Below are 52,127 nucleotides of genomic sequence, written 5' to 3'. Positions count from 1 at the left end.
TCACATGAACCCCTCAATTTGAGAAAAATTACATGTGGCATAAATTTTGATATTTTTTGCCTCCTCTATCCATATGATTGTGCTCCCTTATAAATATAGATCATTTTGAATGTACATTTTAACTAGTTCAACAATACTTTATAATCAATTTGAGGTTATATTGTTGATATGCATAATAATATTTAATTTAAAAGACTATATTTACCTACTAGTTTATTTAATTTTTTTAAGTTAACAATGATGTTGCATATCGTTATTGCAATGGTAAAAGAAAAAAAAAAACCTTTACTTTGTTCAAAGACTATGAAAGATGGGCGACACTAATCACCATCAAAATAAATAATTTAGTAGGATTATGCAATGAAATACTTTTAATAAAATTGGCAATAAAATTATTATATAGTAATTACAAAAAATCAAGTAGAGGATAATTATAAAATATGTATTTAAATTTAAAATTATTATTTTGAGCTTTTAATTTTAAAAGATACATCACATCCGTTGACCTATGATTATGGCTCGGCCATTGGTTGATAGATGCTGGCTTGCACCAAATAGTGGTTGTGTCAAAATAAATTGCTGGTGGGTCTTTTGTTTCATCATCTGGGGATGTTGCCCTCTGACGATATTATTCCAGAAATGGCATGTGTGATCAAGATGCTCAAATGCTGAGGGAGTTAAAGTCTCTTCTAAGTTCTAAGGTTTATAGTATCTCGAAGGAATGAAAAAATTCTTCGATAAATGTAGAGTCATAATTTAAGTCAAATCTGACGGTCCACCTAAATAAATTTAAAAAATTTTAGGGTCGAATTTGAGAGTTTATAAGATTATTTTACTTTGAACTTATTAAGCTACTTAAATAAACCTGAAGGAATCCAGACTAAGCTCTACCTGAATGGCATGACTCGATTACCCGAATTCCTTTTTTATTAATAATAAAATAATATAAAAATAAGATAAAATTAAAAATATATTTTTAAATAAAAATTTAAATTACATAAAAATAAAAATAAAATAATATTTAACAATTCAATTTTAGGCTAGCCCGAAGCTTAAAGGGTTAGGGCTAAGCTTGACTATATAGTTCTTTTATAGTTAGGGTATTACGGCTGACCTGCATAAAGCCTAGCTGGAATAAGCTCATTCTCACTGAATGACCAACTCTAGATGGACCTAATGCATCACATTATTCATGGTCCATCCAATAAAATTTCACCAATACAATTAAATAAATCTTATATGTCATTATTTTTAATTAATGATTTTATTTTTATAATAGAATGGCTATTTAATTTCTTTTTTTTTCTCTCTTTACTATTATTAACGTAAAAATTTAATTTATATTTAATGTTAACTGAATGTCATATTTTTATATCTTCAAATTTATCAAAGGAATAATCATGTAAAATCATTGGTTTGCGATGAACTAAGGGTAAAGTGAGAGGAGAGAGAGAGAGAAAGATAAGAATATTTGAAATGATACGATTGTATTGAGATATGAGCTAAGTACATCAAGACTGTATTTATTAGCTAAGTAATTGAACAAGATATAACTAAACTAACAGAACACGGTTACCACAGAAAACTCTAATCAACCGAACAAGAATTGGGCTTGTATAATACTCTAACATCCACCCCATTACAAATCAACAAAAACAACATAATGTGGTTCACTGCACAGAACATATTCAAGTCCAAGGACACTTAATCTCTGTTGAAGATAAGTAAATGGTGCAAAAGATAGTGGCTTTGTGAAAATATCTCCAACTTGTTCAAAAGCAGGAACATAGCACACATTAACCAGTCCACTAGTAATTTGATTTTGAATGTAGAACTGGATTAGCAGCTAAAGAGACTATTCTAGAATTATCTACCTAAATTACTAGCGTACCTGTAATAGGAACCCTCATTTCAGTTAGCAAGGACTTTAGCCATAACACATCAACAATGGCATCTGCAAAGCTTCTATATTATTCTTCTGTGGTCCTCAAGACACTACAACTTGTTTCCTTAAATACCAAGTGATAGGATTAGGTCCCAGAAAAGTAAAAAAATCCACTAGTAGACCTGCCATCACCTCTGTCACCCCAGTCTGCATCATCAAATGCTTGAATAGAAAGCTGAGTTATAGGTTTTAAAAACAAGCCATGATTCACAGTTCCACAAAGACAACGTAGTAACCTTTTGACACATTCCCAGTGCTTGATCAGAGGTTGATGTAAGAACTAATTAAGCTTATTTGTTGCATAAGACACATCCGGTCTGGTATAAGAGACATATTGCAGAGATCCTACAACACTTCAATAAAGCTTAGGATTGTCAAACGATTTATTTTTCTCTTTCTCTTTCTCTTTCTCCTTAGCAGCAGCTTCAGCAGAGAAGAAAGGATTTTTAGAGAGTTGTACTGCAAAAACCATAGGAGTTGGAGTACCATTTGCATATAACATGGAAGTATGCTAAAGTAGATCCAAAATATATTTTTTTCTAAGACAGAAGGAGACCATGAGATAGACATTTGAACTCAATCCCAAGAAAAATTACAGATCACCTAGGTCTTTTAAGGAAAACAGATCACTCATTTGAGTGATTAGCTCTCGAATTTCTGACTCGTTACTTCCAGTGACAATGAGGTCATCCACATAAACAACAACATAGGCAACACTGTCAAGAGATTTTTTTATGAACAAGCATGAGTCTGCACGCGTATCAACAAATCCCAGTCCTTGAGCTTATAAAACCAAACTCTAGGAGCTTTTTAGAGTCTATAGAGAGACTTAATGAGCTTGCAAACTAGTCTTGGGCTATCATCTGATGATTGAACTTCGAAATCGGGTGGCTACTCCTATATATATATATATATATCCTCACTCAAATTTCCATTCAAGAATGCATTGTTCAAGTTCTCTTGATGCAACTTCCAGTGATTTGAAATAGCAAAAGTGGGAAGAGCTCTTACTGAAGCAGGACGAACAACAAGACTAAAAGTATCTGTGTAATCTAGACCAGCTTCTTGAGAGAACCCTTGAGTGACCAGTCGAGCTTTATGTTGAGCAATAGTGCCATTAGCTTGACTTTTAATTTTGAACAACCACTTACAACCCAAGGCTTACAATCAGCTGGTAATGGGACAAGTTGCCATGTATGAAAATTGATGAGAGCATCATATTCTTTTTGTGCAGCAGCACGCCAAGTAGGATCATTAAAAGCTTCAGTGATGTTGCGAGGGTAAAATGGTCAAGTCCAGTAGCTAAAAAAACATATGGCTTAAAAACACCAGCCTTTGATCTGGTCACCATAAGATGAGTATTCTATGGCTCAGGAGGGAACGCTAATTGCAGATTCATCAAAGGATCCTGCAAGAACAGACACAGAATCAAAAGAACCTGTAGAAATAGGCACAGAACGTATGCTGTCATTTGCAACAACTGGATGATCAGCTGCGGATGATGATAATGGAGACCATATGGTTGGTGATGATTGCTGTGGAGAAAGTAAGAATGACTCAAGAGAAGAAGGTGCAGTGGTATGATCATCAGACAAACTTTGAGAGGCAGATCTGAACAGAACTCTCCCAGGAAAAATGGCTTCATTAAATCTCACATGCTTAGAGATATAGATTCGCCTAGCGGTAACATCTAGACATTTGAAACCTTTATGCTATTGACAATAGCCTAAAAAAATGCAAGTAGAATAAAAATCCAGCTTGTGCGCATTCAGAGACCGCAGGCAAGGAAAACACTCACACCCAAAAACCTTCAACATAGAATAATCAAGTAGTTTATTAAGAAGTCAATGATATGGCGTGTCACCCTTTAACGCAATAGTAGGCAACCGATTGATAAGAAATGCAGCAGAAGTAAAAGCTTCAGTCCAGTAATAAAGAGGAAGAGATGAATGAGCAAACATGGATAAACAACTTCAACTATCTATCTGTGACATCTCTTTATAAGGCCATTTTGTTCTTACGTATATGGGCACATCAATCCATGTGATATTCTAGATAACCTCAGAAAAGATTTAAAAGCTATAAAACTCTCCTCCGGAATCTGTTTGCAGAGCCTTAATTTGTGTATTAAGCAAGTTCTCAACTTCAACTTTGAAACTTTTAAAAATAGATAGGGCATCAAACTTTTTACTCAATGGATAAATCCAAATAAAACGACTGTAAGCATCTATAAAAGAAACATAATATGAAAATCCATTTGACAATTGAAGGGATGGACCCCATACATCAGCCACAACAAGCTCAAGAGGTTTCATATAAACTGTATCAGAAGCAGAAAAGGGAAGCTTATCACTTTTCCCATATTGATAGGCAGAGTAAACAGTAGAAGAAGATTTGATTGGAACAGAAATTTTATTCTTATGTAAGACTTATTTGACTACATCATATGAAGGGTGACTTAGTCTAAAATGCCACAACATTATAACATCATCATGAAGTGAAACATTAAAACTTTGTTCAAAATAAGGTTCAACTATAGAATTTGTTTGTATATTTCTGTCTGCTTGCCAGCAACTTCATGTCCATGAGTCATCAACTTTCTAGCTTGCATATCCTTAACAAGACAAATGTGATGCCAGAATTCCACAAAAACACCATTACCTTTTGAGACTCTTGAGACAAATAACAAATATTTCATCATAGCCGATACATGAAGGATTCCAGGCAAATTTAAGACAAAATGAGGGTTAGAAATGTGTAATTTTCCAATAGCTGAAACTCCTAATAAATTGCCATTACCTACAGCAACTGGCGCAGAAGTCTAACAATTATCAACCTCTTAAATATTAGCAGCATCTTTTGCAATATGTTGAGTAGCTCCTAAGTCTAAATACCCAGCATTATCTGTTACAGTATTAGGAGATGCTAAATAGGCCTGAGTAGTAGGAGTGAGAGCTACTTGCGGATTGGAAGTAGTAGAAGAAGACTGAGTGGTAATAGGAATTAGGAATAGTAGATTGAACATAAGGATTACCATCAGGATAATAGGCAGTGTAATAGACCTCGGATGGATACGAATCATCATAGACATAGTCACAACCATACATATCAGAGACAACATGAGCTTGAGTGTTAGCCACAGAAGGATTCGTTGGAGCATAGTTATAATCAAACCTGTAGTAATATCATCTTGCCGTGTGACCAACCTTGAAGCAATTTGACATATTGGTCGAGAGACTAAGAAACATCCTCTACCACGTCCTGCAGTATCTCCTCAAACAAATTTAGTTGAGGTGGTTGACTTTTGCCAACAAAAATAGGAGAGAAGGAAACAGCATTATGAACTTGCACAGGTTGAGAGATAGATGATGGGCAAATTGGTGTAGGTTTTGTTGAAGTATAACGTATAGACATAACAATATTGAATATAAGGGACACCTATTGAAGATAGGACTTGTGGCTTGCATCAGCATCAAGAAGCATAGTGTTCACTGTGCTTATGTCATGTTGTCCTTTGGCAGCATTTATGATGGCGACTATAGGCTCATACTCAGAAGTCAAACCATTCAACACGTGAGATATTTGAGATGGAACAAAAACATGAAGCCCTGAGATAGCCAAATTGTCACAAATAGACTTAATATTGATTAAGTGTTCTTTCATTGCGAGATCACCTTTACACTTATGTGTGAGCAGATTTTGGTAGTGAAGAACCTTTGACCCAGATTTAGCAGAATACATGTCAAAGAGATCGCGCGAAATTTGAGACACTGTGTCAAATCTAACAAGATCGGGTAGAATATACTTACTCACTGTAGACAGTAACCAAGATGCAAGTGCCGTATCATTCTGTTCATACACCTCAAATGCAGGGTTTGGTACCAGACGACCTTCATCATCAAGTATAGAGGTTGGTGGAACCAATTCAGTCCCTTCAAGAATTGAGTGCAACCAATGCTGCTTGACCATAAGAGTCACTTGCTGCTTCTAAAGAAGAAAGTTTTGATCATCAAGCACGACATTGATTTTCTTGTAAGAAAAAGATCTGGGAGTAGAAATAGTAACAAGAGCAGGAATATGCGCCATTTGAACACTATTAAAAAAAATACAAATTAGCAAGGGAATTTAACAAGAGATCATCTATTCCTCTTTTAAATATCAAATTAATAAGGAAATTAGTGAGAGATGTTGATTTCGTACCTTAACTTAAAATTAACAATGAAATTAGAGAGGGACTGCAAATCCTTATCTAAAATAAGAGAATTAGCGAGGATTCTATCTTTAGTTAATTACTACAAAAAATTTTAACTTTTGATCATGAATTTTATTTATATATTTAATTATTTTTATTTAAAAATAAAATAAAATTTAAAAATTAACTAAAATTTTGATAATAAAATTATTTAATATTTAAAATTTTCTTTATTTTAAGTTAATTTTCATTAATGAAATAATATTGTTATTAAAAATATAATATAAAGAATAATTTAAATAAAATATAAAGATTTTTAACATATTAATAATTGAAAATAAAATTTAATATGTATATATATGTGTGCATTTTTATAATATATTATTTGATATATTTATATAGTTAAATAATATATATTTAATTTTTCATATAATGACTACAAGTGCCTTTCAATTTAACTAGCGAAAAAGAAGAGTATAAAGCTTAAAAGGTATAAGATCAAGGGTTTAAGTCTTGGCTTTGGCATAAACATAGTGAATATATGACATGGTAAGAAGCAAGTGACAATGCGCAAAGTGGACAAATTTAGCAAGCCTCTTTTTAGTTAAAAATTTAGCAAGGGATAAAATGCAATTTAGTAAGGAAAAATGAGGAATTAATCCTTATTAAATTTTATTTTTCTAATAGTGGAGATATAAAAAAGAGAATGACAGATGAAGACAAATACAACTAGAGCCGGAAAAAAGGGCTAGCCTGACCCCGTAGGGCCAGCCTTTCAAGGGCTCAGGCCTAAAAGAGCCAGCCCTTTTAAGCCCAAGTTCTCTTTAAAACCCTGATATGCGAAGCCCGGCCCTTAACATAGCAGGTTTAGGATCGGCCCTGAGAGCTTTAAGTCCTTTTAATTATTTTTATTTTTAAATTTTTTTTAATCAAACAAAAAATTACTTCATTCTAATATAATATCTAATTAAAAAAGGTACAAAAAAACTAACTAAATAACATCTAAATGAACTAAAAATACAAATAAAATAATAGCAATGCAATAAGCAATGGATCGGCTAAGTCGACAAACACTCAATCGAAATTAGACGAGATTGAGCTTTGAAGGACTGAGATATGGGACTAGGAGATCGAGGAAAACAAAGAGCACGAGCACAATATGTGTATCAGATAGAACTTAGCTCATGAGTTATGAATGCACGAGCATGATAAATGATAGGAAGACTTGGAAAATCGATGATAATAAGCATCAACTAGTCAAGCATTGTTGAGATTTGGTTCTTAGAAGGGAGCATTATTGAAGTGAGCAATAGGGACGACTAAAGAGTGAGCAAAAACAGGAGCAAGGATGACTTGTGAGTTATGATGATAGGGATGAGGACAGCGATGTGATGATTTGCTAAAGAGCAAGGACAACTTGTAGCCGCAAAAAGGAGAAAAGCATATTGAAGAAAGAAGAGTAAATGTTGAACTAAATGAATCATTATCGTGGATCTAGATGAATTAGGAGATTTAAGATTGTATTTTTTTTAGAAAATAGAAGCCAAGGATTTTTGTATGAAATTTATGTCAATTAAAAATCAGTTGTTGTCAAAACCTGAATGAAAAACAAGTTACAATAAACTATTGTTAATTTAAAATGAGTTGTTATTAAAACCTCAATGAATACTTATTGATAAAGGCTAACTCGAATCTATAAATATTCACTCAAATTTTGACAACAAGTGATTCTTAACTGGTATAATTTTTTAATCAGTGATTTTTCATTGCTATTTTTCCTTTTTCTTGTTTGCCTTCTATCCTCAGTAAATATAGGCTAATATGTGATGTGAAGTAAGATTTAATTTAATTTTTTTAAGTCTAAAAAGAGTGAAAATCATGAGAATTAATTAAAAAAAATATGCATATGCGGGCTTAAATGGGCTGGCCCTCGGCCCTGCAAGGCTGGCCCGTTTAAGTCCTAGATTAAATGGGCTTCTGTGTGAAATAATTTAGTCTCTCATTTTATTATTATTTAGCATGTTTCATGTTTTATCCTATATGGCTTGTTTAGGAAATTCGTCACTGAAGAGAATAATAACTTTTTTAAAATATATGTATTTTTAGCTTTCAGGAAATAATTCATTTTTATTTTATCCTTTAATAGATGTGAGTGTTTTTTTCTTTTCAATTTTTCTGTAAAAACAACAGATTTAGATCTTTTTCGGTGAATAAAAAATTAAGATGAGTCTCTCAAGTAAAAAAAGATATATCGTTTAAGCCTGATTTATTATTTTAGAGTTATATTTGCAAACTTGACCCTACTATTATACAAGCTTAAATGGGCTAATCCGACGAGTTCGGCCGTTTTTTTCCGACTCTAATTACAACAATTAGAAATCACATACTATAGCACAATATGAAGCTTTTGTTGGAGTCACCACGTCGGTGATTCTAATACCATGCGATGAACAAAGGGTACAGTGAGAGGGGAGAGGGAGGGAGAGAGAAATAAGAATATCTAAAATGATATGATTGGATTGAGATATGAGCTCAGTACATCAAGACTACATGTATAAGCTAAGTAGTTGAACAAGATATAACTAAACTAACAAAATACGGTTGCAACAAAAAACTCTAATCAGCTGAACTAGAATTGGGCTTGTGTATTGGGCTTATCTAATACCCTAACATGGTTGAGATCTTGATGGCTTGTATATCCATTGTTATTGCTTTTAATTACTTTCTCTTTTTCCTTTTTCAGACTATCTGGTTTTTCTTTGCTAGTTTTTTCATTGTTTTGCTGACAATATATTGTGTTATGACTTTTTTAGTTTTGGTTATGAATTTATCACGAATTTGAAGGTAACTAAAAAAAGAAGAAGAAAAAAAGATTACTTCACCGCTATCCACATCTTCAAAATATAAGTACTTCCTCCAGTCTAATCTATTTTTTAGTTGGCATATGATTGAATTGTTGAAATTGTTTGATTTATTTTAATTTTTTAAATTAATATATGAAACTTGACACTAAATGATGTATTAACATAATTAGAAATCTAAATAAAAATTGTATATTTTATTTCAGGATCTTTATTATTCTGATTATATTTTGGAGCGTATTAATACTGTCTTTTAACATTTAATTCAGGTCCTTTGGAGTTTATATTTATTAACATGATTAAAATTTTAAATTGGATAACAAAAGCTTATATGCAGCCTTTCAACTTTGGATAACAAAAGCTTATATGCAGCCTTTCAACTTTGCCCCGAGCCCTCAATAAGCTTGGACTTAAAAAAAATTACTCCCTTCATCCCAAATTATAAAATACTTTTAGACAAAATCTCACATATCAATAAATATTATTAACTACACTTGATAATCTTATTTTTTCAAAATAAAAATGTAAAATTTCAAAAATACCCATCATTTAATATATTAAAAAAAAGGTAATATTAAAATTGGTGTATTTAATAAAACCTTAATCTACCTAAAGTGTCTTATATTTTAGGATGAAGAAACTTCTCAAAAAAATATCCTAGAATTTAGGACGGAGGGAGTAGTAAATTTAGGATGAGCAAGATTATAAGCTTAAACAACTTCAAAGATTGGGCTAGCCTTATTGACAGCTTTACAATTAATACATACTCCCTCCATTCAAAAATCTAAGATATTTTTAATCGAATCTTACTTTCCAATAAAGTACTTACCTACTTTCCAACTAACCCTATCTTTTTATATTTACCCTATTAAATACTCTATAATAAATATAAAATCATTATCAATAAGGACACTTTAAAAAAAAGACAATGGTTACTAAAATGCCTTATATTTTTAAACGGAAGGAGTATGTCTTTTCTCTTATCATTAGATATCTTCATCAACAAGCCTAAAATAGACATCCTCTCAATTTAAATAGAAATAATTGTTTTAGAAATAATGTTGAACAAATATATATAAGTTGTTTTTTTGGTCAAAGTAACAAACATTTATAACTTACATTACATGTTTCTATATTTATCTGTAATGAAATTAATTTCCTACTACCATTACAAAAACATTATACATTTTTCATGGATAGAAAATGATGATTATTGCCACGATTCTCTAATCTTGTTAATGAAACATTGTCACATGAAATGAAAGCTAACTAACAAATCTATATTGAGCAAAAGTTTAGTAGGGTCAATAATGTTTTGAAACCAATGATTGTCCCTTGTGATACTAGCAATAGCCTGCGCACGAAACATTGTCTTTGTTTTCTCAAATGGTGACAACTTCAAGCATAAGAATTCAAAATTCCGACCATTTTGTGTAAACCATGACAAAAACTATGATTTTACAACTGTAGCATAAGTCGCGATTGTTTAAAAAAAAAGGGTCACAAATAAGATATGTATCCCTACATGATAGTCTCGAATAAAAAAACACGCGGCTAACAAAAATAAAGTCATTATTGCCACCATAGGTTTTTAAAAATCATGACACTTGGCACGGTTGTATCAGAATAAGAGATGTTTGGAATTGATAATCTTCCCATTGATTCAAGCTTTCTCTTTCGTCATTAGCCTGGCCACTAGGTGATAAAGCCATTATCTTCTCCAATGAATGAAAAAGGAAGTTATTAATGTTCATATAACTATAAATATAAATGCATGCATGTTTTGATTCATGCATACGTAGCAGACTCAGTTACGAATTACGCTTCTTTCTGCATCTTCTTCGGTAATTAGAATAAACAAATCATTTTTTTTTACCCAAAAAAATAAATAAATCATTTATTCACTCTGAAGTGAATTTAATTAAGACTTATTCATTGAATGTTTTCTCAAAAATTAATATTTGCTACATTTACTTATACCAGAAACATTCTGATTAATTATATTCTAAACGAGCATTCCTCTTTCTCTCAGTCCTCAGTATTGCTTTCCGGTTGATGCGGTGACACTGTAAGTCTCTGAGGAAAAAAGACAAAACGGATATTAAATAACAAAAGAGAAAACTTGGAAAGAAAAGACATATTATTGAGATTATCACAGAAGGGTGGAAATAGAAAGAGAAAGATATACCAACGCAAATTCGTTGATATATATATTCCCATAAAGTGAAAGCAATTTATAGCAAACAGATATAAATATATATATATATATATATATGACAATAGTCCACAACAAATTAAGGGGAAGGGAGTGAAGGAGGTCTTGTGTCAGTGTATAAAGAGGTTCTGGGTTTCTGATAATTAAATCCGTGAAGCAAGAGAGAGAAAGTAGGGTTAGACGAAGAGATGAAGAAGAAAATGATGAATATAACAATGGTTTTAGGGTTTGTTTGGTTTGTGTTTCTTTGTCGAGATCATGAGGCGACGAGGATGCCGATGAAAGCTGCACTGCCGCCGTTGGAGGAATTCTCAGGTCACATTCCATTCATTTTTCTTGTTTTGCTTGCTTTCGTTGGATCTGAATATTTTTTATCATTGCTGATTTCTTGCTAGGTAACAAGAGGATAAAAAGAGACAAAATTAAAAAATTGCTGTAATGATATTTCGTCATATTAAGTTTAGAAAAAACTCTAATATTTTTTTTATAAAAATTCGGCTATATTATATATACTTGTTGAAACTTCCCGTGTAGATAACTCTCTTAACATTACTTGAAACTTAATAACAACCCTCTGAACATTTAAATTTATGTACATAACTCACTTGCCGTTATTTTGTCATACTTCTCTAATTGAATATAAAATTGTAATTTAAAGGTTTTATATGCATATGGTTTAAAATCTTTAGGCGTGCATTATTAAAGATTTAAGAAAATTATCTATACAAATAAATAAAATTCGAGCAAATATAAGTATCAGTGAGGTGTCATACAGATACTCCATTTTTAAAGGATGGACTGAAAAATGGCAGAGTTACTACTCCCATAAATTTTAAAGTTTAACGAAAAAATTGTTAAGTTTTAAACATAAGCATGATTATTTGTACGACTCAAAAATTAAAATACTTTTATATTTAGAATAAATTAATTGTCCAGAAATTTTTTTTTTAACAATCATATATGTGTGTGTGTGTACGTACGTACTTTTTATCAATAAAGCAATGCCATATTATTGGTTTTTAGAAATAAGATTTTTCTTTTTTATAATTTCCTTGAAATTTTTTATTAGTAAAGCAGGAATAGTTATTCATAAGATCTTTTATTATTTCTTACACTTTTTGTATACTATTTATAAATAAAAAATATTAAGCATACGTAGCACACGGTCATGGGGGGATCATTGCGTAAATAACGTTTTTTTGTTAAACATAACTGATCTTTTGCCAAATAAATAAATAAATAAGTGCAGTGAGCATATTAAGGCATATACATAAATAGAAGCAAAGTTCGTAATCCAAGTCAAGCATAACGGGTTGGCACAAGAAAATTTGAAAAATTTTAAGACCAAACTTAAGAATTTAGTAATTTTTTATTTATTTCAAGTTTATTCAAATTCAACCTGAATACCTTAATTCTTTTTATTAGTAATAAAATAAAATTAATCATTTGTTTTGAATATTTCTTAAAAAGATTAAGGAAAAATAAACACAAGATGCTACTTTATGTGCTTTCTTTTTTACTCTTTTAATGCTTGATCTCACTTTATAAAGAATAGGAAAATAAAAGCAACAAAAGTTGGTTTAATCGGTAACAATTTGGTCCATAATTTATAAGGCCATGAGTTCAAATCCCTATGAGAACTTTGTTAATGGATAATTTATTAGTATCTCTATAAGTACTCTTTGAAGTTATAGGAGTATGCCTTAATCTTGATGAGTTTTCAATATTTAATTCACATAAAATTTTTGTTATAAACAAAGGAAGAAAAGGTGTATTGTAATGTTATGATGCTTGGAAAAATCTTAATTTTTTTAAGATAAAAATTAAAATTGACTAAAAATAAAATAAAATAATGTTTAACAATTGAAGTTTACAAGCTAGCCTGAATAAGTTTAAAGCCCAAGACATCACAGTCAGACTTAACTATATAAGATTTTTTATATATTTGAGTATTTTTAAGCCTAACTTGAATTGAGCCTGGCTAAACTAAATTCAGCTCGGCCAAACTAAATTCGAATTACCGACTTTAGATAGAAGGAATGAAGCATAAATTCTTATACATGAAATTAACCTTTTTTATAATATTCATTATGATTTATATTTATTACTTAACTATTTTTATTTAATTTATTACTTTTTAAAATGTATGTAGAATAATGTTGAATGCCTATAGAGCTGTCAATAAAGGTTAAGTCCTTCAAACTACCCATTAGGTCCTGTACTTTCTAGGGTCAATCTTGGAAAAAAAAAGTTGAGTTTTACATGAAAGAGCTTTCTTGTTATATGATTAATCTACATTAATATCTTATTGAAATTCCCCCATCTAAAGGGTCCATCTTGAAGTTTATTTCATCACATAAGAGATGTATTTGTGCCTGACAGGAGAAATCATGAGAATTCAATGTTATATAAGAAGAAAAAGTCGTCCAAAAAGAAAGAATTGACAAGAACGGCAAGAAAAATAAACAATCATTCCCATGAGGTTTCATGAGAAGCACACATATAGAAACAGAATGGCTTACTTGCACGACACATCATCATAGGGCCGTCCCTTTTGTTTCCACTCAAAGACTTGCTATCGTCACATGTATCATCGAAATGGATATGGTCCTTGCAAAATCCGTAGTTCTTGTCTGTATAAGAGCATTACTCAACTTAATTACCTTGTGGATTCAATTTTCTTTTTGATCAAAACAGAGATGGGGAATTGTCTTACTCTCCCTTGTGGAACAGGTATCTCCGACAAGGATCAAAGTCTTCCCATTGATAACACATTCAAGCTTCCTGCTCCAATACCAGCCTGGCCACCTGGTAATCATCATTATCTTGTTCAGATTCTTACTTGTCCAAAAACAAAGATGCAAAACACAACAGATGCAGGGCAGTTATATATTATTTGAAATGTCATGACATATCTGACACAATACTTGAAAAATTATCAAACATACATATATAAGCTCTATATTCCATATTTGAAGCATTTATCTGCAAAGCATTGACACTTCAGAAACAAAGTTCTGTCATACCTTAAACATGGATAACACTTACATTAGACATAAGACCACACCCCATGTGTCACAGATTGTGCTTTTGCGTTAGTTTAGAACAAAATATGTTTGAGGTTAAAGCACAATTTGAAGTATGATTTATGTCAAACACTGTCTCATTGGTGAAGGATTATCACCATTTTACATGCAGGTGATGAATTTGCTAGTGGGATAATCAGTCTGGATGAGTTTCAAGTGGCGCAGATTTCAACATTCAACAGAGTATGGACATCCTATGAAGGTGGTCCAGATAATCTTGGGGCTACAATCTTTGAACCAACAGGACTGCCAGAAGGATTTACTATGTTAGGTTGCTATAGCCAACCTAACAACAAGCCCCTTTTTGGATGGGTTCTTGTGGCAAAAGCTAACTCTTCACCTAGCAATCCAGCTCTAAAAGAACCACTTGACTACACTCTGATATGGAGCACCAAGTCTCTCCAAATTAATCAAAATAGTTCTGCCTATTTTTGGCAACCAAACCCTCCTGATGGTTATAAAGCAGTAGGCCATGTTGTGACAACAACACCGGACAAGCCTTCGCTCAATAAAATCCGGTGTGTCCGGGCAGACCTTACTGATCAGATGGAGACATATGCATGGATTTGGGGACCAGGAACATCCAATGACCCAAATGGGTTCAATCTCTATGAAACAAGACCAAGCAACAGAGGGACTAAAGCTCCAGGACTTCTTGTCGGCACATTTCTAGCTCAAAATGGTGGGAATACCAGTGCTATAGCTATATCCTGTTTGAAAAACACCAATGTTAACCTAACCTCTATGCCTAATCTACAACAAATTCAAGCAATAGTCCAAGCTTACTCGCCAGTAATGTACTTGCATCCTGATGAAGAATACCTTCCTTCCTCTGTAAACTGGTTTTTCGCCAATGGAGGATTACTCTATAAAAAAGGAGATGAATCAAATCCTACCCCAATACAACCAAATGGAACTAATCTTCCTCAGGATCCTAATAATGATGGTTCCTATTGGCTGGATCTTCCAGCAGACGAAGACAACAAGGAAAGAGTCAAAAGGGTTATTTACAAAGCTCAAAAGCTTATCTGCACATAAAACCCATGTTTGGTGGAACATTCACAGACATATCCTGCTGGGTATACTACCCATTCAATGGACCAGCAAGAGTACAACTAGAATTCATCACTATTTCATTGGGGACAATCGGTGAACACGTGGGGGACTGGGAACATGTGACACTAAGAGTTAGCAACTTCAACGGAGAACTTAAAAGTCTTTATTTCTCAGAACACAGTGGAGGCACCTGGGTCGATTCCTTCGATCTGGAATTCAAGAACCGAAACAAACCTGTTGCTTATTCTTCGCTTCACGGCCATGCGTTTTACCCCAAAGCAGGGACTAATCTTCAAGGGACCGATGGAGTTGGACTTAGGAACGATACTGCAGAGAGTAATATGGTGGTGGATATGGGGGCAGGGTATGAAGTGATTTCTGCGGAGTATCTGGGGTCGGTGATTGTGGAGCCGCCATGGCTGAACTATTTCAGAGAATGGGGTCCGAAGATAAGTTATGATGTTGCAGAAGAGCTGAAGAAGTTAGAGAAATGGTTGCCTGGGAAGTTGAAGAAGCTTTTGGAGAAGATTGTGAACAGTTTGCCGAGTGAACTGTTTGGTGAGGAGGGGCCCACTGGTCCAAAGGTGAAGTATAACTGGAATGGAGATGAAGCTGTCAGTTGATCCAAGACTTGAAATGTATTTTTTGCTTTTATATATATATATATATATATATATCAGTATTTTATTGCTACTCCTGATGTCTTTTTTAGAAGGCCTTTGTTAAATATTTTGGGAGAATTTTATGGACTACAGTAGTTAGTTATTTACTAATCAAACACATTGAAATTTGAAAAAACAATGCAAGATTTTGGAGTTTTTTTTTGTGGGGTTTTTCTCTCTTCGTCAGTAGGAGTTATTTTACATGATATTTGTGCTGTCTGACCCTCACTTACGAGATTTAAACTCAATAACTATATTTAATACAAATATTAAATATTTATATCATTTAAATCGTTAAAATTCAAATCAACAATTATTAATTTATATTTTATTTAAAATTAATTAATGAATGAGTTTATCTGAACCGTTAATTTATATTTTAACGGCTTAGATGATAAAGCACTCAGTGTCTATATTAAATACAGCCATTAAATTTAAATACTTATTTGCTTGCTTCTATCATGAGAGGGGCATTCAATGTGGGTGATAATTTATTTGATAATTAATATTGAGTTTTGTGACTTCTTCTCTTAGGTTAAGAGGTATAAGAATTTTTCAATATGAACCTTGATGGTTTGGGATAGTTAGTGGGCATCTTATTTTAGACTTTTCAATTTAATATGCGTTAGTTTGCAGCAAAGATAAAGATAAAGATACTTTTTGTTAAGGCCACAACATTATTTGTGCATCATCTAACATGCATTAAATCAATTTAGCATGACTTGTTAACATTAAGAAATTAAGTCTTCTATGAGCTTCTAATGTGTTTTCAAAGTTTTTGGGTCTAACTTAAAAATAACTAGTTGCTGTGGTTCAAAAATAAAATGCTCCCAAATAGATTTTTAAAATTAAGAAATCACTTAAGGCTTGCTAATATTAAAATTTTTTACAACTTTTGACAATTAGTTAAAGCCATTACAAAGTTACAAGACACTTTTTGGAGATTACTTATAAATTAGATTTTACTACTCTTAGTGATTAGTGATGCACTGAGACATTTAAAATTATTAAAAATTAAATATTAAAAAATATTATCTTAATTATATTATATCAACTAATTCTATTTACAAGATGTGAAATGAAATTGTATAAGCAATTACAAATTACAAGTAAATAATTATAACAACAAAATATAAATAATTATATTTCAAAATTTTTAAGTAAAAAATATACATTAATTAAATTATATTAATAATGAAAGATGATTAAGAAAGATATAAAAAGCTTAATATCTTTGTTACTAAAGAAGCACCATAAGAAGAAGTGTTAAATTATATTAATGTTGATGATAATGTTAATGATGATGTTGTTGATGCTGTTGCAAATGTTTTAAGTTTTTTATTTTTCCTGGATTTTTATCTTGTATGCAATAATTTTTTTTTCTGAATTATAAAAAAAGAGATTGATTTTATGATACTAACTTTTGTTTTGCAAATGACATATATGTGTGTGTATGAAATGTTTAGAAAATATACGTAATAAAAAACTTAAATAAAATAAATTTGATATGTTCTGACCAAAAAAAATAAAACAAATTTGAGATGCTGAATAATAAAAATAAATAATAATATAAATAATTTTAAATATATTCAAATAAAAAAAATTAAATGACGAATTGTTCAATTGTAATGCACATTTTAATTTCCATATCATGTACATTATTTACCTCTCTTGAGTCTACATTTGAAATCGATGATGAAGATGGTAATTAGTATTATTTATCATCATGATTAACCAAGTTACGTAAAACTTGATTTTAAAAAAAATAAAAATAATATTTGGTATATTGACTAAAAAATAATATTTCCTCCCTTTAAAAATGTAAAATATTTTTAAAAAATTAAATGTTTAAAAATATAATATATTTTTAATTTTTTAAAGTATAATTATTATTGTTTTTCAAAAATATCCTTATCGTATAAATTACTTTATATTTATTTTAAAGTAAAATACCTTATTAAATAAGAGTAAACATGAAAAGATAGAATTAATTTAAAAAGAAGTAATTATTTTATTAAAATAAAATTTAATTAAAAATACTTTATATTTTTGAACGAAAGAAATATGAATATTTCTATGTATGTATAATGTTAAATACTATATAACCCAACACAATCTGAATATACAAACATCACATAAAATCAAGATAATTATTAACATTTTGTTTTAAACATAATTACTAAAGGAAAAGAACATTTATAGCTTATAATTCAACATTAAAAAATTCAGATATATTATTTTAAAATTAATTATCAATTATTCATAAAACATTTTATAGTTTTTTTATTTTTAATTATAATTATAATTTAAAAAGGAGGTAAAAACTTGGAAGTTCTCTTTTTTCATCGTCACTTTTCCATCCCTCATTCTCTCCTAAAATATCTCAACAAATTATCTTCATTTTCTTTCTCTTCACCCTTGCCATTGAAGAAGACGAAGACCGCGAAGCACCCATAACCACCCATAACGAAGATGATTTTTGCAGATTGAAGATTCCTGTGATGGAGATGATTTCTCCAGAGAAGAAGATTATGAAAACGAACTTGTGGCCTTCGATTAGCCACCTCCAACAAGACCTTGCGATCAGATTCAGCAGCGAATTATGGGAAGAGGAGAGAGTTGTTTTTGACAGAAGAGAAGAGGATAGCATGGGAAGAAGGATTGTCCCGTGGGTAACGAACACTTCTCTGAAGCCGAAAACAACTTAAAGTGCCTCTATTGTTTACGGGTATTTTTTATTGGAAACAATCTTGTCCTAGTCTTCAAATTCATGTTTGAAGGGTACAACTGTTCCAAAAACTAAACCCAAACTCAACCAAATAAAAAGATAATAAACCAAACAACTCTGGGAGAAAGTGCATTTTCAGAAAGTCCTTTTTAGATCTCAAAAGTCCTTTCCAAAGTCATACATTCGAATCAGCGACAATTCAAGGTTAATAAGATTTAATAAGCACACATATACAATAGAGACAACAAGGCATCCTTGCACAACGCATCATTGGGCTGTCTTTTTTGTTTCCACTCAAAAACTTTCTATGGTCACATGCATGTACCATCAAGTGAATATGCTCCTTGCAAAATCCGCCGTTATTGTATAAGAACATTACTCACCTTACCATGTGGATTCAATTTCCTTCTGATAAAAACAGACATGAGGAATTGTCTTGCTCTGCCCTGTGGAAAGGGTATCTCCAGGAAGGATCAAAGCCGTCCCATTGATAACACATTCAAGCTTCCTGCTCCAACACCAGTCTGGCCACCAGGTAATTAATAATCATATATTCATACAGTTGTTTCTCCTCCTTTTTTGCTGTTCGACTTCAGAAACAGGGTTATATCATATCTTAAACATGTATAACACCCCATCTCTCATAGATTGTGCTCTTGTTTAGGATAAAAATTACATATGCGAGTTTTAAGTCCAATTCAAAGCATGTGTTGTGTCAAATATTGTCTCATTGAGGAAGGATTGTTACCATGTTACATGTAGGTGATGGGTTTGCCAGTGGGATTATCAATCTTGGTGAGCTGCAAGTGGCACAGATTTCAACATTCAACCAAGTTTGGACATCCTATGAAGGTGGTCCAGATAATCTTGGGGCCACAATCTTTGAACCCACAGGGCTACCAGAAGGATTCTCTATGTTGGGTTATTATAGCCATCCTAACAACAAGCCCCTTTCGGGATGGGTTCTTGTAGCACAAGCCAACTCTTCAACTTCAACCAGTAACCCAGCTCTAAAAGAACCACTTGACTACAATCTGATATGGAGCACCAAGTCTCTGCAAATTGATCAAAATAGCTCAGCCTATTTTTGGCTACCAAACCCTCCTGATGGCTATAAAGCAGTAGGCCATGTTGTGACCACAATACCGGACAAGCCATCACTCGACAAAATCCGGTGTGTCCGGTCAGACCTCACTGACCAGATTGAGACACATACATGGATTTGGGGGCCAAGAAAATCGAATGACTCCAATGAGTTCAATCTCTATGAAACAAGACCAAGCAATAGAGGAACTCAAGCTCAAGGCATTCTTGTAGGCACATTTCTAGCTCAAAATGGTGGAAATACGAGTGCTTTGGCTATATCCTGCTTCAAAAACACTAACATTAACTTAACCTCTATGCCTAATCTACAACAAATTCAAGCAATAGTCCACGCTTACTCTCCAATCATGTACTTGCATCCCAAAGAGCAATACCTCCCTTCCTCTGTAAACTGGTTTTTCACCAATGGAGGATTACTCTATAAAAAAGGAGACGAGTCACAACCTGCCCCAATACAACCAAATGGCACTAATCTTCCTCAGGATCCTAATAATGATGGTTCCTCTTGGTTAGATCTTCCAGCAGACAGAGACAATAAGGAAAGGGTTAAAAGGGGTGATTTACAAAGCTCACGAGTGTATCTCCACATAAAACCCATGTTTGGTGGAACATTCACAGACATAGCATGCTGGGTATACTACCCATTCAATGGACCAGCAAGAGCAAAAGTAGAGTTCATCCCTATTTCACTGGGGAAAATCGGCCAACACGTAGGGGACTGGGAACACGTGACGCTAAGAGTAAGCAATTTCAATGGAGAACTCAAGAAGGTATATTTCTCACAACACAGTGGTGGTACCTGGGTCGATTCCTTCGATCTTGAATTCAAGAACGGAAACAAACCCGTCGTATATTCTTCGCTTCATGGCCATGCGTTTTACCCTAAACCAGGGCTCAATCCTCAAGGAACCAATAGCGTCGGACTCAGAAACGATACTGCGGAGAGTAATATGGTGGTGGATATGGGGACGGGGTATGAAGTAGTTTCTGCGGAGTATTTGGGGTTGGAGATTGTGGAACCGCCATGGCTGAACTATTACCGAGAATGGGGTCCGAAGATAAGGTATGATATTGCAGAAAAGTTGGAGAAGATGGAGAAATATTTGCCCATGAAGTTGAAGAAGCTTTTGGAGAAATTGGTCAGAAGTTTGCCAAATGAACTGCTAGGAGAAGAAGGGCCCACTGGTCCGAAAGTGAAGAGCAACTGGAATGGAGATGAAGTTGTTCGTTGATGTGAAGATCAGTATAGCTCACTGTTGTTTCATACGAATAGCTGGATTTGACTTTTTCTTTTCTATTTATTTTTTGGGGGAGAATGACAAGTGAAATCCATAAAAATATTAATATCAAATTAAATTTTTTTTTACATTCACGTTCTTAAATTTAATACTCTTTTTTATTTTTAATATTAAAATTTTTAATTTAACATTAACATTTTTATAAGATTCTTATTCATCATTCTTTTTTTTTTTTAACAAGTTGAATTGAATGCAAATGCTATTAGTGATTGTGCCGAGCCAAAACTAATTTTGGGTTAAAAAATAGGAAATGGGGGAATTGATTTTTCTCATTATTTAACAGAAAATCAGAAACTAAAATTAAAACTCATATATATGGTGGAGTTGAGAATTACCGAAAAAACAAACAAAAAAATCATAGTATTTCTTGAAAAATACTAATATATTAATTAACCCGGTAAAATTAGATGCTACGAAAGAGTTCAAAACCTACGTCCTAGGGTCTAGAATGGGAAATTTTCACCACTACACCTAATTTAATTTAAGTTAAAGCCTTACAAATTTTGAAATTTCACTACAAATAGAAATGAGGTTAAAAAACTGATTAAAATAATTTTATTATCTTAATAAAATTTGGTATAGGAACTATTCATATAAAAAAAATTAATAATTGATATATAAAAATTAAAAAAATTAATATAGGTGAAATTCATAATTTTTATTAACAGCATAATATTACTATGAATTTACAACTCTTATTTCACTTGTATTGATTATTTATTTTTTATATATTAATTATTTATTTTTCTTACATGAGTTGTCCATGCGTTTATCTTCATTTATTTATATTTATAGTGTTATTATACTATTAATGAAAATTGTCAATTTCACTAACGTTCGTTGTTTATATTTCATACATCAATTATCAATTTTCCTACATGAATATTTTATGTGCTTAGATTTATAAGGGACAATAAAATTATTTCAATTAAATTTTTAATTTTATTTCAATCCCCATGTACAGTAAAATTTTAAAATTTTAAGAGCTTTAACTAAAATTAAATCTAGTTAAGCAACGCTCACAGAAAGTTTCCCGTCAATAATTGTTTCATTTGGATGCAAGTTGCAATGTGCTTTATAGTGTCCGTTTGAATTTCAATTGAATATAATAAATTATAAAAATAATTGATTAAGTAGTAAATTTTAATCATAATTGATTGTGTTATAATATAATTTATTTGGATACTATTTTTTAAAAATTAATTTTAACAAAATTAAAGATGTTTGGATAATTTAATCAGAATTAATTTTATCTATATAAATTACTATATAATTTAATTCTTAAATATCAAACATCAATTTTTTAAGGATACAAAATTTAAATTTTATTACGAAAAAAAGTTAAGAGAAGAGAATTTGATTTTATTTTTCTTTAATGTTGTGTTTTTTTAATAATTTTTTCTTGGATCTTTTTTATAATTTTTCCCAACACTTTTGATCAATTTTTGGCAAAATGTTGATGGTAGGAGCTTACGAAAAAACATGCCTCTTGCCTCATAATCAATTTTTGACCCTTTTAACTTATTGAGTAAATTAGCTAAAAAAATTAATTTTGAGATAAAAAATTGATTATTTCCTTTATCCAAACACACTGTTTTTGAAACACAACTATTGACTCTTCGTAGGAAGAAAGGTGGGGTCAGGTATCATGTTTTTCGAAGAATTACTTTAAAATCCCCACAACATATTTTCATATTACAAGATCCAATAATAATTAAACAAAGAAGAAGAAGAGGTGGAGCTCATCACAGTAATATAAATTATTTAAATTTTTAATTTAAATAGTTTAAATTTATAATTTTTATTTTTTTATTTAATATTTATTGAAATAAAAATTGTAAAATTTTAGTAAATCAACCTTATTAACCATTTGGATAATATAGATTCAATTTGAACAATCCAATTCTTATTTTGATGAAATAAAATGTAATGGCTATCCAATTTTTTAAAATTTGTTGTCCATATATACATGGAACGGTTTAAATTTAACATTAAATTTTTTAGAATTTTTATTTTAGTAATAATAGTATTAAAATAAAAATAATCTCCAAAGTAACACTTAAAAAAATATATTAGAAAAAAAGTTGTGAGTTAAAAATTTTAAAATTGGATTGTCCAAAATAGTTCTGAATTTTTTAATATTGAATTGAGCCATAAGATTAATTCTATATTGTTTAAATTGATAAGAAAATAAGTTTATTAGATAATTTTTTTATAATTTTTATTTTAATAATTATAAAATAAACAATAAAATAAAACTTGTTAATATCAACCGTTCAAATTATCTTGACAATTTAAATTGCTCATTATGATGAACACGGAAACCGGACGCCACTTCGGCCCAAGTTATCAGATAATTTTACATAAAACTAAACCTACGCATATCATCTTCCTTCTGGTTGCCCTACTTTTTCTTCGTACGTCACCAAATTCATATCGCCTACTGATTTCCCTCGAAGCAGAATTCTTCCTATATATATCGTACATCATCATCACAACAGTACTCTTCGGTTATATTCTCGTAATTCCATGTCATATACTCATATGCATGCAGAATATTCTGACTTGTCTGACATGACAAACTTCCGTTATTAGTTTAATTAGTTAATAGTGTCAAACACAAGGTTTAAGGGATTAGCTTTAAGCTTCGGGAAGTACTGCAAGTCTTAAAAGCATTCATGTATATTGGAGTCAATACTGGCCTAATTATGTTAGAAACCAACGGTACTAATCTTATAGAGTATTAATTAATTTACATTTCATTCAAGTATCTCTTAGTTCTCAATGTTTTCAAGAAAAGATAATTGAGATTGTCACACAGGCATAAGAAAATGAGAGAGAAGAATATACTAAACAGAATCATCAATGAGTCATATTAGAAAGCAATATATAAACATGCATGCACGCAAGCACATTTGTACACACACACATATACTTGACGAAACAAATAAAGGGAAGGATGTGAAGGAGCTCTGATCTCTCTCTCTCTCTCTCTCTCTCTCTCTCTCTCTCTCTCTCTCTCTGAGACACTGAGACACACAAAAGGGGAGATTTCTGAGTTTTGTCGATAATACCATGTGGAGGGAGAGAGAAAGTAGGATTTGGAGAACAAGGACGAAGAAAATGATGAGTATGATGGTTTTAGGCTTTGTGTGTTCTGTGTTTCTATGGGGAGATCATGCGGCGGCGGGGCTACTGGCCGGAGCTGCAGCTGGGAGGTTCAAGGCATTTTCAGGTGAGAATCAGAATCATCAGTAGACTCTGCTATGTATGCTTCGTCATTTACCTGCCTTGTTTTTGTTTGCGAATTTCTTTTATGAAAACTTCTTATGTATGTATGTTGTTGCTTTGTTTGAATTCTGGCTCCAAAGATTCAAGCTCGTCCTATACAGCTAGCAACCTCTATCTTCTTGTGTCTGTTTGAGATTTCTAGGTAGGCAACATGAGGGTTAACAGAGAAAAGATCAGAGAACACGCAAAACAAATTGTGAAATGATATTTCAAAGTATTTATTTTGAAAAACACTTCACTAAAGTTTTTAATAAAAATTTTGGCCCAAAAAAACCCTTTTATCTAATAATATTTTCCCCCAATAGAACAATATCATATTGTTGATTTTTAGAAATAAAATTTTACGCAATAATTTACATAATAAATAATTATTTAAAATCTTTTATGATTTTTACAAGTTTTCACACTTGCTTATAAAATATTAGTTTTATTTAAAATTATAATAAACACTAAAATTAAATGAGGAAAAAGAATGCTTCATTTACATAATGAAAACAATTAAACAAAATTTCAAAATAAAAATAAAAAAGATTGGATTATTAAATAGTGATTGCGATAATATTATAACATTATAAAAAAAATATAATAAATAAATAAAATGAATTAATTTCAGTTCTATTTTTCTCATTTGCTGCTGGTATCACTTTTTACTGACTCATGGATATATGTAACTACTAACTAGAGACATGACCCTTGAGAAGGCTGAGCCTTAAAATTTAAAGTTTTTTGTTTTTCATCTCAACTATTTGAAAGTTTTGAATTTATGATTTAGTTAACAATCAAGAAGCCAAATAAGGTATTCAAAATAAATGTAACGTGCATATTAAGCCATAGGAACACACACACACACACACACACACACACACACAGCCTCAATTTTGTCTCGAAACTTGCATGTTACGCATATACTACAAAATACTAACTGGAAAGAGAACTAAAATGAGTATTCTTGTTCAAGATAATTAGATGCTTTTCATTTATTGCCTTTGACACTTGTTCTAAATCAGAATTTGTAATGAATCAGCCCAAAATCTGGCATCTTGAACGAGAGTTCAGGCTTAACAAGAAATTCAAGAAACAAATGAGTAGCACATCATAAGGTTTAAGATTTTAGACGAATACCTGTAAGGACAAATGGCTTCCTTGCACGAAACATCGAGACAAAATGATCTCATACATATATATAGTCTTTAATCTTTATCGCCATATTTAGCATCAAAGAAATATGCTCCTTATATACTCTCGGATTCCATCTTCTTTTAATAAAAACAGAGTTGGGGAATTGTCTTATCTTCCTTCTGCAAACTGTATCTCAAGCAAAGATCAAACTCTTCCCATTGATACCACTTTCAAGCTTCCTGCTCCAACACCAGTCTGGCCACCAGGTAATAACCATTATCTTCATTTTGTCTTCTCTTTCCTCTCTTGATGTTCAAACTGTTCCTTGTTCAAAAGCAGAGATATAGAATTAGAACACAGCAGATTCCTTAATCTGATACAAGCACAATTTGGAATGTAAATGACGAAGTGTCCGACACAAGCACACTTCAGCTTCATATTCCACACTCGAAGTATCTCTGTGCGAAGCACTGATACTTCAGAAGCACTTGTATGATGCTAAGTGCTTCGTTATACTTTCGGACAAAGTTAGATTCAAGCATAAATTGAAGTGCTGTGATATGTCAGATACTGTCAAAATTTATCATACTTGACCGATGCTGCTACATTTAGCCAATTCTTGTTGGTGACGAATTACTCCTTTGCATTTAGGTGATGGAATTGCCAGTGGGACCATCAATCTGGGTGACATACAAGTGGCTCAGATTTCAACATTCAACAAAGTATGGAGATCCTATAAAGGTGGTCCAGATAATCTCGGGGCTACAATCTTTGAACCAACAGGACTACCGCAAGGATTCTCTATGTTAGGTTACTATAGCCAAGCTAACAACAAGCCCCTTTTTGGATGGGTCCTTGTGGCCAAAGAGAACTCTTCAACCGGTAAGCCAGCACTGAAGAAACCACTTGACTACACTCTAACAGGGAGCACCAACTCTATGCAAATTAATCAAAATAGCCACGCCTACTTTTGGCTACCCACCACTCCTGATGGCTATATAGCAGTAGACCAAGTTGTAACCACCACACCTGACAAGCCCTCCCTCGATAAAATCTGGTGTGTCCAGTCAGACCTCACCGATCGGATTGACACATATAAATGGATTTGGGGACCAGGCAGATCCAGTGACTCTAATGAGTTCAATTTGTATGAAACAAGACCAAGCAAAAGAGGGATTAAAGCTCCAGGAGTCCTGGCAGGTACATTTCTAGCTCAAAATGGTAGAAATACCAATCCTCTGTCGATATCTTGTTTGAAAAACATCAATGCTCACATACTCTCTATGCCTAACTTACAATAAATTCAAGCAATAGTTCAAGCTTATTCTCCAATCATGTATTTACATCTTTATGAAAAATACCTACCTTCCTCTGTAAATTGGTTTTTCAATAATGGAGGATTCCTATATAAAAAAGGACATGAATCAAAACCTACCCCAATGCAACTAAAATGGCACTAATCTTCCTCAGGATCATCGCAGTGACAGTTCCTATTGGCTGGATCTTCCAGGAGACGAATCTAACAAGGAAAGACTTCAAGGGGGTGATTTACAAAGCTCACAAGCTGACCTGCACATAAAACCCATGTTTGGTGGAACTTTCACAGACATAGTTTTCTGGTTATACTACCCATTCAATGGTCCTGCAAGAATAAAAGTAGAATTCATCACTGTTTCACTGGGGAAAATCGGCGAACACTTGGGGGACTGGGAACACGGAACATTGAGAATCAGTAATTTCAATGGAGAACTCAAACGAGTTTATTTCTCAGAACACAGTGGAGGTACCTGGGTTGATTCCTCAGGGCTCAAATTTAAGAACAGAAACAAACCCATCGTTTATTCTGCACTTCACGGCCATGCGTTTTACCCCAAAGCAGGGCTTCATCTTCAAGGGACCGATACAACTGCGGAGAGTAATGTGATTGTGGATATCGGGGTAGGGTATGAAGTGATTTCTGCGAAGTATTTGCGGTCAAAGATTGCGGAGTCGCCATGGCTGAACTATTTCAGAAAATGGGGTCCGAAGATAAGCTATGATATTGCAGAAGAGCTGGAAAAAGTGAAATGGTTGCCCGGGAAGTTGAAAAAGCTTCTGGAGAACATTGTGATTAGTTTGCCTGGTGAATTGTTGGGAGAGGAAGGACCAACTGGGCTGAAGGAGAAGAGCAACTGGAATGGATTTGAAATTGTCAGTAATCATCAATAATGTACATATATAGCAATTCACACAACTCGTGAATGCACGAAAACATGTTTAGGTCAACAGGTTCTTACGGCTGACAAAGCCAATAGTGCTTGGGACGTTTTTTTTGTTTTTGTTTTTCCTTTTCTTTTCTTAAGTTTTAGTTAATGTTGCCCAAAAAATTAAAATAAAAAAGATATTATAAAAAAAAAGGAAGAAAAAAAAAAAAGAACATGTTTAGTTGATGCATTCTCATGAACATCAGTATCTTCCACAAATTTGAATAGAACGGAAATAATGATTAATTGCTTCCAGCCAAAGTTTTTCCTTTTTCAGGTCAGAAATAAAACACACTTCGCACTCCTCTATTTTCTATGCTAAAATATGCTTTTATTCTCCATCTTTTTGTAAGATTTTAATTTAATTCTTTAATTTTATAAAATATTTTTTAGTTAAAGGCAGGAATTAAGGGCAGATCTAAAGGCTGAGCTTGAAAGCTATATTTAGATAAGAATTCAAGCCCTCCAAACCATATTCTCCTAAAAATAGATGCTTTTTTAAATATTATATCATTAAAATAATTGATGTTAGATTTTTTACCATTTATTTTAACATGATATTGGCAGATTTTTTATTAATTTTTTAAATATGATTATTTTGTTAAGTCCATTTCTTGATTTTTATTAATGTTGTATTTTATGATATATAAGTTTTTATATTTATCAAATTTAATAGGATCGATCTTAATTGAAAATTTCTATCTTTATTTTAAAACTTGATTAAGATTCTACGTCTAAATTTATATTTTTTTATTTTATTAAATTTTTAAAAATATAAAATGGGCATACAGGCTCAACCCTGAGCCCTTTAAATAAATGCCGAGCTCCAAAAATTGATCATTTTTTGAGAAACCGAGTTCAAGAGTCTAAGTCTTAAAGGATTAGGCCCATAAAGGCCAACCTCTATACTTTTAGTCCTCTAACCCAAACATTATTATTTTAAATGATTATTTAATATTTTTATTTTAAAAAAATTAAACTTAATATATCAACATTTAAAAATATTTTATCAATATTTAAAAGTTTGATGTAAAAATTTATTAGAATAAAATTAAAAATATTAGAATTAAAAGACTAAAAATACGCTTTATAAAGTTAAATGACTAAAATAAAATTTTATATAAAGTTAAAGATTTAAATATATTCTTTAGCCTATTTTTTATGAATCTTTTAATTAAATCATTTAATCTCATAAATTATAAAAAGTGGTTAGAATTAGTTAAATTTTTTTATATTTTTCAAAAATTACTAAAACATTGTAATACTATCCTTAATTATTTTTTTGGAAATTGTCTTAGAGAGGGGGGATATTTTCATAATAGGTATAAAAAAGCTTTTTTTTAATACTCTTAAATGTTTTGCTATTTTTTTTAATAAATGGTTTAAATGTGAAAAATGTCTTACAGGGAGGAAAGAAAGAGAATGAAAAAATGCCAAAAAAAACAAAGGCCCAAATCCAAACCCCTTCAAAAAAGTTCTTAAAAAAAGAGGAACCCAAAAGCCCTAGGGCTCTATATATATAATGATACACCAAAGAAAGCCCAATGATAACACCACATCAAACCCTAACCTTAAGCTGCTAATAAATTTCAAAAATGGGGATTACCTTTGTGCAACAAATAGCTCGGTGAGAGAACTACAACCACTGCCCAAAAGCAACACAATTTTCTCGTGGAAACCTCAATTTTTGCATTGGATACGATATACAAATGGAGGAATTCATTATTCTCAACTTTTTCCTAAATAGAAATTGAAATTGAAATGTAAAGTTTAGAGAATATATAGGGATCAAGAATATCTCGATCAAACATAAATATCTGATTTTAATAATTTAAATTATAATCCAAAATGTTAAAAGCATTGATGTGAAACTGGACCAGTCCGACTGCTGCTTGTTAAATAAAATAGCTTGATCCAACTAATTGAGCTAATTTAGCATTTGAACCAAATTAACCCGAGCAGTTTTAAGAGAACTAAAGTTAACCCCAAAAACTGGAGTAGATCAACCTAGTCCAAGCCTAAAAAATAAAAAGAAAAAGGAAAAGGAAACTAAGACTCAATTGCTTACATTAACAATTTTTTTCTTCTAATATCTAGTTCTCTTTTATCTTTTCTTCTTTAATTTAATCTTTCCTTCACAATCCATGCTTAATCTTTGATTTCTCCTCTTGCTTCTACTTCCAACTCTAGCTAGCAATTCAACTTTTAGTATCGAGATTGAAAGCTCATGAGTCATGATATAATGACGTGCCTTCAGCTCCAACATTTTGCTTCAATATACTCTAGCAATCCAGGCATCTAGTCTTTTACATTGAGATCCCAAGCAAGTTCAACAAATTAACGTATATATATATATATATATATATTTGTGTATATAAATATTATTTTTATGTCATTGATTTGACTGTCGTTCTAATGAGGTAAACCCAAAAAACTACAAGCTGTTGCTTTTTCCAGTTTGATGTCCAGTCCAAATTTAAAAATATTGATTCAAAGTGTTTCCCGAAATGAAGAGAAGAGTTACTATTCCTCTCACGTAGTCACAAGGGTAGAATTCACTCTTTTTCATATTATATGTGAAACTTAACTATGTATCTTATGCACTTCTCAAAACAAACTAAGTTAAGAGTTAGTAATTTGTGTGAGTTGGATTTATTCAAGTTAGATTTAATTTGAATCGATTTGAATAAGCTTGAGTTTATATTAAAAAATTTAAATAGCCAAACCTGGTCCTAATCTCTTTGAGTTTTGTTAGGGGCCATTTAGGCCAAAGTGAATACTCAATTTTTTGATTTTCTTGTAAAATTTAATTTTTTTACTTTAAAATTTATTATTTTATTTTATACAAAATTTTAAAAATATTTTGGGGATATCTAAAAAATGTAGAAGCTAAGACTCAATTTTTTTTAACAAAATTGTGGATATTAATGTTTAAAAATCAAGATTAAAATGCATTTTCAATATTATTTTGAGATATTTTATAGATTAGAAATAATAAAAGTATAACAATGAGAACTTTTTTTTATTTTTTAAGAAAATGTCAATAATAATATACTCAAATATTTGGTCTCTCATTATAAAATAAACTAAAATTTAAAGAATTAATTAATATTTAATATCTTTTTTTATATTTTTTGAAACGTAAAATTTTGTTTGTGTATTGCTTAAATTTTTTTAAGTTTATTTAGACTAGCCCAAACATTAAAAAATTATTTTGCTAAGCCAGTCCCTAAATATTTTGTTGACTTATATGTTTTGGCTTATCTATTATGTTTAATTTGAATTACCAACTCTAACTCTAGCAAACCCTCTTCAGCTATGTTATATGTCTAGTTTTCAAATATTCATGGGATCATTTTAGATTTTTAATTTATTTCTTTGATAGCATAATACTTCATGAGCAATAATTATATGGTCATGGAATAGCCTTCTTAAAGCAAATGATCTCTTAGTCAGCAGAAACAAAGCTTGTCAAGACATATTTCTTTATATTTGCGAGGATTTTAGCTATGTATAATCTTCTGTGAGTTTACAAAGTCATTAATGTGTTAGGTATATATAGTTATATACACGGCATGTACTGATCTAGAACTGATGACTTACTAATTAGTACGAACAAGATTTCAATTTCCATCCGCATCATTATTATTACACCACAGATTAAACCTAATCTACTTGATAATTAGACTGTTGAATTCAAAAGCCATTCGTCAATAAAACATAATTTCTTCACCAACAAACATTATTACACCACAAAGCTAATCCACTTTATTAGACTAATTAGGGTGGCCTTGAAATATTTTTATGGCGCCACCCTAAGTCTTTGGTATATATAGAGCAATAGAGTATCATCGTATGTACTCTTTTTTAAATTCTATTGCTATCCTCCTGGAAATTTTGGGATATTAGTTTTGTGTTGGACTATTTTTATCAATGGCAATCTCATGGACATTTCAAGAATGCTTTTAACAATTTGATTTAATATAACTGTATATTTCAAGACTTGAATTCAAAATTTGAAGATAAGTTGATTTAACTATATTTATCAGTCTATCATCCTACGTATTCTTGAGTTGATGATTCAAGCTCTAATTCTAATACATTTTTTGATCCAATAAGTTTATAAGAAAATTACCTTTTGATTCATTACAAAACATAATCAAATATAAAAATACTAATAAAAATATCTATTGATTAATTTTACTAAACACAAATTAATTTTTTTATAATACTCTTCACTAATTTAAAAAGAAAAAATTATGTATAAGTTTTTTGGAGTAAACTTGTTTATAAATAAGTCTTTGCAAAATTCAAATATTACAATCAAGTCCGTTAAGACCTAAGTGTAATTTAAAATTAAGGTGTAAAAATGATAATATCCCTATCAAAAATATATTACATTAATCAAATAATTTACAACAACTTTATCAATGATCTATAACTATTATTTTAATTTTTTATAACTGTAACTTTATATATTCAATAATTAAATTGATAATACATTATAGCATTAATGCTAACTAGATTTTTATACCCGTGAGATGCATGGGATATTAACTCTCATTTAATCTTTTCTTTAAAAAATGTAAGTTATTTTTTGAGAGTTTGGATATTAAAAAATGTAAGCATTTTTAGTATTTCAAGGTGTAATTATTATCTTTTTTAAAAAAATATCCCTAATGAATAAACCATTATATTTTAGAGTGAAATATCATATTAAATATGGGATATATATATGAATAGATAGTATTAATTTGAAGACAAATAATTACTTTATTGAAAGATAAGATTCAATTAAAAATATTTTATATTTTTTAATAGAGAGAGTATAATATAAAAATAAGCTCAAATTTGGGTGACATTAGAATAAGAATTTTATACTTTAAAATAATAATTTATATTACTTATTTTGGATTTTAAAAAATTATAATTTATATTTTAGATAATGAATATATAAATTTATTTTTTTAAAAAAATAAGAAATGAGTTTCTAGGCTCAGCCCTAAACCTGTTTAATAGATATTGGTTTCAATAGATAGATAATTTTAAGGTGAAAGGTTTTAGGGGCATGAGTTCAAAAGAGCCATGTTTAGTTATTTAGTTAATTATAAGATGAAAGCCTTTAGGAGCATGAACCCATGAGAGCCAAGTCTAATTGCTTTTCAATTTTGTATGTTAAAAGTTATTTCAATTAGCAATATTTTTATTATGATCTATCTTTTTTTTTTACATCATGAAAGAATAAATAATTTATTTTATTATATAACTTATTACCTTTTACATGTTGAAAATAAGTATCAAATTATTTATGTTGAATTTATTATTATGTATAAATTAAAAGGTAAAAAAATTTGCAATTTGTTCTTCGCTACGTAAAAAAAAAATATAGATCCTAATTTTTTTATTAATTGTACAATTTTCTAAAAAAATTAAATTTTACAAATTGATCATAACAGGTAACAAAATTCAAAAGAATAAATGATATGTATTACGCATGCCATGAATCAAATTATTATTATATATAAGTTTCATATTTATCATTTATTTTCTTGGAATTTTTTAAATTGAGATCCATTAATTTTCATGAGGTATTTCTTTTTTGTATAAAAACAAAAAAGAAAAAGTAAATTGTGACACACACACTCCCTCCATCTTAATTTGTAAGGCATATTTGGAGATAATTTAGTATCTGAAAATATAAAATATTTTAAGATTTTCATTAATTATACTTGTTTAATATTAACCTTCCATCTTTATTATATTTCATTATCTGTTTATGTTTCACAAGTAAATTTATATGAAAAAAAGTTTATTTTTAAAAATTTATATTTTTGCTTTAATATAATAAGATTGTAAAATATATTTAATATACATAATTTTGTAAAAAAAATATCTTATAAATTACTTCCTCTAAACCATAATATATGGAATTGGTAATTACTTTATGATTCTAAAAAATATTCAGTACATATTTTCAATTTTAACCTTATTAAATACTTTAGATAAGTGCCTTAATAATGACAATTAAAATTTTAATACATAATTTATTTTCAAAAGTATAATAAATGAAGTAGATGTATAGTTAAAAAATAATTATAAAAATTATCAATACCCTGTATTTTAAATCAAATAAAACTTTTAAAAGATGTTATAATGTTATATATTGTGATATGGAAAGAATATTTTTTAATATTTATTCCATATTCATCGCTCATTTTTCCTTTGAATCCCATACCCACTTTTTTTATTTATAAAATCTATATAATCTTTTATTTTTTATTTACTAAATAATAATTAAAAAATTACTATAAAAATAAAAATATTGGTTGTAAAAAATAAAGAAAGAGGTCGGACACTGATTACATTAGAGGGTAGATTTGTTTAAAAAAATGGGCCCACCGCTTTGCATGTAGAAAATTTTAAAAGCTAGGTCGTACCGCTTTACAAGTAAAAAAATATTTAAAAAAAAAAAAAAAGGTCCTGTCATTTACTGTTCAAAGAAATGTTGTTCTCTAATAATATTAATGCATTTTAATGTACCAAAAAAATATTAATGCATTTTACATTGTAAGTAAATTATGTATAACTATTTTTTACTAATTTATAATTATTATTTTAATATTTTACAGTCATAACTTCAACTATTTAATAGTTAAATTGATTATATATTTTTAACAAAGTTTAACTCATTAATATTTATTATTATCTTTTAATAATTTATAACTATCACTTTCTTAATGAAATTTTTTTTAAAAAAAAACCAGGTCTTGCAATTTACTGTTCGAAGAAGAACTGTTGTTCTATAGTAATATTGATGCATTTTACAATATAATTAAATTATGTATAATTATTTTTTTAATAATTTACAATTATTATTTCAACATCTTACATCTATAATTTTACATATTTAATAATTAAATTGATCATACATTTTTAATATATTTTAACACATTAATATTTACAACTACTTTTTAATAATTTATAATTATTACTTTAATATTTTATAATTGTATCTTTAACATTTTTAATAGAAGCAATGTTGTTTTTCTACTTTAATTTCAAATTACACTGAAGTTTTAAAAAATCTGACTGTGGTTTTTAAATTTTATGGTACTCATTTGTAAATAAGTTTGTTCCACATGATTTATATAATTTTTCTATTCAAAAACATTTATTTTATCTTTTATTCTTTTCCATTTTAAAATTCCAAACTTTTGTTTGGGATCTTATTTTAAGTTGGAGCATGTATATTGCCACCATTCTTGAGGATTTTTTTTTGTTAATTTATTCTTTGATGAATATTTAATTTGCTTGCAACTTTCAATTTGCAAAACTAATGTATGATAAATTACTTTTTTTGTCACAAACATATAGCATCCAGAACTGCAACGCAAATTTATATTCAAATATTATCAACGTATTTCTTAATATAATGTTTTTTATTCATATGATTTATAAAGCCTTATTTAAGGTGAGTAATAAATTTATTTATTTTTCATTCAACTCAATTATTTGTTTTTTATTAAATCAAGGAAATGAGAGCCGGCCCTGTTTTTCCAAATTATAGAAACAAAGTAGTGCAAGTTCCCATTTTTTTTTTTTTTTGGGGGGAAAATGTTTATGAAAGACAATTCTTCCACGTCAAAGAAAAATCATGAATAATATATTGGGAGGCCGGCAACTGATAATTTCGATGCCTTTAATGAGACGAAAACAACACTCCAAGGCTATGTTTCAAAATTTAAATCATTCATTAAACTATACGAAAGTAGTTCATAACATAATAACTGAATTGTATATTAATTGACTCAAATTTATTAATTTCTTAAAAAATTATTTAACATAATTTTTATAAAAAAATTCACATGAAGCTTAGATTATCTATTATGCTAGCCAATTAATGGCCTGTTCATTTAATATTAAAAAATAAATAATTTCTAAGTAGTTTAGAGATTTTATAAAAAAATATTTATTTTGTAGAAATTTTATAAAAAGAAAAAAATATTTTATATTTGGTTACAATAATTAAAAAAGTGATTATTAGTTAATTATTTTTAATTTTTATCATATCTTCCTTAATTTTTATTTTATAAAAATAATTTATTATTATATTATTTTAAAAACTTATTATATCTTTGCGCATCCCCCTCTTTAAAATATACTCTCTTATCTACCGCATTAAATTATTTTTAGAAGTTACTTAAAGTAACTTCTTAAAATAAACAGAAATATGTTTTTTTTCTTAATTTTGAGTATTTTCAAAAGTTCAATAGACATATTAAAAACTCAAAAAATATATTTTTTAAAAAAATAAGTAATTTTTTTTATGAAATAAGCTAAAACAAACGGCCCCTAAAACTCTACCACATTTTCTAGAAGAACAAATGAGGACTCAAGAAAGGTCTCGGTAATTAATCATTTTAATAATACAAGTTACTTGTTTTGTGTCAATCACATTATTGAATGCCTTGGTTGTTCTTAACGCGATTTGCTAGAGGATTACGTTTTAATGCTTTTGTTGCTTTTATTGCAAAATAATGTTTTCAAGGATCATAAGAAATTTTATTATGCAAACAAACAATGATCTCAGTGAATTTTATTATGCAAACAATGATCTCGGGAAAACTCTCTGTGTGTGTGTGTGTGTGTGTGTGTGTGTCTGTGTGTGTCTGTGTGTGACAGATTCAAGAGCTAATGCTTGAGAAATTAAAATTACTTTTTTTTTGAATATAAATGATAAGCTGTTGAGATTTAATATCACTTTGATACAAATATAATTTTCGTTCTTATCAATGTCTCATGTTCTTGTTCTTACCATACTGAATATATATGTTCCATTGTCATAAATATTGTTGTTAATTAAGGACTGCTTTTTCAATAAATTCAACACCTCCGCCTTTATGTAATAAATAGTTATGTTTAAGATTTTAATTAATAGCAAAATAGTCTTAGCATGTTTATATAATTAAGGGTAATGTATAATTTAATACTTGGAAGCTTGTTGTATGCATATGTTGTCTCTAAGTTTAATTTTTTAATCCCGTCCTTTTCATTTCATTTGAACTTTGAAGGGACCAAAGCCAAAAGGAGGTTGAAAAGAAACCAAGCCTTTTCGTGCAGCCAAACAATGATAAGCTATAAAGTTTAGAAGAATATAATATGTCAGTAAAAATTGGTTGAATATAACTAATATTTCTCATGAGAAAAGCTTGTGATGAATCCAACTCAATTTAAAAAAAAAAAAATCCAAAAGGATACAGAAGAGTGCATTGTCATACACGATGCTTGTCTTTTACCACACGATGAGAATGTTAAAGAGATTAAAAAAAAAAAACATTAGATGGCGGAAAAGGAAGCAGAAGATGACTATATAAAGACACAAACAAAAAACAAAAAACAAAATGTTATTTAACTGTGAAAAAAAAAATATAAAACTTTGATGACATTGTAAGCCGGGGAATAAGCGTCACGAAACAAATGGAGTTTAATTACGTATGATCATAAGAAGTGTCAAATGAGTTAAGTCCAATAAAAAACAAGCCGAATGTAAGAAAACAAAAGCTACAAGTTAATAATATAAACCACTATTCTAATTTCTATCACACCCATCTATTTTTGAGCACATCTTCTTTGATTTCATCACATTTTTAATCCTACTATACTCATGTTTCAAAAAACTTATTATAAGCCAATGAGAGATACTTGATTCAATTGATTAATAGAATTGAATTAACTTATCTTAAAATTTCAAATTCAAATTTTAAGATATGCAGTTATATTAAGTTTAAATTAACAAAGTTAACTCTAATATAACTCAAGGTCAACTAAGATTGAATCTCATAAGAAGTTGATTTTAAAATTTTGATGGTTAGAAACACTAATAATTATCACTCCTAATTTTGATATTAATTCTCAAAATCACAAATTAAATCCAATACAAATGATATCCAAAATACTCAAAATACCCAAAGTGTTAAAAACCAAGAATAAAGAGAACAAAATTGATGCAAATAATATGATTTATCATCTGGAGGTGGTAACATCTTCATGTTTCTTAGGTTATTGAGTGATGGAATAAATATTTATGACCTTTAATATAATTGATATTTAAGTGTTATTGGTAGATTAAGAGGTAAAGGAAGACCAAGTAGAATACTTATGAAGATTGTTGGACAATACTTTTTAATTAACAATATTTCTAAAATATTAATTAATGATAAAGTACAATATGGTTGTATAATCTATATAACTAATCCCACCTAATGGAAAAAAACTTATTGTTATTGTTTGGTATGCTAATGATTTTTTTGGCTGTTTTGTCTTGGTTTTAATTAAAAATTTAAGAACAGATGTGGAATGAGATATAATTTTTTAAACATATTTAATGTGTTATTCATTTTTTATTTCTTTTTATATGTTTGAAGTTTTCTTAAAACATAACTCATATTTTAATTAAACAAGAGGGAGTAATTATTATTATTTTCTACATACATGAAGATCAACCTATAGAATGCATTGGAGTGAGATTTATATTGTTCAATTTTTATCTAATCAAATCATAATTGTTGGTTATTTTACCACTGAAAATAACTTTCTTTTATATATATGTGTGTGTCTGTGAATGGTAGGTTAATGTTAAGTGGGTTAAAGTAATATCAATGATTACATGAGATACGCAATTAATGAAGATAATTAATAAAAAAATGACAGGAAATTGAACCTTTTTTCCACCGTTCTACTTACAAGTTACAACTTTTCAACATGTACTTCCTAAATTTACCATTATATTTGTAATATGTGGTCCACGGATAAGCAATAGGAAAAATAAATTGAGATAATAACAATAAAATGTGATCCACAATTAGAAGTATTTACACAATGGGACAAAATAAGATCGGGATACTCTTGTTTCATATTATATCTCATTTAAAAAGCTATCCTGTTCTGTTCTAATAGGAGCTGGGATGTAATTGGAATGTTTTGGTAACTATTTTTATTTGCTTTAGCCATCTTTACTTATATCTTCATATGACTAGTAATATCTAACCAACGTGTATGGAGACTTATACTTTATATATATATATATATATATATATATATAATTCATCAATTGAGTTTTAATATATAAATAGATAAATATAAGGATATGAGTCGCTCAAATATAAGAGCCCTTGTGTATGTGTAGGCTATTTGGTTAGAACCTATTATAAACTTAGATTATAATGAGCAACAATAACTAAGCATGAACTCAACAAATAAACTCATTAGGTTACTTGAATGGCAACAATCTAGGTTTGTGTTTTTAATTCTTCAAATCAATATTAATAATTATGAGAAAATATCTCGCAATTTGTTGGCTGGATTGAGTATCGAAAAACAATGTAAAATTAAATGGAGTAAAAATAAATAGAAAATATAAACAAATAAACAATAAAAATAATATAAGAATTAATATATATATATATATATATATATATATAATAAAAAGATGTGTATATGTATAATATTGGGATGAAACGAGATGCCTCAAACGGTATCTTGAGTTCCATCCTGTCTTGACCCCTTCTCTTTCATGTCCCACAAGCATCTTATCCTAATTATTTTGGTTGGGACAATCCTATCCCAATATGATCGGAATAGACATGAGTCTATTAAGATGGGTACAAAGCACAATTCTAAACATATAACACATCGAAATCTAATTGTCTTAGTGGCAAATCTATTTTTTATTTTTTATTTTTTTAACTTGAAAGAAATCCTGGGTTAAATTGTACAACTACTATTGCTTACATAGTATAAAAATACTTTGCTTTTATACAAACAAGATAAGATAAGGTAAAATAGTGATTTATATGTTTAGGCAAAAAGAAAGCTTATTTTTTTGTGTTTTCCTCCAAGATTTTTAGTATATAACGAAGCACCCCATGGACTCCTCAATTCCACCAACAATGGCTTTCAATGCACCTTCCCTTTCACTTCTTGTGCTTGTACTAGCACTTTGCATTTTCAGTTCTTCAATAGGGAAGGTGCATTGTGCTGCTGGCACTACCACTGGCATTACCGTGTGGCCCCAACCACGAAATTTCTCATGGTCTTCTCCTCAGCAAGCCACTCTCCTCTCTCCTTCCTTCACCATCACCACCAACGCCGCCCACCACATACACCTCGTCGCTGCTGTCAGCCGCTACCTCCGCCTCATCCACACCGAGCACCACCATCCTCTTGTTCCTCCCTCCGCTGTCAATTTCTCCGATAACACCCCTCCCTTGCCGTCCCTCACCATCGCCGTCGCCGACCCCGCCGCTCCGCTCCACCATGGTGTCGATGAGTCATATTCTCTCACAATTCCTACAACCGGACCCGCCAATCTCACTGCAGCTACGCCGTGGGGCGCTATCCGAGGCCTGGAGACGTTCTCGCAGCTCGCATGGGGAAATCCGACTATCGTGGCCGTGGGAGTGTACGTCTGGGACGCGCCGATCTTCGCTCACAGAGGGGTTTTGCTTGATACGTCGAGGAATTACTTTCCGGTGGAGGATATTCTGAGGATGATTTCGGCCATGAGTATGAACAAGATGAACGTGTTTCACTGGCACATTACGGATTCGCATTCTTTTCCGTTGGTGGTTCCGTCCGAACCAGATTTGGCCGATAAGGGGTCGTATGGCACCGATATGCAGTATTCTCGTGCCGATGTTCGACGGATTGTTCAATTTGGGCTTGATCATGGTGTTAGAGTTTTGCCTGAAATTGACTCACCTGGTTAGTATACCTAATTTGAAAGTCACGATCTATAATGCCCAAGATGCAAACAATTTTTGTTCTTTTTGAATTTGAGGCTCCTTGTGAATAATTTTAAGACCACAAACATGGATTTTTTTTTTTCCCTTAAAGATTTGAGATTACGTGAGTATATCTATACATATCTCAAAAACTTTCAAAATTTTTTTTTTGTAAAAAAATTTCAGAATTCAAGAAAAATATATTGGTGAAATTGAATCTTTGACATTCAATTTATGATGTAATGACGGAGAAACATAAAAGACAGACTATGAGATTATGTACTGAGTCAACTCATCCTTTTTTTTTTTTTAAATGTAATCATCATGGTAAAATACAAAAATAGGAGAATTTGGTTATATATGTATATAAATATGTAGTGTTATTATATTCTAATTGAAACTATAAAGCTCTGTGGTAGACTGGTAGGCCATAACCGTAAATCTAGTTATTCACTTTATTTGGATGCAACTTATCGGCTAATCCCTCCTAAGCCATTGGCATCGGCCGGATAATTGATTATTAAAGTTTGAAACTTCACTGTGTAAGAACAGAAAACTGATTGATACCCCCCCCCAAAAAAAAAAAAAAAAAACAGAGAGAGGCTGATTGATATAACTGATTTATCTATACTTTTCGTATGACTTGAATGTTTAGAACTTCGGATAAGTAATTGTTTCTGTTAGCATTGGCACTTTATTGAAGTCCAAAATTATTCCGTTTTCCCAACATGATTCAGCTTTTTAAAACGGTAGTTCTGAGGATTATGATACCTGTCATATTGTGTTTGATGTGTTTAACATTCATATCTAACCCTTCAATTTATGCTTAGGTGAAGTGTTTTGTAATCAGTGTTACTGAAAAGTTAGGAATTGCCCGGTTCATTGAGTTCAAAAACGCGCAAAGAATGTTCAGGACTGATTATTAGTCTACTCATAAGGAATGCCTTTTGATTAGTAGTTGTTCAGCAGTTTTTGTTTAACATTCGAGTTTGAAGTTTACAGCTTGGGGCACTGTCGTACTGATACTTTGTCTTTACTATAACCTTTATTCTAATATAAAAGCTTTATACTTGAAAAACGGAGCCCAATGTGTTTGATATTTCACATTTTATATCTTGCATGTATCATATTTGGGTCATTATGCATTTAGACAATGCTGATTACTGTTCAAAAGAAAATGGAACAGGATCTGTATGTATCGCATCTCTTGTTATGCCAATGTTTATAATTTTCAGGTTACCATGATTACTGATTAAAAGAAGCTGTGATTTGACTGACAGGGCACACAGGATCTTGGGCATTGGCATACCCTGAGATTGTAACATGTGCCAACATGTTCTGGAATCCGCCAGGAGGTGATCCACTTGCCGCAGAACCTGGAACAGGACATTTGAATCCCTTAAATCCTAAGACCTATACTGTGCTTAAGAATGTCATAAAAGATGTTGCCTTGTTATTCCCTGAACCATTCTACCACGGTGGTGCCGATGAGGTCATCGCAGCTTGCTGGAAAACCGACCCCACAATTCAAAGCTTCCTAGCTAACAATGGAACCGTCAACCAAGTTCTGGAGACATTCATCAATTCCACTCTCCCTTATATCTTATCCCTCAACCGAACTGTGGTCTATTGGGAAGATGTGTTCCTATCCGACCAAGTTCATGTTCCATCCACAGTCCTTCCTAAAGAAAACGTGATTCTACAGACATGGAACAATGGACGCAACAACACGAAACGGCTTGTTTCTTCTGGATATAGAACCATTGTTTCGTCTGCAGAATTCTACTATCTGGACTGTGGTCATGGGGAGTTTGTTGGGAATGATTCCCAGTATGATATTCAAAGTGGAAACCAAGGGAATGGAGGGTCTTGGTGTGGACCTTTCAAGACATGGCAACTTATCTATAACTATGATATCACGTATGGGTTGAGTGAAGATGAGGCAAAGCTGGTTCTTGGTGGGGAAGTGGCATTGTGGTCTGAGCAAGCAGATCAAACTGTGTTGGATTCAAGACTTTGGCCAAGAACATCAGCGATGGCGGAGTCACTGTGGTCTGGTAACAGAGATGAGAAGGGCGTGAAGAGATATGCAGAGGCCACAGATAGATTGAATGAGTGGAGAAGCAGAATGGTAAGCAGAGGCATAGGAGCTGAGCCCATTCAGCCACTATGGTGTGTTAGGAATCCTGGTATGTGTAACTATGTATAAAAAACTGATAAACACTCACCGAAATAGGTGTCACTATTATTCACTGATTCAAACACTTGATGATACTTTATTGCTTCCTTGCCCAGCCCATGCTAATTCATTCTTCTATGAGAATGATTGATGTTGTCAGTCAGTTGTAATTGTAAATGTTTTGATTTTGAATGTGATTAAGGGCCATTTGTTTAAGATTTTAAAAAAAAGAAGTGATTTCAGTCAGGTTAAACCTGAGAAAGTTGTTGGGAATATGATGGGGTTATTGGGAGAATTTAAGTTAAATGCGTCAGGAATGTGTTGAAAAAACAAGTTATTTGGAATACTTAAAAAATAAAAAGGTACAAAAAATTATTTTTTCCAAAAAAAGCTTCATGATTAATTTAAAGTTTTTCAACAACTCAGGTGTTAAATTTAAATCACTTTTTTCTTTAATTCTTAACAAATTGGCCCCAAGTCTGATTCAATTCATTGTTAAATGTTAATGATATGGTCTTATTTCAAAAATTATTTTGATCGATTGTTTGTATTAGGACAAAAACTTGTTTCAGTCATTGAGAGATGCCATCAACTTGTCAGTATCGATTTGTTATTCTAAAGTTTTTGTATCACTTTTTGTACAACAAAAGTATGAATCTATTTCATCCCCCCACCCAGAAAAAAAAAAAAAAATCCAGAAGCATGAGGTTCAGAGTTATGAGAACTGAATTAGCTGGTTCGATCGGGAACTGATCACATGAATAAGATATAATGAGAAACCCAAAAAGGAGAAGGACCAGTCAAAATGGGTAAAACTAACTGAACGGTAATTGGACTTGTTATGTAACTTTCTTTTTGTTCACACATATACTTGGCAATATATATATATATATATATATATATAAGTATAATTTTTAACTAAAAAATCACAAATTATGAACATGAGTGATCCACGTGGTATTACACTTTTATCAAATATTGATAGTAAATAAGTGAGGCAAAAGTACATGTACATTAAAAGAGGGAAAAGCATAAAGCTGGATCCAATTGATCCTGTCTATAGATCGGTCTTATTTTTCTGGAGCCTGGGTCATAAAGTGGGCCTTGGTGCCCCAATATTCATGAAACGGGCCTTTTAATCGGACCCATATGCATCTTCGTTGTTATTTTTGTGGTTTCTAAAATATCCACCAACAATGAAATTGATAGTGTATCCACTCCTTGCATAAAAAAAGAAGTCGTATATCATAATATTGAAAAAAGTAATTTTCAATAAAGTCTTAAAAAAATACTTCCTCCATTATGGATTTATCCATCAACAATGTTGCCCCTCCTTGTTAAATCCTTCAATTGGCAAGAGATTTTAATAAATAAGACTTATATACTTATTCTTATATATTTAATATACTTTTATCAAATCAAATTAAGACATGAAAATTTTAATGTGTTATTAATATTAATAATAAGAATTTGTTATAAAATAAATAATCTATACAAGATATATATATCTTGACTTAATTAAAAACAAGCACCTTAAATATAAGCATTAATATATAATTTTTTTTCATTTTAATATTAGTATTGATGGTGACATGCTAGCATTAATTTCTACTCTATCGGTCTTTTTTTATAATATTTAGATTAAAGTATACTTTTAGTTCTTTAATTTTATATAAGGTTTTAATTTGGTTCTTTAATTTTATAAAGTATCTTTTTAGTTCTTCAATCATAACATTATTAATTTTAAATGATTATTTTTGTATCAATCATTGTTATTTTTAAAAAAATTAAACTTAATATGTCAACATTTAAGAATATTTTATCAATATTTAAAAATTTAATGTAAAAATTTGTTAGGATAAAACTAATATTGTTAAGGTTAAAGGACTAAAAATACACTTTATAAAGTTAAGGGATAAAAATAAAGTATAATGTAAAATTAAAAGATTAAATATATATCTTAACATAAGATCTAATTTTAAGAGATATAATATCCTTTTGGCAAAAGTATACTTTCGTCCTTTAATTTTTTATAGCATTTCAATTTAATTTTTTAATTTTACAAAATATCTTTTCGATCTTTTAACCATAAAACACTGTTAGTTTTAATTTGTGTCAATCATTATTGTTTTAAAAAAATAAACTTAATATGTTAATATTTGAAAATATTTTGCCAACATATTTAAAAGTTTAATGTAAAAATATTTTATAATAAAACTAACAGTGTTAAGATTAAATAATTAAAAATATATTTTATAAAATTAAGTAATCAAAATAAAATGTTACTCCCTCTAATTCTATTTATAGAGCAAAGAGAGAAAAATTTTTTGGTTCAATTTATAAGTCACATCATTAAATTTTCATTAAAAATTTTTCAATTTGACCTCCATTGAATGTTGGAGAGAGAAAATACATTGTTAAAGCATAAATATTTAATAAGGGTAAAGTTGAGAAATTATTAAATTTTTATATAGAGTTAATAAGTTTTAAGGTTTTTCTTGATTATGGTGAAACATGTTAGAAGTGCTTTATAAATAAAATAAGAGGAGTATATAAACTTAAAGGACTAAAACTACTCTCTTTGTCCTAAATTATAAGACATTGTTAGATAAAATCTCGCATATCAATAAATTTTATTAAATATATTCAACAATTTTATCTTTTTAAAATAAAAATATAAACTTTCAAAAATATCTATCATTTAATACATTGAAAAAAAAGGGACAAAAATTAATTATAGAGAGAGAAAGAACAATATTAAAATTGATGCATTTAATAAAATTTTAATCTATTTAAAATATCTTATATTTTTTAATAATTTTTTTAAAATATTTTATAATTTAAAAAGGAGGGAATATGTGTTAGGATCATTTTCACAATTCTAAGCAGATAAATAGGATGCAAGCACCTAGACGAAAGTTCCCAGGTGGGTATTCATCATGACTTGATCGTGCACAATTTATAGGGCCATTTATGTTTTCTGGAAATTACTAGATTATCCCTTTTCCGGAAATTATTTGTTTATCTGTGTTTCTTTACTGTCACGGATCACCATAAATATTTTGGACCATACGTGGAATCAACTGTGGAAAAGCCAAACTTAATAATTTAGAGATCTTCTTTTTCAATCAATCCAGCTTTCATCAAATAATTAGAATATGCTGACAAATATACCCATAATATATGATTAGATCATAATAATTTTATAAAAAAATTAATTATTTAATTCTTATAGTTTTAATTTAATTATAACTTAATCCTTAAACTTCAACTCATTATAATTCAATCCTTATTATTTTGACTTAATTGTAACTTATTCCCTAAATTTTGACTCTTACAACCCATTCTTTATAATATTAAACATTCAAAATATTGGTCCCTATATGGTAAAAAATAAAATTTTAAATATTAACATGATGTTACAGTAGTTTAAATTTTAATCTCTATAAAGATTATAAACCTTAAAATTTTAAAGTAGTTTTAATTTTATAGTTTTATTTTTTAAAATATAAGGATTAATATTTTAATTAGTTAAAGCTATAGAGATTGAGTTGTAGGAGTCAAAATTCAAAGATTGGGTTTACAATTAAATCAAAACTATAATAACCGAATTACAACAATCAAAATTCAAAACTATAAGAATCAAATGATTAAATTTTTCTAATTTTATAGGACAATTTTCACTGACCAATGGTAGATTAGTGTATTTAATGAGTTACAACTATAAAAGATTAATGAGTTACAACTAAATTAAAATTATAAAGATTAAATGATTAATTTTTCTTAATTTTATAGGACAATTTTCACCGACCAATGGTACATTAGTGTATTTAATCAGTTATAACTATAATGGATTAATAAGTTATAACTAAATTAAAACTATAAATATTAAATGATTAATTTTTTCTAGTTTTATAGGACAATTTTCACCGACCAATGGTACATTAGTGTATTTAATTCACCAAACCTGTTTTAACATATCGATTAGCGGCGTGCGGAGTGGTACAAATAATGATTATCATGAGATTCGGTCATACAATACTTAGAAAATCACCAAATCTTAAATTATTGGAGGAGATGGTGTACATAATGAGGGTTTCGATCGTGATAGTTGTTTTGGATTTTTAAAAAGGAAAACGTATCTTGATAATTTTAAAGTGTTGATAAAACCGCTAATAGCTGTATTTGAGAAACTTTGAATGAATTTAGGCCATTCACTGGAATATTGGATCCAAATCTGTGACTAATATCTATACATCACCGCTTACACTGCCTCAAGACACCAAAATTTCAGGTTCCTTTTGCTTATTTTTGCAAACGCGACAAGCTAAGAAGTTAGCCGTTCTGATTTCTTCTAGTGTGTGGCAAGCAATGTGAAATGACGAAGATGAGAGGGTCACTCCAAGCGGCGCCTATCATTCCAAAGCAACATTTACTTCCTATTCTAACACTTCTCTTTATCTACACACACAAGAACATATAAAGAAAATGATTCAAGTAGACTCAAACCAAAGAAATTAATAAACGCGTTTTTCTTCTGATACTAAACCATGAATCCTTCTCACTTTGTGCCTTCACTTCTGGTTCTGCTGGTTCTGCTAGCTGCTTCATCTTCCAGTGATGGTGCAATTACGTGTGACCAAGCAGTAGGGTACTTGAAGCCATGCAACGAGTACTTGACCGGCCCGACTGGGGCGAAGCCGCCGCCGGCGTGTTGTGACGGAGCCAAAGCTTTGGTTGCTGCAGCTTCTACGCCGGAAGATAGGAAGGCTGCTTGTGAATGCGCTAAAGCTGCTGCTAAAACCATCAACGTCAATCTTCAAAATGCTCATGATCTTCCTGATAACTGTGGCATTTCCTTGCCGTTCGAGATTTCTCCTGACTTGGACTGCAACAAGTACGTTTTAATTAATTAACAATTATGGGCCGGTTTGTTTAAAATTAAAGAAAAAATATCTACGAGGGCACCAGATTCAACTGAACGAAGGATTTGGCTTACTTTGCATTTCGGGTTCATGTTTTGGATATGCAGTTACATTAAATATAAATGCCGAAAATATGTCTGAGGTATTGGTGAAGCTGCTCTTGCTAAGAACAGTCCCGCATAGTCATAGTGGGGAATTAGACTAAATGGGTGGTGGTAATATCTCTGGGTTTTCCAAATACTGGGGATGGAATAAAATAAAGAAAATTAAATTGATTTTTTTATAGTCAAAATTAAAGTGATTTTATTTAAGTTTAAAGTCTGATTTGTTGGGAGTTTTAATTTAATGGTTTTAAATTAGTAAAAGTGATTTTTTTTAAAAAATGGTTTCCCTTTCACTACTCTTCAAGCAATTAATAAGGCTTGGTTCTGAGAAATTTTAATTTTAACAAGATTGATTCATAAAAGTCGGGTAAGTTAAATCAATCATAGAATATCGGCCACAGAAAATGATTATGTCGGATATATTTTGTTTGATTTAATCTATTTAATAATGCAAAGAATCATATAATTTGATATATTTATATATTCTGGCAAAAGAGAGATACGTTTATTTTTTTTGAAAAAAATTTATTTACTTAGCCTCATATATTTAAGATGCTTATTTTTAATAAATCAAGACAAGTGAATATTTTTATAGATTATTTATTCTATAATAAATTCTTGTTATTAATATTATTAACATATTAAAATTCATTTATTTTGATTTGATTGCATAAAAGTATATATAAAGTATGTAAGTCTTGTCCTATTTTTTTTTTCAATGATGTATTGCATGAAATTTCAAAAATTGGCAATGATAACATTTTTTTTTTTTTTGCATCTTTAATTTGATGAATTTATATCTATCTTTTGCAGGATTGGATATGGCACAATTGTGGAGGGCAATATGAAGTAGCTGAGAATTGGAACTCACATATATGTTTTAATATGCAGATACCTATATGTAGAGGAATAACTTATATTAATGAAACATGGAATTTACATATTTGGTTTCTTGAAATTTCTTATTCCCGTTTTGACTCCCACTTTTTATATTTTGTTACACATGGCATGGCGATCTTATTCTGAAGATTATTTAAATTTAAATTAACTTAGAAGATTATTTTTGCCATCAAACTATTTGTTTAAGAGCCAAGCGTTTCCTATTCAATTTTGATATAATCTTCTCCTTCAACTTAAAAAAAAACTTAAATTATAAGCTCAATAACCATTTAAGTTTTAACCTTAAATTCTTTTTTGATGTATTTTAAACTTTGAACATTTAAATTTGAGATAATCTAACTTCTATCATTAATTTTAAACAAACGTGGGTTTTGTGGGTCCAGAAATTCTCTTCCTGTCTACCTCTCTCTTCCTTCTCTCCCTTCGTTCCTCTCCTTTCGCTTTGCTTCTAAATCAGTGAAAAGAAGAGCCAAATATGTGGAGGAGCATAATCCCTCTTCCTTAGCCAAAACCTATGGCCCTCTCCTCTCCCTCCAGCTAGACTCTACCATCGAGAGGGATCTGGTGCAGTTGTGGCATTTCAGGAATGACAAGGTAAGAGATAGAGGAAACAAAGCGGAGAGCGAGAGGAGAGAGAAGAAGAGAGAGGGGGGAGCAGAGCGGTAGAGAGGGAGAGAATTTTTGGATCCCACAAAATGGATGTTTGCTTAAAATTATTGTAGGGGATATATTGTTACAAGTTTAATTGTTTAAAATTTAAAATGTATTAATAATTTTACAATTAAAAAATAATCTAATAATAATGGTTGCAGGCAATTAATGATAGTATTTTATGATAGAAATTACTCAAACTAACTATATTTTCTAGTAATCAAAAGCAGTATGTTTTAAAAATAAAAAAAATAAAATAAAAACAATTTTAAGATGTTTTTATTTTTTTTGTTTTTAAAATTAAAAAGTAAGAACAGTTTTAAAATCAATTAAATCCAAAATATTTATCCAAATAATCTTGGGACAATGACATTTTAGTCCCAAAAGACTAATTTAATATCAGTAAAGTCCCAACAAGTTGAAAAATGTTAATAAAGTCCCACGGTACATCGATTGAAAAGATAAAAACGAAATCACCCCCTCTCTGTATAGCAATAGGTGATGTGAAGGTTTTTTTTTTTTTTTGGAGCAAATATAGGTGATGTAAAGGTTGAAAAATCATTTCTCCACGTTTACCAATTACCCTCAAAACTCTATCTCCCTTCCTCCCTTTCCCCAACAAAATCCAAAATTCTAGCCTCTAATCTTTAAACAAAATTCTTAAAGAAATAAAAATAAGCAAAATTTATGACAGAAATTTTTATTAATTACAATGATTACATTTTCCTATGAAAAGAATATTTCACAGGTTACAACTTATAAGTTTTAATATAATATAGCAAATAAATTACTAATAAATGTATTATATTAAAATTATTAGGTTAAATTAATAGTATAATATTAAAAATTTAAAATTGTTATATTTTAATATATTTTTATTTTATAATTATATATTTCATTTTTATATGGAAATAATCACTAATACATATCTTGTTTTAAAATTCGTAGGTTAAATTACATTTTTTTTAAATGAAAAATTACTTGCAGCAGTAGTTGGATTTCGGTAAATTTATTTTGATTTGTTATATCATATAAAAATGCATTCCTTTCATACCACAATATAAGTCATTATTAATTGATTTATGTTTTAAAAAATTTCTTAAATATTGATTTTCTAAAAATTCACATATTTACATTTATACCCTTGAGTGTAACAAATATAACTTTTGAATTGTTCAAAACATCCTCATTAATTACTCAATAAAGTAAAGATGTACTCTCTCCATTAAAAATATAAATCATTTTTAATTGAATCTCATCTTATAATAAAGTAATTATTTATCTTCAAACTAATTTCATGTTTTTATATTTACCCTTATTTAATATGTTTTTTTTGGGGCCAAAATTTAATACCATGGTTCACTTTAAAATAAATATAAGTGATTTATTTATTAAGAGTATTTTTAAAAAATGCACAATAATTACACTTTGAAACCCTTAAAATGCCTTATATTTTTTAATATTTAACTATTTCAAAAATACCTTACATTTTTTAATGGAGAAAGTATTGAAATAAATATTTATATAACTTCTACCAATTATTTTATATTTTTAATCAAATAAAACTTCTAGGAAATGATTTATATTGTGCTCCAATATAAATTATATCTTGTAAAATATTTTTTTAGAAAATGTTAGTCATTATAGTTGATAAGAATTTCTGTTCATAAATTTTGTTTATTTTTTAATTTTTAAGAATTTTGTTCAGAAATTAGAAGCTAGAATTTTGGATTTTGTTGGGGAACGAGTGATAGGGAGATAGAGTTTTGAGGATCATCGTTAAACATCACCTGCTGCTTTACAGAGAGAGGGGAATGATTTTGTCTTTTCCTTTTTGATCAATGTACTCTGGGACTTTATCAACATTTTCCAATTTCTCAGGACTTTACTGGCATTAAATTAGTCTTTTGGGATTAAAATGTCATTCTCCCAATAATTTTTAAAATTTTTCTGTTTTTAAAAGCGGAAAACAGTTTTTTAAAATAAAAACTAAACACGTCCTAATTATTTTAAAAAAAAAATCCTAACTAAACTTATTTCAGGAAATATAATATGAAACTAAGTTTTAATTTCTCACGTGCTTACCTGCGGTACTCTCTTTGATTAATTTGGAAAATTATTAGGTGCATCCAGAGCTTTATGGAGATAATAACACAAGGCTTTTTGCATTTTGGACAGTGAGTTCATCAACTTCTTGGCAACCAAAATTAATGTGGTTTCTTCGAATGATCATGGTCTTCAACATATGTCACATCACCATTAAAACCATTGTCTGTCTTTGGTGATAATAATTCCCAATATCACATCACCATTCTCATCAGGAAGGTACCAACATTTTTCCTTGCAGATTAGATACTGACGCACTTTCTATTAACAGATTTGAATCTCATCACATGAGAACATGAGGTGTGGCTGTTGTTAGACTCTTTATATTAATTATGCTTAAAAATAATTTACTTTATCAAATAATTTAAGTCATTTGATTAGACACACACCCTAAATTTTATATATATTCTTAATCTATCTTTTAATTTTTAAATACGTGACTTCTTTGATTGGTTTGCCTAAATGATAGAGTCAGAAAATGTTAGATCTCTTATCATTCATAGTTAGATCTCTTATCTGTAGATATTTATAATATTGGATCTCTCTAGTAGGCCCCTACCTGATTCTCAGCCTGAAGAATGAACAGGTTGCATATTGCAACTCGCTACTTAGGCCTACTCGTAGTATGCCCAAGCATTTTGGGCTGGATAGCATTAGGTTGCCTTGTCCAAGTGGCATTG

General features: G+C 30.0%; 3 protein-coding genes and 2 pseudogenes across 3 annotated transcripts; all 5 read left to right on the top strand.

Annotated features, from left to right (window-relative positions):
- Positions 1–13,915: 13,915 nt before the first annotated feature.
- Positions 13,916–16,077, top strand: LOC129296707 (hypothetical protein At1g04090-like; annotated as a pseudogene).
- Positions 16,078–19,039: 2,962 nt separating this feature from the next.
- Positions 19,040–21,214, top strand: LOC129296710 (hypothetical protein At1g04090-like). Its single transcript, XM_054935287.1, has 2 exons — positions 19,040–19,280; positions 19,508–21,214. The coding sequence occupies exons 1-2, from the start codon at positions 19,061–19,063 to the stop codon at positions 21,079–21,081; spliced, it is 1,794 nt and encodes a 597-aa protein (XP_054791262.1). The 5' UTR covers positions 19,040–19,060; the 3' UTR covers positions 21,082–21,214.
- A 4,938-nt stretch (positions 21,215–26,152) lies between these two features.
- LOC129296712 (hypothetical protein At1g04090-like) lies at positions 26,153–27,983 on the top strand (annotated as a pseudogene).
- Positions 27,984–39,732: 11,749 nt separating this feature from the next.
- On the top strand, positions 39,733–42,977 carry LOC129296711 (beta-hexosaminidase 2-like). Its single transcript, XM_054935288.1, has 2 exons — positions 39,733–40,562; positions 41,863–42,977. Exons 1-2 carry the CDS (start codon positions 39,749–39,751, stop codon positions 42,789–42,791), a joined length of 1,743 nt encoding a protein of 580 aa, XP_054791263.1. The 5' UTR covers positions 39,733–39,748; the 3' UTR covers positions 42,792–42,977.
- A 4,309-nt stretch (positions 42,978–47,286) lies between these two features.
- Positions 47,287–48,724, top strand: LOC129296709 (non-specific lipid-transfer protein 4.1-like). The gene is made up of 2 exons (XM_054935286.1): positions 47,287–47,658; positions 48,604–48,724. Exons 1-2 carry the CDS (start codon positions 47,312–47,314, stop codon positions 48,641–48,643), a joined length of 387 nt encoding a protein of 128 aa, XP_054791261.1. The 5' UTR covers positions 47,287–47,311; the 3' UTR covers positions 48,644–48,724.
- Positions 48,725–52,127: the final 3,403 nt, after the last annotated feature.

Source organism: Prosopis cineraria, unplaced genomic scaffold (assembly GCF_029017545.1).
Source record: "Prosopis cineraria cultivar Desert tree isolate PC_DT_omini unplaced genomic scaffold, ASM2901754v1 PC390, whole genome shotgun sequence".
NCBI lineage: Eukaryota > Viridiplantae > Streptophyta > Magnoliopsida > Fabales > Fabaceae > Prosopis > Prosopis cineraria.
The sequence above is the reverse complement of the archived record's forward strand: the minus strand, read 5'-3'. Positions and strand labels throughout refer to the sequence as shown.

Excerpts from the sequence above, each read along its gene's own strand:
- LOC129296710 (XM_054935287.1), top strand. The coding sequence starts at position 19,061 with ATGCATGTACCATCAAGTGAATATGCTCCTTGCAAAATCCGCCGTTAT. Across the intron at positions 19,281-19,507 it reads AACACCAGTCTGGCCACCAG|GTGATGGGTTTGCCAGTGGG; the intron begins GTAATTAATAAT and ends TGTTACATGTAG.
- LOC129296711 (XM_054935288.1), top strand. The coding sequence starts at position 39,749 with ATGGCTTTCAATGCACCTTCCCTTTCACTTCTTGTGCTTGTACTAGCA. Across the intron at positions 40,563-41,862 it reads GCCTGAAATTGACTCACCTG|GGCACACAGGATCTTGGGCA; the intron begins GTTAGTATACCT and ends TTTGACTGACAG.
- LOC129296709 (XM_054935286.1), top strand. The coding sequence starts at position 47,312 with ATGAATCCTTCTCACTTTGTGCCTTCACTTCTGGTTCTGCTGGTTCTG. Across the intron at positions 47,659-48,603 it reads CCTGACTTGGACTGCAACAA|GATTGGATATGGCACAATTG; the intron begins GTACGTTTTAAT and ends TATCTTTTGCAG.